The 72089-nt window shown below is 39.8% G+C and overlaps 1 protein-coding gene and 1 long non-coding RNA gene across 2 annotated transcripts; one reads left to right on the top strand and one right to left on the bottom strand.

Moving 5' to 3' along the window:
* Nucleotides 1–23566: 23566 nt before the first annotated feature.
* On the top strand, nucleotides 23567–31611 carry LOC142161839 (uncharacterized). Its single transcript, XR_012693511.1, has 2 exons — nucleotides 23567–30347; nucleotides 30480–31611. It is a non-coding gene; the product is annotated as an uncharacterized LOC142161839 (long non-coding RNA).
* Nucleotides 31612–35899: 4288 nt separating this feature from the next.
* LOC107759014 (agamous-like MADS-box protein AGL80) lies at nucleotides 35900–36762 on the bottom strand. The gene has a single exon (XM_016576871.2). It carries the CDS (start codon nucleotides 36698–36700, stop codon nucleotides 35978–35980), a length of 723 nt encoding a protein of 240 aa, XP_016432357.1. The 5' UTR covers nucleotides 36701–36762; the 3' UTR covers nucleotides 35900–35977.
* Between the last annotated feature and the right edge of the window lie 35327 nt (nucleotides 36763–72089).

Raw genomic sequence — 72089 nt, 5'->3', positions numbered from 1 at the left:
TAAAAGTGTGAACCCTTTTATCCCGCAAGTTTAATAAAGTTCTCTTCTTTTGTCCCATTTTAATTTTGTTTTGTTCTTTTTCTTTCTGAACAGTTCTCTTTTTACTGGTTCTAATGACATGGCATGCACAGCGGATCTTCGACCTAGTCTAATAAATCAATCTGAATCCGAATCAATGATGCGAGAGGTCGTTTGCGACGATGAATCTGAATATGACGAAGATAAAGCCTTCGAAGAGATAAACCGAGAATTGTGCCAGTTTGAAGAAAAACCCAAACCTAACCTAAATGACACTGAGGCTGTGAATCTAGGAGACGTCGATAATGTCCGAGAAACCAAAATCAGCATCCATATTGAGCCGAATGTTAGGGAAGAATTGATCAAAACCCTCATGGAATTCAAAGATGTTTTTGCTTGGTCATATGATGATATGTCGGTATTAAGCACCAATTTAGTGGTTCACAAATTGCCTACCGACCCGGCATACCCTCCGGTCAAGCAAAAGCTAAGGAAATTTAAAACAGAAATGAGTGTAAAGATCAAAGAAGAGGTGATTAAACAGTTGCAGGCGAAGGTCATTCGGGTCACTCGATATCCCGAGTGACTGGCCAATGTGGTACCAGTTCCAAAGAAGGATGGAAAAATCAGGATGTGCGTCGACTACCGCAATCTCAACAAAGCAAGTCCCAAGGACAATTTTCCATTGCCCAACATCCATATCTTGATCGATAATTGCGCTGGGCGCGAGATCGGATCCTTTGTGGATTGTTATGCGGGTTATCATCAGATCCTAATGGACGAGGAGTATGTGGAAAAGACAGCATTTATTACGCCATGGGGAACTTACTGCTATCGGGTAATGCCGTTCGGACTAAAGAATGCCGGGGCGACATACATGCGAGCAATGACTGCTGTGTTTTATGACATGATACACAAAGAAATTGAGGTGTACGTGGACGATGTGATCATAAAATCTTGGCATCAAGAGGACCATGTAGCAGACCTAAGGATATTCTTCCAAAGACTCCAAAGGTATGATATCAAGCTTAATCCAGCCAAATGCACATTCGGGGTTCCATCAGAAAAGCTGTTAGGATTCATCGTCAGTCGGCGGGGGATTGATTTAGACCCATCCAAAATCGAATCCATCCGAGATTTGCCACCGCCAAAGAACAAGACATAGGTAATGAGTTTGCTAGGTAGACTCAATTACATCAGCAGGTTCATCGCTCAACTCACAGCAACTTGCGAGCCCATATTCTGGCAGCTGAAAAAAGATGATGCAGTGAGTTGGACGGCAGAGTGTCAAGAGGCTTTCGACCAAATCAAAGGGTATCTGTCTAACCCACCCGTATTGGTCCCGCCTAAGCCAGGGAAGCCCTTAATTCTTTATCTGACGGTCCTGGAAAATTCATTTGGTTGTGTACTGGGGCAACATGATGACACAGGAAGGAAGGAGCAGGCCATCTACTATCTTAGCAAGAAATTCACAGTATATGAAGTCAAGTACACTCAACTCGAGAAAACATGTTGCGCCCTAACTTGGGTAGCTCAGAAGTTGAAACACTACCTGTCGTCATATACTACTTATCTCATATCCCGTTTGGACCCATTGAAGTATATCTTTCAGAAACCTATGCCCACAGGAAGGTTGGCCAAATGGCAAATTCTGCTCACAGAGTTTGATATTGTCTATGTGACCAGGACAGCCATGAAAGCCCAGGCGCTGGCCGACCATTTGGAGCAGTACTCATTTCTGAAACAGGACGTCATTACCCTGTTACAGCTCAACTACGCTTCTATTGCACCAACAATATGGCCGAGTATGAAGCTTGCATTTTGGGTGTGCGATTGGCTGTGGACATGGATGTCCAAGACGTCTTGGTCTTGGGAGACTCGGACCTTTTGGTACATCAAATTTAGGGTGAATGGGAAACGCGGGATCTAAAACTCATACCATATCGATAATGCTTGCACGATCTGAGAAAATGATTTCGATCAGTAAAGTTCAAACATATCCCGAGAGTTCATAACGAGGTTACGGATGCATTGGCCACCTTAGCATCAATGTTGCACCACCCTAACAAAATATATGTTGACCCTCTGCACATCCAGGTCCGTGATCAGCACGCTTATTGCAACGCCGTAGAAGAGGAAGCAGATGGCGAACCCTGGTTTCATGATATCAAGGAATACCTCAGAATGGGGATATATCCGGAACAGGCCACTAGAGACCAAAAAAGAGCCCTTCGGCGTTTGTCAAATGGTTTCTTCCTCAGCGGAGGAGTTTTGTACAAAAGAACCCCGGATTTGGGATTGTTAAGATGTATAGATGTCGGTCAAGCCACGACGGTTATGGCAGAGGTACATGCTGGAGTTTGCGGGCCACATATGAGCGGATATGTATTGGCAAGGAAGATCCTTAGGGCAGGGTATTATTGGCTTACCATGGATCATGACTGTATCACTTTCGTGAGGAAATGCCATCAGTGTCAGATACATGGAGATCTGATTCATTCTCCGCCAACAGAGTTACATACGATGTCAGCACCCTGGCCGTTTGTGGCATGGGGCATGGATGTCATTGGACCTATCGAGCCGGCAGCATCCAACGGTCATAGGTTCATTCTAGTAACCATTGACTACTTCACCAAATGGGTCGAGGCCAAAACCTTCAAATCGGTAACTAAAAAGGCAGTAGTGGACTTTTTTCACTCCCATATCATCTGCAGATTTGGGATCCCAAAGATGATCATTACAGAAAACGGTGTGAATCTCAACAACAGCTTGATGAAGGAGGTATGCCAACAATTCAAGATTACACAACGCAATTCTACCCCATATCACCCCAAGGCGAATGGAGCGGTCGAAGCAGCCAATAAAAACATCAAGAAGATACTGCGAAAGATGGTGGAAGGATCTAGACAATGGCACAAGAGATTACCCTTTGCTCTGTTAGGTTATCGCACTACCGTCCGGACTTCCGTAGGTGTAACGCCTTATTTGTTGGTGTACGGAACTGAGGCTGTAATACCAGCGGAGGTCGAAATTCCATCCCTCTGGATTGTCGCTGAAGCCGAAATTGATGATGATGAATGGGTCAAAGCTCGATTGGAACAGTTGAGCTTGATAGACGAGAAAATATTGGTAGCAGTGTGCCATGGTCAGCTGTATCAGAAGAGAATGGCGAGAACATATAATAAGAAGGTACGCCCCAGGAAGTTTGAAGTAGGGCAGCAAGTATTAAAGAAGATCCTCCCACATCAGATCGAGGCAAAAGGCAAATTCGCCCCAAATTGGCAAGGGCCTTATATTGTGACCAGAGTGTTGTCCTACGGTGCTTTGTGTTTGACAGATATCGAGGGGAGATGTGTCGACATGGCTATCAATTCTGATGCAGTCAAGAGATATTATTCGTAATTTCTTTAATTATGGCAATTTTTGGTTCATTTGTTTGTATCTGGTATTTATTGGATAATGAGATGACGGAGGCAATTCTTTCTATCCAAACACTTTTAACCCTTGTTTCCCCCTTTTGAGCCTTAAGTTATTCTTTCATACCCCTCTTTTGGAATCACTAATAAAAAGATATGAAAAGAGAAAGAAAAAGAAAAGGAAAGTGTTAAGGAAAATGAAAAAAAAAAGATAAAATCACAAGAAAAAACAAAACTGTGGGAACTATGTTTGACCTGATTCCTCAAAGAGGATACGTAGGCGCCTCACGGCTCGGTCATAGTGTGCATCATAGTATACATAGGATGCATAGTGTACATAAATACGCATAATAAGGCACAGTGTACATAACGCACATAGCTCAACATAGAGTAAAAATAAAATCCCCCAAGCAAGAAAACTGGGGCAGAGGCTATGTTTTAAAATTCCAACCAAGGTTTGATTCCAAAAGTTGTAGCGGATCACCCATCAAAGTTATTTCATTTTTTTGATAGCCTTTATTTTAGCCCCACACCAAAACCAACATCGACGTCCAAAAGACCTCCCGATCAATATCCAAGAGATGCCAAGTCAGGCAAATAAAGCCGAGAATAATAGACTGATCCCCAGCAAAGAAGAGGATCATAAGACTGGGAATGAATTGATGGTCAAAGGAATCTCAAGAAGAGAGGGTCGTATCGACAACACCCCGATTCCTCGATGAAGAAATAAAATGAGAGAGTCTTATCAGTGAAAACCTTCGCAGGCACCGAAAGGCGACGTAAGATGAGAGATATAAAATGAGAGTCTTATCGGTGAAAACCTTCACATGCACCATAAGGCGCCGGGAGTTGAGAGAAAAGAGAGAGTCTCATTAGTGAAAACCCCTCGAAGGGCACTATGAGGCGACAAGATAGATCAACAAAAGCGTCCACATTCGCAAAGAAATGGACACTCATTTATCCCCAGCAAGTCAGACCATCGGGCAAGTAAATTGATACAAATAGACTAGGTCGGGAATCTATGGTGCACGTCATGATCACGGGGACCAGTCATGTCAACCAGATAAGTTCTTCTGAATTTCTTTTCCCACCAAGTATTGGTTCAGAAAGATTTTCTCCTTTTCTATCTTTTTATTTATCTTTCTAAAAATTTGTCTTGAAAAGGATTTTTCAAAGCTTACTACCAGAGACCGAAGGGGGGTTCATCCGATGCAGGGCAACCCCAACAGTCCTCAAGGCTAGCCCCAGGTAATGCAATGTTGTGCCCTGCAGTTTTGGAGGAAGTAAACTCCTAAAGGGAGTGGTTTCGGGAGTAAAAGCAGACTCCTACAGCATGTACTGTAAAGAGAAAGCAGAAAAGGGGATAAATTGAAAACCAATCCCCAGCAGGCCGGAAACCTCTAGCAAGCAACTTTATCCACTAACCAGTTGTGGGGGCACAGAGCAAGAAAAGGGAAAGAGAAGGAAAATCATCCACCGGAGAGACACTTCTTCCCACCATGAGTAAAACTAACTAAATCCTTTTGTCTGCTGCAGGAAAATAAACATTGATGATGGAAGCAGGACGTGATGCCAGGGAAATCACCAAAACCGGGGCAGAAAATTTTCTGCCATTGTCAAAAATTTCTCGGAAGAACGAGGAAACAATTTGAATACATTATGTTCTAGGTCGCCCGCCAGTAAAATGCGGGAATACTTTTCAGCTCTAGGTCGCCCACCAGTAAAATGCGGGAATACTTTTCAGCTCTAGGTCGCCCACCAGTAAAATGCGGGAATACTTTTCAGCTCTAGGTCGCCCACCAGTAAAATGCGGGAATACTTTTCAGCTCTAGGTCGCCCACCAGTAAAATGCGGGAATACTTTTCAGCTCTAGGTCGCCCACCAGTAAAATGCGGGAATACTTTTCAGTTCTAGGTCGCCCACCAGTAAAATGCGGGAATACTTTTCAGCTCTAGGTCGCCCACCAGTAAAATGCGGGAATACTTTTCAGCTCTAGGTCGCCCACCAGTAAAATGCGGGAATACTTTTCAGCTCTAGGTCGCCCACCAGTAAAATGCGGGAATACTTTTCAGCTCTAGGTCGCCCACCAGTAAAATACGGGAATACTTTTCAGCTCTAGGTCGCCCACCAGTAAAATGCGGGAATACTTTTCAGCTCTAGGTCGCCCACCAGTAAAATGCGGGAATACTTTTCAGCTCTAGGTCGCCCACCAGTAAAATGCGGGAATACTTTTCAGCTCTAGGTCGCCCACCAGTAAAATGCGGGAATACTTTTCAGCTCTAGGTCGCCCACCAGTAAAATGCGGGAATACTTTTCAGCTCTAGGTCGCCCACCAGTAAAATGCGGGAATACATTTCATAATTTTGCATTTAAGCAATTTTTGGTCTTATATTACAGATTCTGGGGTCAGTAACCCCACCAGAAGGCGGAAGGTTACTACAGAGATCCCCATGCAGGAAACAATAAAATCCCCAGCACCGAGAAACAGAAGGCTGCAAAGGCATGCGCGCGATTCAAAAGGAAGGAGGGACGCGTCTTGAAAGAAGCAGCTTGGGAACGTTATAGCATGCCCAACATAACAATTTTGATGAAGAAAGCCATACCACAGAAGAAACCATTGAAAGGCTTAAGGAAAAGGGCCATGTCCCCAGCAGACCAAGCGAAATGATGAAAACTGGCATTCAGAAAAAGCAAAAGACCAGTGTCATCTCCCAAGTTCACAAAAATAAAAGCATCAGAGGAAAGCGCAAGCCGACAAGAAAGCAAGGCGACAAGAACAAGTTAAAGATAGATAAGATCTTATGATATACAGTCTAGCCTAGCTTCTTGTTTTTCCTTTTAGAACGATGTAAGAAGGAGATCGGTGAGCGATAGCATCCTACAGCAGCATGCAACAGCACATAACAGCAGCGAACACTACAGTCATACGGTAGTCCCAGCTACCAAAACTTCCCGAACTACATTGACCTGATTCCTGTTCAGCCCAGGATATGTAGGAAACCTCTGAAGCAAAGGTTCGGTCAAATCTTTTTCAAAAATGCTTCACATGGAGAACTCGGATGAGCAAAAATCGCCCGCTTTATCTTTGCGCGACAACCCTTCGTGTCTTTGATCAAAGAGGGGCAGTTGTAAGCACGTGATTTTTGCTTCACGAAAGTTACTCCAAAAGGAAAAGAAAATGAAAATATATGTCTTATCATTAAATGATTGGTATTTAATGTTAAAATGGTGTGTTAATTGTTGTAGGTATTACCCAATATGTGTGTAAGTTTGTTTTAATTTTTACAATTTTTTGGGAATTTTTTGTTAAATTGTTGAATTAAAAAGGGAAAGGAAAATCGGTTTGGACCCCAAAAATTAGGCCCAAAACCAAAACAGACCCAGCCCAAGTCAGCAGCCCAGGCAACCCTTCCCAGACCATCAAAACGACGCAGTTCAATACCAAGACTACGTCGTTTCAAGGACGGCTCATCTCAGCCATTCCAACCAATCCAATCCAATGGCCCAGGATCCCTTTCAGTAACCCGTTTCCAAACCCGACCCAGTAACCGGTTTAACCTAACCCCTCACTTAAACCAAACGACCCCGTTTTAATACCAAACGACCCCGTCTCACCCCCCACCATCGGATCCAAGCCGTTGAGATCATCTGATCTAACAGCCCAGATCCAATCCCCTACTCCGTATATAATCTCCCCATCATACCCCACGCCCCCCAAACCAAACCCCACCTACCCCACTATATACCATCGTCCCAAACACAGCCCTTTCCCATTCCCAAACCCTAGCCGCCCCCATACACTCTCACCCTAAACCCGGCGGCCTCGATGCCGGTGACCACCAAAACAATACTCCTGATGCACCTTACCACCCTAAACATGAATCCACCAACCATATACCTCGAATCACACTCAGTCGTCTCGAATCTTGATTTGAAGATTCGAGACTAAACCCCGATCTACACCAAATCAACCCAAACTCACACTGGACAACCCCCTGACCTCCCTCGTGACCAAACCAAGCTTGGTTTGGTCTGAATCTACCCACAACTCCTAGAATCTCAAATCTGAAGATCCAAGCCCTAGAATACAAGAACCTGGGGAATCCGGTCAGCTTCCTAGGGGTTTCTGGGATCTAACAGGCTTTATCAAGGTGTTCTCGGTTGAGAACACCCCGATTAAAGTTTGTTCGGCCTCAAATGGTCAAACCTAATTCGGACCTGGGTCGGCTTTGGTTGAACATTTCAGTAAGTTTTCCTTTTTCCTTTCTGTTTTATTTGAATACTGATTGAGTCTGTTAGCATGTTTTGTTGTGTTTGTTTGGTATTTTTTGGTATTTTACTTAATTTCTTCCGTCTTTGTAAAGACCTTTTATTTGGTCATTTGTTCTTTTGTGTACATGTCTGAATGCATTCTGTGATATCCATGTTCGATTAGATTAGTCGTCATATAAATAATTCGTATGGCCTCCCAGTATTGTGCAAAGTTAGCTGAAGTTATTCAGGACCCCGTATGTATTGTTTATTTAATCGATTTGTTATATCTGGTTATAATTAGTATAGTCGACCTGATAAACGTCGTCGATTAATTTTCTGTGACTAAATGATCAAATGGACTAATAACTTCACATGACTGATTGAACCCTGTCATTGACTGAATGCCCGACATTGTTTGAAATTGGTTTGTTTGCATTGCAAAATGACTGAAAAGATTCAGTCTAGGGCAGCTCTGAATCTGAACTTTCAGAAGTTCAAAAATGCCCTACTGTTGCAATGGGTCAAGACAGTGATAACCAGGGATTAACAGGGGTAATTTAGGTGTTGAAAAGAACAGAAATGATTAGTTTAAATGAGCTAACAAATAGGGTACTGGATTAGGATTAAAATAAGGTAATAGTGGGGAGCCAAACTTTGTGGTATGGGGCTGATTGAATAAAAAAAGGGTGCCCATGTTGTTGGGCAGAAAAATACAGGCTAAAATCCTGTCGAATGGATGGGTATGGGGAATTTTTTGATTAGTTTAGAAAGGAGGTTATGGGCAGGAAAGAGGGGAGGGGTTCAAGGCAGCTGAGTGTTTGCCATTTCTGCCTATAAATAGAGCTGTTTCAGAACTTAAAAGGGCTTGGACATTCTTTAGTCTTCAGAGAGATTTGGTGAGTGAGAAAACTGAAAAGGAAAAAACAGAAACAAATTTCAGAATACTGTGAACGAGTATTGTCTGAAAAACTGTGTAAGAGTTCAAGGTGGTCAAGCTGTCTTTGTTGTTTGTTGTTGGTTGTTTGCCGAGCTTTGTTGGTTATTGGATTTCTGTTGCTGTTACATTCGATATCCTGGGCCTCCTGCTATATCTCTACTCTGTTTTCTGGGATTGCCTGTTCATTGCTCGATCCCTTGTTGAGCTTCATCATTGTGGTTGTTTGGTTGTTGCTGTGTTGTGTTGTGTTGTTTATCTGCTGCTGCTGTGCTTGCTGTGTACCACTCAGATGATCATTTTCCTTCTTCTTTTGTTCCTCTATACCAGGTACACGACTAATACTGTCCATGTAACTTGAAAGTTGAGCATGAATACAAAAGAGGAGATTTGAAGACGTTTATGTCCACATGTAGTTGTTATATCGAGTATCATGTAGAGTGTATTGGTTTACATTCTTGTTTGGGTAATGGAGTTGGTCCTTTCATATAGTGAATGTAAATGTAGGATAATTTAATATCATATGGTGTATAGTTTGACAGATAAGAGGATTGGCAGTATAATAGGCTACATCTTGGAAATTAGTTGTGTTTTTGTGATTAGCATGTCCTTAAATGCATGTCAAAGCATAAAACTATCCATGTTAGTTAATTTCGTTTCCCTTTTGATAAACTGCCTCAATATAATTGTCGAACCACACCCTTATAACAAATAGCACAAGTCTACGTTCCTCGACCTCACAGGGGGTCGAGCCCAGGTCGAAACAGACCGGGCAGGCCCGCATCAGATAAATAGTGGCCCAGGTCTGGCCCATCCCGCATGAGCTGGATTTGGGCCCATAATGTTCGATTAGCTGTCCGTGCGCATAGCCACATTTTTTTATTCTGTAAAAGCCTTTTCAATCCTGTTATAAATAACCTGCAAGCATGTAATTAACTAGGACTATCTCTGTTTTCAATTAGTAGAGACAAACGCGACAAGAAACGTAGTTGCTATAGGATATCCTTTTAAAATAAGGACGAGATGAGCCTCGATAAATAAAAATGCACAAGCTGCGGGGCCCTCGTTAAATGTATATATCGAAGCATTCAGTTTCCAAGGCGGGTCGTTTAGCAAATCTCATGACCCCCCCGGAATAATAACGCGATAGTCTTTTTTTAGGCGCGCCTTTAATAATCTATCTTCTTAAACTCGGGTGTGCATTTAATGCGACCCAAATCCAAATCCCAAAACGTCGAATAAAATATGTTCCGGATTGTGGGTGCATTTCATGTGACGCAGTCCAAAGACATGTTTTAAGCGATGTTCACATTCTTAATAATAATAATTATGAAAGTGCTTAAAAGATAAAATTTGCACATAAGTTCACATTTGTATAAAATCAGATAAATAAGCCGAATATGACAGTTGAGCGACCATGCTAGAACCACGGAACTCGGGAATGCCTAACACCTTCTCCCGGGTTAACAGAATTCCTTATCCGGATTTCTGGTATGCAGACTATAATACGGAGTCATTCTTTCCTCGATTCGGGATTAAAATTGGTGACTTGGGACACCCTAAATATTCCAAGTGGCGACTCTGAAATAAATAAACAAATCCCATTTTGATTGTCCTTTAATTGGAAAAAACTCCCTTGTACCCTCTCGGGTATGGAAAAAGGAGGTGTGACACTTCCGACTCGGGGAGATATTTGGACTCTACACCGCTGCACAGGAGGGCGATCAGACTATACACCGCTACTCACCTCCCTACCCCGGCCTGGTGTGGCACTTCATCCCTTTTGTTTTCCATGGGGTAAAGTGGCACTTCTGGCTGGTAACTTGCACGGCTCAATGTCCCAAGAAGTGGACTCAAAGTAGTCGTGCAAGTAACGCTGACGCTCGCCAAGTCTTCTATCGGGTCGTGATCTTCTTCGCCTGGTAGGGCTTTGTTCTTTGACGGGCTATGGCTTTTTATTCATCTTTTTCTGCTTCTTCACTTTCCTCTTATCCATCTTCTCACTTTCCTCTTCTTCATCCTCTCCCTTGGAGATACCATTTTGGAATACCGAGATGAGACCCCCGAGGAGATAGCGCTCGAAGATACTGCCGCCGAGGATGTATCCCCGAGGATAGATTAAGCTCTTTGGCTTTTATTAAATGTATTTTTTTATTCTTTGTTTTTTTTGTAAAGACCCCCCGTGCGCTTTTGTAATCATATGTAAGGACCCTTCGTGGAATTTTGTAAAATATGCTTATGAATACAAATATGTTCCTCCAATTTGCCTTTGATTTATACTATATTTCCTTTTATTTGCATTTGTGGAGATTCTGAATGCATGACTCCACCGATTGGTGCGAGCATTGAGCCTGGGTGCAAGTATTTCTTCTGGCCCTTGATTGATAAAATCGATTTCCCGTAGAGCCCTTTGTTGTTCCTTGGACTGAGCCCGGATCAGTTTGATAAAACTGGGTTGTCGGGATCCCCGACTCTGAGTTGAATGAGAGTAGGGTTGTGAACCTTCAGTACAAGACTTAGTTTTTAGACATCATGATAGTCTTCGGGGGTTTTCTCGGGTGCCTAAGAATAAAGATAGCCTTTAGGCTTGCAGGGGTAGTCCCCGAGTGGGAGTTCGCTCAAGCTCGGGCTACCTGGGGACTTTTTTTGAACTTCGTATAGATAGCCTTAAGGCATTGCAGATAGATCCCCAGATGAGGGCTTACCCAAGTTTAGATGGTATCTCGAGGCCAAGCCCATATGAATAGAGTTTTAGCGCTTATTTTCTTTTTGAGAGAAGCCCTCGAGATCGGGTACTATCTTGAGTCTTATAATGATATTAATGGCCCCTTGGAGCATATCTTCTTTCTGGTGGAGATCCTCGAGATCGGGTACCATCTAGGGACTCTCAATGATGCCAATGGCTTCTTTGGGCCTATTTTCTTTTTGATGGAGGTCCTTGAGATCGGGTACCATCTCGGGACTTGCAATGATGCCAATGGCTTCCTGGAGCCTATCTTCTTTTTGATGGAGGTCCTCGAGATCGGGTACCATCTCGGGACTTGCAATGATGCCAATGGCTTCCTGGAGCCTATCTTCTTTTTGATGGAGGTCCTCGAGATCGGGTACCATCTCGGGACTTGCTTGATGCGGGGGTCTCCGAACCCAAAGCGTCGTATGGCGGCGTTAAGTGTGACAAGGTTATGAAATGACCGAGGCGATCTCGACGACTCATTTTCCCAAGGTGATAAAAGCCCTAGCCAGTATTTTTAATTAGCGTTTAAGGCAAGCGGGTGGTCGCCGCTTTTTCCATATATAGGGTTGTCTTCGCCCTTTTGGAGGTTCTGTTATTCTGAGTAGTTATCTTCTTTTGTAGAGTTTTCCTTCCATGAGTTAGGCTCTTCCTTATTTCAATTTTGACGCCCTTGCTCAAATTTCCGCTCCAATTCTCTAGTTTTACCATAGTCATGGCTGTTATGTCAGGGTCCACCCGGCAAGGGGAAGGGAGCTCCTCCCTTGGGCACTTTGTTTCGAGGGGGTCTTCTTGAGTCAGCGAGGAAGGATTATAGATGGGGGGAAGAGGTAGTATTGCGGGTACCTTCCCCGGAAGAGAGCATCATGGACCATGCCGAGGGGTTTTTGAACGTGTATACACACCCCTTTGCGTTAGGCCCCCTTGATAGGGTTGTGCTCGATTTCTGTCGAAAGTACCAGGTTACCTTGGCGCACATTAACCCATCATTTTGGTGGATAGTATTGACGATGAGGTTCTTTACAGAGAAATCAGGTCTTGAATTCACTCTCAGTCATTTCATCACCCTGTATTTGCCCTTTCACCATCGAGGCATGTTGACCCTGCGATGCCGATGCACCACGCCTTTCGTTGTTGACGACGAAGAAGACAGATATCAGGGATGGATGAGCTGATTCGTTTGGGTACGGACTATCAATATTATTCCAGTGGAGTTTCTGCCATTTCCTAAGGAATGGAATTTTACACGTAAGTGGTAAACTCGTTCCTTCGAAGTTTCATTTGTGGCGAAGGCGGGCTTCGTAAATGCGCTTTCTTTTACGTTTTTGTAACAATTTCATGGATATCGGACGAGGTTCCAGATTTGCTTGATTGGGTTCGGAAGTTGGCGACCCATTCGACTTACAATGAGCGTAAGTGGCGAGATTTATCTAAGGACAAGTGGGAGGGAAAATACCACGGTACCGGCTATGTGATTTGCTCCCCTCCCCCCCACCTCTCTCGGAAGGGCGCTTTTCCTTTTTGCATACTAACTCTGCCATCGTAGGTATTGGGGAGTCCCTTAAAGCGAGGTCGTGACCTTTATGAGAGGGAGAAAGTTCGCCACCTTCAGGACTGAGGGATGATAATAATAACAATAAGCAGGAGAGGCCTTTGCAGGATGACAGTGATTATAGCAAGACGAGTCCGGCCCGGAGGCTTAGAGAGGGTGTATCAGCTGAACTTGCAGCACTCGAGGGTTCTTTGCCGCCGGCTTCTTCTCCCATCGAAGGCACTTCGAGGGATGTTTGACGCCGAGGGATGTGCATATCGGTCGATCATGTCCCAAACTGGGGCGGTTCTACCAGGGTGGATGGAGCCAGATCAATAGATATATGCTCAACTCTTGAGGAAGCTCAGCAGCTTTACTCGGAGGTAGGTTCAGGTTGTTCGTACCGGTTTTATAGTTTTGTCATTTTTGCTTTCTTACCATGCTTCTCTTCCACAGGCTTTTAATAAGCTCAAATCTGAGTTGCTTTACCATAAGTCCAAATTGCGAAAAGTCATTAATGGGGAGAAATCCCTTAGGTTTCTTTGCAATGAAAGGGAACATGAGTTGGCATGTTTACAGTATGAGGCAAGTCAAAGCTCGAATTATGAGAGCTTCTTGAAGGAGTAGGTAGTTTTGTTCCGAGGGAGTGTGTGTTCCTTCTTCTAGCTTCTATGGCCAACGTTTTGTTTATTTTACTTACAGAAAAATATGGAGGACCTGGAATGCCTTCGGAACGAAGCTGGCCAAGCCAAGCACGAGTATGATGAGTTAAAGGCTCAGGCGGAAGTTCAAGCTTCAGCGGGGAAGGGAGCTCCAGCTAAAGCCTCCGCTTTTGAGGTTCAACTTTGCTTAGCTCGTGATAATAGCTTGGTTCGAACAGACACGATTACCAAGCTTGAGTCTGAGCTTTTGAAGATAAAGGCTGAGGTTATGGATACCCAAGCTAAAGCCGTGATGAGCTGAACTAAAGCTGACAAGAAAGTGGCGGTCTAATTGAAGGATGTTGCTGATGCTCAAGCCGAGCTGAGAAGGACTCTTGACCGCGAGGGCAGGAGTAATACATACGCTCGATGTAAATCTCAAAGGGTAATCCTCGAGGAGATCCATGCTTAGGGCTTCGATCTCTCGGAAGATATAAAGCAGGCGAAGGAGGAAGAATATGATTCTAAGCTCATTCTGCCTGATGCTGAAGATAGCCGAGAAAGAGGCCGGAGGGCCATAGTCCCCGAGGGGATGTAGATTAGGCCTTTCTTTTCTGCGTATAGTGTTTTTAAAGAGCAATTGTAAATGGAGTTTGTATTTTCTCGCATATATGTATATAGGAAAACCTCGCGGTTTTATTTCTCCTGCATTTCTTTTTGCCTTGACTTTAGCTAGATGAACTGGTCTTTGAGTTAAAAGGAATCCTTAGATTTGTGGTATGGCGCTGGGGCTTATTACGCTGGTTTGTAGTCTCTTACGCGTAGGTTGATACGACCTTTTAGTATAAGCCATCGTTCTGAGTTCTTATGCTTTTGCTCTTGGGCATATTTAGTTAACTTTTTTGGGTTCCGTCTCCGAATCAGGTTTCGACTCGAGCTCATTCCACCCTTAAGTTTTTGAATTTAAAACTGGCCTTTGGGCACTTACGTGTTGGGTCGGTACAACCTTTTGTATGTGTTGGCGATAATGGCTCTTATACTTTGGGCTGATGCGACCTTTTATGTGGGCTGGCGACAGTGGCTCTTACGCCTTGGGCCTTGGGTTGAAGTGACCTCTAGTATAGGCTTTATTTTTTCCTCGATAAGGATTTTTTGAAATAATGTTTGCCTACTCTTCGACGTTTTAATAAAAACCTCAATTATGAGTCGTTATATGGCGATGATCGAGCACCTTGGGTGGTTTGGCTTGGTGGCTAAGTATCTTGAAGCCTGTGTTTAGGTGTGGACATGGTGGACGCTCTTTTGCCTATGTTGAAGGTAGCCTATTTAACCGATTCTTTTTGAAGTATATTTGAAGTAATTAAAGGCCTGTGATTTTATAGCGGCGGTTGGGCATCCCCAAGTCACATTATTTTGGCTGGTACAGCCTTGTGACCGTAGTCATTTGTGTTTGGCCAGAGCTTTTCAGTCCCGAGTGAAGTAGTTTCAGTGTCAATATCGAGGGTATGCCTTTTTAGGGGTCTTACAAGTTCGATATATGTCCTTCACTTCGAGATCGGGTTTATGCCTTTAGTAAGGTCTTACAAGTTTTACATGCCTTTGAGGTCTTAAAGTTTTGGATACTTGGTACAAGTACGGTTCATGCCTTGCTTGAGGTCTTACAGATATTGTCACTTGGTACAAGTGTGGTTCATGCCTTGCTTGAGGTCTTACAGATATTGTTGTTGCCTTATATAGGTCTTACGTGACCGAGGCTACCCACATGTGGTCTTACGGCCTCGGGTTTTGATAAGCCGATGGAGATGGCGATTGACGGCAGTCCCCGAGTCGTCGAGGATTTCTCAACTCAGGAGCCATTACTTGTAAACTTGGTATTACCTCATTGAGGGCTTACGATTTTGGAATTCCCGACCTGGAGGTCATGTGGCCTTGAGTTTTTGACGCTAGTCCCTGATTGTTCAGGACGTTTTTGGCTCTAAAGCCGTTTTGTGATCTTGATGTTGCCTCATTGAGGGGTTACGAGTTAGGAGCTCTAACCCGGGGGTCGCATTGTTTCGAGTTGTCGACGCCAGTCTCCGAGTATTCGAGACATATTTTGGCTTTGGGGCCATTTTTTGCAAAAAATATCGAGCTTTCTTGAAACGCTAAATGCTTTTGGGAAGTATTCTTTGATTACTTGGTACAAGTATACATGCCTTTGCCATTAAGGGCTCAATTATTCTATATGGACACGGTTCATTTGATCATTTGGCCCGGTACATTATTTTCCTATCAAGACCCCATTTGGCATATCTTGGCTTCTCCGAGTATGTGACCTTCTAGGGGGATGCCCCGCAGTATTCGAAGTTGATTTCAAAAGAAGCCTTGAATACTTGTTGAGTCTTCCTTAGGTAGCACATGGATGTTGCCTCATTAAAAACCTTGTTGGAAAAACCCTTCTTGGGATAAAAACCCGGTCGAAGGAAAAGAGTGCAACGCATGCTTTTGAAACCTAAGGCCTTAGAGTTGGAAAGTGCTTCGGCGTTTCGATCGGATACCTGCATTCAGGTTAGCGTAGAATGTAACTGAAAGAAAAAGGAGACGACCATACCTTAGTGTGGAATGTGCCAGTGGAGTTTTGAGCCCTGATATGTTTCAGTTGTTTGTGATGAGGACGCGGTATGGTCCTCTGCTTTGTTTAGTCGGGGGTAGCCGAGAGTGTAGCTTGTTATTGCTATTTTACTATTTGCTTATCCTTCGACTCCTTCGAAGGTGGAGGTACCAGTGTCGGCACCACATCGTGCACCGCGAACATTTCTTTTGCCGCATGTTGTTCCCCATAGACGGTTTTAATCCCATCCTTTGTTGGGAATTTCATCATTTTATGGAGGGTGGATGGTACTTCTCTCATGCAGTGTATCCATGGCCTTCTGAGCAAGGCGTTGTACCTCATGTCTCCTTCGATGACATGGAATTTGGCATTTTGGGTTGTGTCGGCCACGTTGACTGGGAGGGTGATTTCCCCTTTCGTTGTTTCGCTCGCCATGTTGAATCTGTTGAGGACTCGAGAGGTGGGTACGATTTGGTCAAGCAGTCTGAGCTGCTCTACCACCCTCGACCTGATAATGTTGGCCGAGCTACCTGGATCCACAATTACACGTTTAATTTGAAATGTATTTACAAGAAAAGAGATTGCCAGTGTGTTGTTGTGAGGATGAGACACGGTCTTGATGTCCTCATCACTGAATGTGAGGGTGTCCTCGGGTATGTAACCCCGAGTTTTCTTTTCTCTGGTGATGGATATTTTTGTTCGTCTCATCACGGGCTCCTGTGGGGCATCGATGCCTCCCAAGATCATGTGGATGACATGTTGTGGCTCATTTGTTTCGTTCTTCTTGGCCGCCTCTCTTTTTCGGAACTAATTTTTGGCCCGGTCACTGAGGAATTCTCGAATGTGACCTTTACTGAGTAGTCGGGATACTTCTTCTTGGAGTTGGTGGCAATCCTCAGTATGATTGTCGTGTGTGTTATAAAACTCACACACTATGTTATGATTTCTTTGCGAAGGATATGATTGCACATACCTGGGCCACCTGTGTCTTTAATTTTATTAATGGCGAACACGATGTCTGATACGTCGACATTAAAGTTGTATTCCAACAAGCGAGGTGCCTCCGTTGGCCCTGTGTGCCTATCGAATCCAGCTCTGTTGACGAGTCCCTGAGGATTCTGCCTCAGTCCATCCTACAATCATTGTGGGGTATGTTATGCCTTGGGGCGTTTCTCCTGTCTTCGGTGTATGGTGGTACCTTTCTTTGTTTGGCTTTGGCTCCTTTTTCAGAAGCCTTCTTGGGTATACCGAGCCCGAGGGGGCTCCTAGTTGGTTGTCCTCGACCCTGATTTTTGATTGATGTCGGTTGTGAACGTCCAACCAGGTCACGGCGGGATATTCAACCAGATTCTATTTCAGCTGCTTCGAAACCACCGAGCTTCGTTGATTCAGACCTTGAGTGAAGGCCTCAACTGTCCAGTCGTTGGAGACTGGTGGTAGTTCCATTCGTTCCATTTGAAAGCGAGATACGAATTCTCGCAGTATCTCATTCTCCCTGTACTTGATCTTGAAGACGACGGATTTCCTTGTTGCTACTTTGATGGCACCAGCATGTGCCCTAACGAAAGAACTTGCCAGCATGAAAAAAGAATCTATTGAGTTTGGGGCCAGGTTGTGATACCATCATTGCCCCGGTCAAAATCGTTTCTCCAAACTTCTTCAGTAAGACGGACTCGATATTGTCGTCCTTTAGGTTATTGCCCCTCACTGCACAAGCGTAAGCAGTAACGTGCTCATTGGGGTCAGAGGTTCTATTGTACATCGGAAGCTCGGGCATTCTGAACTTCTTTGGAATGGGTTTTGGGGCCACTTCTTGCGGGAACGGCTTTTGTACAAACTTCTTTGAATCAACACCTTTCAGGATCGGGGGTGCGCCCAGAATTTGGTCGACCCTGGAGTTGTAGGTCTCGACCTTCTTGTCGTTGGCTTCTATCTTCTTCTCGCCCGATTTGATCCTCCTCATGAGGACCTCGAGCATCTTTACGATGGTAGGGTCAACTGCCTACCCGTTGTTGCTTGATCTCTCCGGTACCTGCTTGGTTGGGGGAGCCGTCCCTGATGCTACTGTGCTGGGAGTTTTCTGGTGACTTTGCAGCTGAGCAATAGACATCTGTTGTGCCTGCAACATTTCAAAGATAATGTGAAGGCTAACCTCCCATTCTTCCCTAGCTGAGGTTTTTTGAGCTTCTTGTTGGTCTCCTTGGTGCGCGCTCCTGTTAGTGTGGGAGCTTATATCGACGTGTTGGGTGTCGCGTGAGATCGCGTCCACGGGAATCGGTTCCGGTGTGTTCTCAGGGTTCCGTAGTGGTATACCAACACATTGGACGTCCATACCATTCTCTCCATGGTTCTCAAGATTGTTGTTCACTCAGTCAGACATTTTGACCTGAAATCAAAGATCTTGGGCAAGAAAAAGTGTGAAAGATAACCTGTGTTGTGAAGTAAAACTAGCAAGAAAATAATCACTATTATTTTTAGCCCCACGGTGGGCGCCAAACTGTTTACCGTGAAAATGGTAATAACAATTAAATTTGATATTGTGGTTATAAAAATATGTGATCTATTTTTATGCTAGTTGTTAGGGCAATAGATGCTAAGTGAGGTACTTGGAATCAAGATATGAGCATAAAATGAGATGTTAATCAAACCGAATGGCTGCCGATCGGGGCCTCGAGCTTGTTTATTCGGGGCCTCGGGGTCGAGTCTAATGGCCAGCTTAGAGTGATGGAGGGTAGTCGATGGACGACTAACAATTATAATAAAATCAATAAAGGCTCTTTATGGCCAATGATAAGCAATAAATGAAGAACAATAAATACAACACAATGTATATGAGCAATACATGAAGTAACGAGACCAAGAGAGTATGTTAGAGAGTAGAGATAATGTTCTTGAGTATTTAGTATTGAGCATCAGGTGTTTGCAAAGTGACAAGGATCCCCTTTATATATGAGGGAAATCCTAACATAGTACAAAAAGTATTAATTACAAAGATATGAAGATGGTACAACTAGTTAATGCCTTGATTCTTTTTTGGACTAGTCCACTAGACTTTGTCAGCCCTATTTACGTGCCTTGGGAACTCCCCACTTTCTCTCTATAACCGTCGTTCTATACTGCTCCGAGGTCGAGCATCAATGGACCTCGAGGGATAAAACTCAATTGTGGTCTCTAGCCTTCGAGACAAGCTTTTGATGCATCGTAATGACAAAAAATTGGACCCTTCAATTTTACCGTATATAGAGACGTACCTGGGTGTTGCTCATGTGTCTTTGCTGGCTTTGATGTGGTGGTAGGATTCCCCTTAGGTGCTATCCGTGGTGGTGATGTACGAGATGTTGTGTCCACGTTGTGTGTATGTTGGTGTCTCTCTAGTTGGTTGTTGGATCTTCGAGGAAAGACTACAATTTTCCATTCTGAGTCGGTTTGTGGATTGTCATGTCTAGGCGTTGGAGTATTGGAAAAGGTTGACGATTGGTGTGGTAGTATGGTATTTGAAGGGGGGTGTACTGGACTATGGGGACAAATAATCCGTGTGTGACCTAGTCTTCCACAACTAACACATAACATGTTTAAACCTTCATATAGTATTTGTTGACGGTATGTCCCAATAAAGACATGGGACTTTAATGGCTGCTCTAGTGGCACTTCTATGCAAATTCGAGCATAACGGCCACGCGATGTAGCAGATGTGCATGTATCTATTTTCAATAGTTTGCCAAGTTTGTTTCCTACTTTTTGTAATATTTCAAGATCATAGAATTCTGTTGGAAGCTCAAGGAGTCGAGTCCAAATTGAGGTATATGTGAGATGCGTCGTGGATGCTAGGAATTTAGATTCCTATCATCGCACTGAAAGGAAGTGGTTTAAAACAAATCATGGTCCATTGTGCAGTGCTTTGTTCATATTTTCCTCTTTTTGGTATTTGACTAAGAAGAATTCATTTCCTAGATCAATGAGGGAGAGGGATTCAGTAGGTTTCCACATAGTTTGCAACTTTTGCTTGAGAGATAAGTGACCCACTTTTCATCCATGAATTTTAGTACACAACTCCTTCTTCAGTCTTTTAGTTTAATTTCAAAATCCCTAAATTAAAAATACATCTCCATAAAAAACTCTCTAGCGCTAAGTCTTCCACAAATCACCAAACTACCAACCTTTTTGCAAACTAAGGTCACATATTTTTCCATTTTTTGTCAATCTTACTGTTTCTTTTGTTATTTACTTTTTTTCTTTGATTTGTGAAGTTGGATTGAAATATTATTAATTATTTGAATGTTTAAAATTTATTTCGATAGTCAAGAACGGAGGAAGTGTTATAATCGGCATCGACAAGCTTTAAATCTCGTCTTCAGTTCTTCAAAATTGGTATTGCTCTTCACTTCTTTATGTTCTCAGAGTAATGTCATTCTTGCCAATGTTACCCTATCCATATTTGCTTGAATTTTTTATTTTAAAAGTACTGAAACTATTGATGGCTTGCTGCTGCACTTCTTAAAAAATGACAGTAACTTTTTTATTCCCAAATAGTTGCCCAATACTTGTAACTTACAATTCTTCTAATTGTAAACTTGTGATTTTTGTGATTGTGATTATGATTGATTTGTACTTTTATAATTTTTTTGGATTCAGGTTAAATGAATTGTAAAAAATTGATTTTGTAGGAAAGGTAATCCTAACATTGAAATGGATAAATTTCTCATCAAGCTAAATGATGGCCAACCAAGTTCTAGTTTTAGTCAGCTATTTGTGAGTTCACAAATAAATCCGAAAGTTTAAAGGGAAACACATCCTTCCCCACTTTTAATAGTGGATAATGTACTTGATTTGGAATCTCTTGAAGTGGATCCCAAAAAAAAGATTGCCTATTTCAAATTATGGTCCTAATATTCGAGATGAAGTGAGGAGATATTACATGCAAATGGGTCCTTGTAAACTAATAGGCCATGTCTTTCCTAAAACTAAGTTTGGGAACAAAATACGTCAATTTAGTCCCACTTGGTTCAAAGGACCATATTCTCAATGGTTGGAGTATTGCATTAAAGCTGATGTTGCATTTTGTTTGTGTTGCTATTTATTCAAGAACGAACTTGAAAGTCGTGGTAATGGGGGAGATGCATTTACAAAAGACGATTTTAGAGGTTGTAACAAAGGTGTGGAAAGACTTAAGGCATATGTTGGTGAAGTGAATAGTATCCATCATAAGTGTTTTAATAGGATGCAAGATTTGATAAATCAACGTCAATCGATTCTGTCTTCTTTTGACAAGCAAAGCAAAAAAGTAAAAAGTGATTATCGTATGCACTTAAAAGCTTCAATAGGTGTGGCAAGGTTTCTCTTAAGATCGATATTTTCACTTCATGGACATGATGAAAGTGAATATTCTAAATATAAAGGCCCTTTTCTTGAACTTTTGGAATTACATGGGGATATGCATATGGATGTGAAAAAAGTAATATTACGCATGCTCCACAAAATGATATGATAATTTGTCCGACAATTCAAAAAGATATTGTGGAAGCTTGTGCTAAAGAAACAACTAAAGCTATTATTGAAGACTTTGGTAGTGATTTTTTTGGAATATTAGTTGATGAATCAAAATACATCTCACATAAAGAGCAAATGGCCCTAATTTTGAGATATGTCAACAAAAGTGGAATGATTATAGAGCGATTCTTGGGTATTGTTCATGTGAGTGACACATCTTCCCAACCATTATAAAAAGAGATTTATTCTTTTCTTTTGAAGCATTTATTAAGTTCATCCAAGATACATGGACAGGGTTATGATGGTACTAGTAATATGCAAGGGGAAAAAATGGCCTCAAGTCTTTGATTTTGAAAGATACCCCGTCTGCATATTCTATTCATTGTTTTGCTCATCAATTGCAACTAGCACTTGTATATCTTTATAAAAAGTATTCGGATGTGAATAATTTTTTATGTTGTCATTAATGTTTTGAATACTATTGGAGCTTCTTTTAAGGGTAGGGATTCACTTCGGCAATATCAATTGGACAAATTGAAAGAGTTGATTAAAGTTGGAGAAGTTCTTATCGGGAAATGTTTGAATCAAGAACGAGGCCTCCAACAACCAAGTGATACTCGTTGGGGGTCTCATTATAAGACCTTGGACAATTTCATAATTTTATTTTCTTCAATTGTTAATATGCTTAAAGATATGAAACGTGAGTGTCTATATCATCTTGAAAGATTTGGCGCACAAAATCTTTTGATCATGATTCAAGAATTTGCATTTGTGTGTATGTCGCACTTGATGTTTAAGGTGTTTCTATTGACAAATGAATTGAACAAAGTTCCACAAAAAACGATCAAGATATCGTTAGTGCTATGGGAATGCTTGACCTTGAAAAGAGGAATGGGACTCTTTGATGGAGGAGGTTTGCTCATTTTGTAGTAAAAATGACATTGCAATTCCCAAGATGGATGAAGACTATATTATTGGAAAGTTGAAACATAAGAGATCCGAAGTTTCATATCTACATCACTTCGTGTGAAAGTATTTTATGTTGTTATTGATTTGGAATTTCAAGAGCTTAATAGCCGTTTTGATGTAGTGACTAGTGACTTACTCCTTGGTATGACAAGTTTGAGTCCGGTTGAATCATTAGTAAATTTTGACAAGAACAAGATAATGAAATTGTCCAAGTATTATCCAAGTGAATTTGATGAAAACAAGCTTCTGGAACTTGGTTTTCAACTCGATAGCTTCATTGTCTATGCTCAAGAGTGTGATAGAAAGTTTCTTAACTTGAAAGGAATTATAGATCTTGATAGAGTGATGGTTGAGACAAAATTTGATCAGACTTGTACACATGTATATTTACTTATGAAGTTGACTTTGATTATACATGTTGCTACCGCAAGCGTGGAAAGAACATTCTCATAGTTGAAGTACATCAAAAATGATCTACGCAATAGGATGGATGAAGATTTTTTAAATAATTGTTTAGTTTGTTATATAAAGCGTGGTATATTTAAGATTATAAGTAATGATACTATTATTGATCATTTTCAAAGTGTGAAGACTCGTCGAGGACAATTATAAGGTGAATGATGCCTTTTTTGTGTGAATAAAGTATTAATTATAGTTTTCCCATGAACTTGTTGTTCTTGAACTTGTTGTCCCTATAATCAGACCAACGTCTATAAAAAAAATAATGATGCACCTATTTTCTTGAAATCCTGGATACGCCTCTGTATGAGATGTGTTTTTGAGAGTAATGTGAAATGATTTAGTAATTTGGCAATAAGAAAAGTTGAAAGTTAGGGGTTAACTAATAAGTGAAATATGACCCAATTTCTCTTTCAATTTTCTTAAGAATTTAGAATGTCGTCATGTGGACACTTGGTTGGTGTACGCTTTTTTTTGTTTCATGCATGAATGGGATTTGAAAGGTTTGTCACCTTTAGAAAAATTTGAAAGGATTTAAGTTAATGCCATTGGAAGTGCAACCTGTTGCGGCAAATTAATGACCTTTTTATAAGGTTAAAGATGACATTTATCATGAAACTTTATCTGTAATTATTGTATGAAATGATTTTATAAATAATATTGTAAAAAATCTCAACATTTTTGTTGTTCGTCTTCTTTGATGGCTCGATTCTCTCTCAGTGCATGATAAGCTAATGTGCGCCAACCATGGGTTAGAGGGCTCGTGTTACATCTCAGAAGGCCTTAATGGCACAGGCTTCATTGCAAGTTCAAAAATGAAAAGGTAAACGCAATTCACAGAGAAAAGGGAAGTAATGGTGGAGAATTCAGAGATGGAAGAAACCCTAGAACTCGAAGTAACAGGGGAAAAACAAGGAAGGTCGCCGATTCTCAGCACAAATGACAACCAGACGAAGAAATTTGCAGGTTCTACCTCAAATTCTTGCCCATTTGTTAACAGTGTTGATAATTTTGTTGAACCGAGTAAGAAAACTATAACAATGAGAACTCGCTGCGTAAAATCACACAGGAGAAATGGAATGCTATATTGCAATCTACTGTGTGTCATGACCCAAAATCCGTTAAAGGTTGTGATGGCGCCGGACACCACTCTCCGGCAAGCCAACACTAAATAGTTAAATAAATTCTCATTTTAATATTCCCGAAATCATAAATTTCCTTCAATTTAACTAATAAAAGAAAACTTTACAGAATAATAATAACGTTTTCCAATTGCAATACTAAATATCTCATAATCATCCTAGAACCCGGTGTCACAAGTGCATGAGCATTTACGAGGAGATAAAATAAAATACAATAACTATCCGGAATACAAAATTGGACAGAAAAGAAAATACAAATACTCTGAAGGAGACTCTGCTGGTTGCGGATCGTACATAAGATGCAGCTCACCTAAATCCCCGTGTCAACCATGCTGCTGCACCCACTAGGTCACTAGACATACATGTGCCTATACAACAAAATGTACAGCAAGTGTAGTATGAGTATGAAAATAACACGTACCCAGTAAGTATCCAGTCTAATCTCGAAGAAGCAGTGACGAGAGGTCGACTCTGACACTTACTATGGCCAACTATAATGTATCAATAATATGACAAATCATGGGTTTTATAAAATGACTATAAACTCAATAACATGAAGCAGGTAAACAATTCTTTTTTGTTTGCAGGAGATTTTCAAATTTATTTTCATATTTTAGCAATTTATATCTCCGGTCAATGAGGCCACATCAATCATTAATAATCTCAAAACAATCAATCAAGTCATGCGCAAATCATGCCAAAGTCGTACAGCCCAATCTAACATAATATTTAACTATGCACTGCCGGAGGGTCGAACAACGCGAATCATAGATGCATCTATTTACTACTGAGGCGTTCGGCCCGATCGACAAATAGTAATTTATTTTCAAAGGAAAACACAAATTTCATATTTACAGTCAAGTATTCCATTAAATCTTTCAAGTAAGTGAATTTAACCTTTTACACTTCGTTTATCAAGTTCCGACGACTTAAGTAATTGAATTAGCAAGTAAGGGCGCAAACATTTCAAGTAAAGCATGATACTAGTCTTAAACTACCCGGACAATAACATAATAGTAGAACGGACTCTCGTCACCTCATACGTAGGTAGCCCCCACAAATAGGTACACCCATTTATTTAATTCACCTATGGGGTTAATTCCCTCTTATAAGGTTAGAAAGGAGACTTACCTCGCTCCGAAGTCCCATAATCGGCTCCCAAGCCCTTCAGACGACTCAAACCGATGCCTAACACTCCAAAAATAGTCAATACTTATGCAAACCCATTAATATATACTCAAATACTTATTATAATCCTATTTACAATAATTTCCAACTCTGCTTGAAAAGTCGATAAAATCACCCTCGGGCCTACGTGCCCGGATTTCAAAAAAAATTGAAGATAAACTTTACCCATAACTCCACGAACTCAAAGATATAATTTGTTTTCAATTCCATGCCCAAATTCGTAGTCAAAATTCAAAAATACCAATTTTTAGGTTTCTTCAAAATTCCAAATTCTCTACAATTTTTCATGTCTAAATCCATATATAAACCTTGTATTTAACTCAAAAATAGTAGAAATCACTTACCTCTTGATGATGATGGAACCCCCCTCAAAATGCTCTCAAAAATCACCTATGACCAAGTGGGAAATGGGCTAAGTCTCGGAATAAAAAGCCATTGGCTTAGACGCAGATGTCGCATATTTGCGACATCGCATTTGCGACAAAAATCCCTGCTCAGGTTGCATTTGCGACTAGGATCTTCTCAAATGCGAAGAGGACAGCCATCGCAAAAGCGATAATTACTTCGCAAATGCAATCTTTCCCTTAGTAGCCCATGTTCACAAATACGAACCTTACCTTCGCAAATGGGATGGTCGCATTTGCGACCAATACATCGCAAATGCGATCACACCAGACCAGCAATCTAATTTCTTCACCAAACACTCCGAAGCTACTCCGAAACTCACCCGAGCCCTTGGGCTCCAAACCAAATACCCACACAAGTCTAGAAACATAACACTAACATACTCAAGGCCTTAAATCTAATCAAACAAGGTCGAATTCGTGAATCGCACCCTAATTCAAGCTTAATAAACTTTAGAACTTCAAAGTTCTACATTCGATGCCGAAACCTATCAAATCACGTCCGATTGACCTCAAATTTTGCACACAAGTCACATTCGACATTATGGACTTACTCCAACTTCCAAAATTAAAACCCGACCCCGATATCAAAAAGTCCACTTCCGGTCAAACTTCTCAAAAAAAATCTTCAAATTTCTAACTTTCGCCAAACGACTCCAAAATGACCTAGGGACCCCCCAAATCCACTTTCAGATGCGCCCCTAATACCAAAACCACAATACGGATCTATTTTCAGACTCGGAATCCCAACGGACATCGATAACATAAAAATACACCTCTACCCCAAATTCATAAAATTCTTCCAAAATGCTAACTGCCGCAATAGGCGCTGAAGAGCTCCCGGGTCATCCAAAATGCAATTCGAACATACGCCCAAGTTTGAAATTGTCATACGAACCTGTTGGAACCTTCAAATCCCAATTTCGAGATTTTTTACTCAAAAATCTAACCTTAGTCAATTCTTCTAACTTAAAGCTTTCAAAATGAGAATTTTCTTTCCAAATCAAGTCCAAACTTCCCGAAATTCAATTCCGACCACGCGTACAAGTCATAATACCTGAAGTGAAGCTGCTCATTGCCTCAAACTGTTGAATGACATGCTAGAGATCAAAATGATCGGTCGATTTGTTACACTATGGGTCCTACTACTCTATCGTCTAGCGGTAAGAAATCATGGGCAGATGTGGTAAAGGAGGAAGATAAGGGAAATACAGCTAGGAAGGCTTCAATTTGGCATGATTTTGATTTGGCAAAAATTTTAACCTCAGGCTTCAAATTAGAATATGTTCCCCTGTCACTTACAATGAGACTTCCATTGTTGAAATTGATTTGCAAGATATCAGCTCTGAGATTACCTACTGGAGGGATTCTGTTGTGTACTATGAATTAGGGGCACACCCTCCATTCAATGTTATGCAAGGATATATTTAGAAGTTGTGGAATAAGCATAGGATAAACAAAATTTCGATGATGAAGAATGGAATAATTTTGGTAAGGTTTGATAGTGCATAGGAGAAGAAGGTTGTTATTAAGGGATGGATATACCACTTTGATAATAAACCCTTTATAGTGAATGCCTGGACCCTGATATAGATTTCACCAGAAAGGAACTTCAAACAGTTCCAATTTGGATAAAATTCCCAGGGTTAGATTTCAAATATTGGAGTCCAAAGGGGCTAAGTAAAATTGGTAGTCTTGTGGGCAAACCACAGTTGGTAGATCAAAGTACTGAGAAGAAACTAGGCCTCAATTATGCTAGAATGCTAATTGAGGTTAGTATGGATGCCAGTCTGCTGAGACTGTACTGTTTAGGAATGAAAAAGGGGTTCTCATGAGGCAAAGTGTGCAATGTGAATGGAAGTCGATCCTCTGCAAATATTTCCACAAATATGGTCACTCTGAAGGGGATTGCAGGAAGAAACAATGGGCTAAACAAGAGGTTAGAGTATTGAATCCAGTTATTAGAGATTCAATAGGGAAACATGAGGTCGGTAAGGCTTAGGACCAGAAACAAGGAGGTAAAGAGGAACAACAAAACTCTGAGGGTATCCAAAAATGTGTTACTAATAGAGCATCTCCACAAGCTACAAAGGAGACCACCCTTAGGAACATAGTCAATACTGGAGATACTCACATTCAGCCAACCAAGATGAACCAAACACCAACGCAAGGTCATAAAATAATGCACCAATAGAATCAAGGTATAAGAGGAAGAACGTGGATCACTCTGCTAAATAGCAACAAAGGGAAACAATCAACTACTCACTCAGTTGAGAGCCCTAATTCCTTCTAGATTTTGAACAATGCAGAAATTGGTAAGTCTAATTCAGCCGAGTCAGAGTCAAGTGCGAGAGATAAATTATTTCTCCATCAAGGGAATGGTTAATATTCTCTATGGGAAAGTTAGGGGACTAAATTTCCAAGCTTATGTGTAATAATGTGAGGTCGACCTTAATTGGTCTATTAGAAACTAAAATAAAGAGGAATAAGATAGATAGTATTACTAATAAGTTGTTTGAAGGTTGGCATAGGCTAACTAATTTGGATTCACATTATAATGGAAGGATTGTATTGGTATGGAGGCCTGAATTCTACAGAGTATCTCCTATTAATATCAGTTCCCAGACTATCACTTGTGAGGTAGTTTACATTCCTCTCCAACTGGAATTCCTTATCTCTATAGTATATGTTTTTAACACCAAAGAGGATAGGAGAGATCTCTGGAATAACTTAGTTAGCATAAGCTCGGGTTGTTCCAAACCATGACTGGTTGTAGGTGATTTCAATTCTGTTCTCTATCTAGAGGATCGAATAGGAGGAAGTCCTGTTGGTTGGTCTGAAATAGAAGATTTTCAAAATTATGTTGATACTTTTGGGCTGATCATACATCCTCATCAGGGTAACAAGTACATTTGGAATGACAAAGGGAGTGATCAAAGAGTGTTCTAAAAAATTGACTGGATCTTTATCAATGATTTTTGGTTAGACTCCATGCCTTCATGCGAGGCTACATTTATTCCTGAGGGCATAAGTGATCATTGTCCTGCAAAATTCACTATAGCTAATAAGAAATAGATGAGAAGGAGATCATTTGCTCACTGTAATGCATGGGCTCAAAACACCCTGTTCCTTGATGTTGTAAAAGTTGGATGGGATGTCCAAGTAGAAGGATATTTGATGTTTCAAGTGACTACGACACTGAAAAGTTTGAAAAAGAGTTTGAAAACCTTGAATAAATAGTTTTTCAGCAATATAGAAACAAAATCAAGAGAAGATAGACATGCTTTGCTCATTGCTCAGAACCAACTACAGGCTAACCCTGCTAATATTGTGCTCCAGCAAATTGAAAGGGAGAAATACCTGAAATTCAGGCAGAGCTCTTACATAAATGAGATGTTTCTTCAGCAAAGGGCCAAGGATACATGGATCAAGCTTGGGGATGACAACTCAAAGTATTTCTATTCTGTCATTAAGCATAAAAAGCTAAAGTAATGTACTACACAACTGAAGGATGTCAAGACAATTTATTTGTCAAGTACTATGAGGATCTTCTTGGGTAGAAAGCTAATTCTAGAGTTAAAGCATTCCTTAGTTTCCTACACCAAGGACCGGTATTATCTGAGGATCATCAAACAGAATTATTGAGGCCTTATACTGGTAAGGATGTCAAGATAGCTCTCTTCCAGATTGATAGCAATAAGAGCCCGGGACTAGATGGATTTAGTAGTGGTTTCTTCAAGTCTGCCTGGAGCATTGTGGGGGAAGACATATCAAATGCCATTTTGCAATTCTTCCAGAATGGGATGCTATTAAAATAGCTGAACACTTCTAACATTGCTCTGATTCCTAAGGTTGGTGATCCTAAATATGCCTCACAGTTCCTACCAATCTCATGCTGCAATGTATTGTATAAAATTATCTCAAATATGATTTGTGTCAGGTTGAAGAAGGTCATTAGTGTTATAGTGGAAGAAAATCAAGCAGAATTTGTATAGGGAACGTCACTGGTCCACAATGTTCTAATTTGCCATGATTTCTAAGGCATTATAATAAAAAAAACCTCTCCTAGATGTTTAATGAAAATAGACCTTAGGAAGGCCTATGATATGGTCAGTTGGAAGTTCTTGCAAGAGGTCTTATTGGGATACAGATTTCCTCCTGAGTTTGTGCAACTGGTTATGACTTGTGTGACTTTCCTTACTTTACAGTTAAGGTAAATAGAGAATGCCATGGTTTTTTTGCTGGTAAAAAGGGTCTGAGCCAAGGAGACCCTATGTCACCCCTCCTATTTGTGTTGGTTATGGAGTATTTAACAAGGCTACTAAAATCTATGAGTGCTTTACTAGACTTTATATTCCACCTTATGTGTAAACACCATCAACTTACACATTTAGTGTTTGCAGATGACCTTATGATTTTTTGAAAAGCAGATACAAAATTAGTTAAAATAGTCATGGAAGCTCTAAATCACTTCAGCCAGGCTTCAAGGCTTGTAGCCAATATGGAGAAGTCTAGCCTCTTTATGGCAGGGGTGGATGAACCCACTAAAGAGGCTCTTCTACAGCAAACAGATTTTTCACAAGGTCAATTTCCCATGAGATATCTTGTACTACCCCTTTCCCCAAAGAAATGGAACAAGATAGATTGCAAGATTCTAGTTGATAAGATTACAAGCAAAATCAATACTGGTTACTCAAGGAAGCTTTCCTATGCAGGTCGGCTACAAGTTTTAAATGTTATTGTATTTTCTATATACAATTTTTGGCGGGCAGTCTTTATCTTGCCTCAGAGTGATATGAAAGAAACTGATAGAAGATGTAAAGGCTATCTTTGTGGGACAATGAACAGAAGAGGAAGATCATTCTAGTGGCCTGGGCATCTGTATGTTTGCCTAAGAGCAATGGAGGTCTTAGTATAAAGGGCTGCAGGAACTGGAATTTAGCATCTGTTGGCAAATTGTTGTGGCAACTAGTGGTAAATAAAGACTCGTTATGGGTAAAATGGGTCCATGAAATCTATATAAGAGCTTGTCATCTAATGATAACAGTGTAACTCCTTACTGATTGCAGTTGGTACTGAAAGATAATATGCAACATAATGATAAATTTCAAGGGGGATATGTGGGGAATGAATGGCAACAAATAGGAGGAAGGTATTCCATACAAAAGGGCTATATGGCCCTTGTGGGAGGGTCCATGGGAACCTGGATATTGCTACTTTGATATGGAACAATGTTACTTAACCAAAGCACAGATTTATTGTGTGGTTGGTTGTTAAGTATAGGTTTTCACTCAGGAGAGAGTTGCTCACCTGCACATTCAAGCGGAGAATGCTAACAGTTGCTTATGCAATTCAGGTATTATGGAAACTCCTCAGCACTTATTTGGAGAGTGTCCCTAGTTTAAAACTGTTAGGGAGGCCATGCTACTATGGGTAGGTATTCAAATGCAGCCTGGTACTATCAGACAAGTGTTCACAAGTATCAGACGGAAACATTGGAAGTGTATACAAAAAGAGATTGTTGCGGTCATTTGGTGTGCTCTAGTTTACCATACATGGAGAGCTCAAAATTGGAAGTTATTCAGAGGATTAAATGTACATATATAGATGGTGGTGACTCAGATCAAGAAAGAACTAGCTGATAGACTAACTTTACCTTACCTGTACAAGAAGTTATATAGATGTAGAAGACTCATGCAAAGATTACAAATGTAATTAGCTGCTCTTTTTGATTTTGGAGGTCTAAGATTAGGTGCTCTTTCATTTGTAAATTGTTCTTTGGTTATCAATGATAATGTTACAGTGTTACCAAAAAAAAAATAGTGTATAAAAATTAATTATATTGTTCCTATACTTCTTAGTTGTTTGGAAGGGGGTGTGGGCCTGATGGCCGATCTGGAGGAACCTAAAAGGAAGAAGAAGAAAAAAAAGAAATTTTACCTCCTATAGTAAACTATTACACTCTATTTATTATAAATCAAAATAATTTCAAGATATTATTATTTATAACTACCTTTTCTATTTTATAGCAAAATAAGTATTTATTTTATAGCCTATCATTGAGGCATGAAATACGCCAATTATGTTCTTTCTCTCTCTTCCTTCTCTCTCTATCATCAAGATTCTCAATTCTCTCTCTTCTCCCTCAAATCTCTCTCCCTTTTCCATCAAGGCAGCCGTCGTAGCAGCCATTTTTGGTGACGATGGTGGACTTTCTGTAGCGAAGAGAATAAATCTGAAGCAAAGAGGGAGCAGGCGAACAAATCTGGTCATGTCTACGGATTGAGCCTTTGGAAATCTAAACCAGAGTCGCAGGAGAAGATTTGAGGGTCAGATTTTTGTTCGTCTCTATTTTTAGTTTTAATATAATGTATGCAATATTTTGCTTGGCCGAAAAACACCATCTCCGGCGAACTTTCTTCTCTTCTTTGCTATTAAGTCACATACAATGATACAAACACATTGTATTTATGTACAAATACACTCAAATACATTATATTTTTTGTATAAATACACTATATTTTCCCCTGTATTTATGTATTCTGAATGTTTGTATTTTTTGAATGCAGCTGAATATCAATGTTTTGTGATTTTTTGTTGTTTGAATACAACCAATTTGAATATGGTAAATTGAATACAATATATAATAGTGAATAATGAATATAGGTGAACTGAATACATTGTACACAGTCGAATTGAATAGAACAGTATACACCCTATTTCTTAATTTTTTGTTGTTTGAATACAACTGAATTCAATATAGTAAAATTGAATACAATTCAATATTGCGCTTTCCGTTATTAAACACCAGTAATCACAATTTTTAGGCGGATTACCTCACTGTATTTATAAATACATTCGCGTGAATACGTGGAATACACAATTAAACAGCTGTAATCCCTGTTTTTTAGGCGGATTACCTCACTGTATTTACAAATACAGTCGCGCCAATACATGGTATACAAAATTAAACAGTTGTAATTCCTATTTTTTAGGCGGATTAACTCGTTGTATTTATAAACAGAGTCCCACAAATACATGAAATATAACACAGTAGCAACGAAATTTTATAGAATTGATTTGAGTTAAATTAGGAGCGATACACACTAATTGATTCTCTTTCCGTTATTAAACAGTTGGACTCCCTACTTATTAGGTGAATTTTGCGACTGTATTCATGAATATAGTGGCGCGAATACGGCGAATATAGTCCGGTAGCAACGAAATATTAGATATAGGAAGTAAATATGTATATGGTAGCTATAGGAAGTTAATAGCCGCTAAACCATAGTGGTTTCTGAAAATCCTCTAAATGAATGTGAAAAATAGGCTTTCAACACAATTGTCGGTCGGCCAAAAATAATTGCAGCTAATAGCTAAATACATAAAAATGTGCACTATGTTTATCCATTAAGTAAATAAACCTTTCGCAATCCCCCTTTTGGGTTTTGTCCATTAAGTTAAGAAGTTCTACAGAAAGAGAATATAAAAGAAACCACCAAAATCTAGCTAGGTGTTATAATAATATTGCTTCACATTCGACGGTGGCTACTTCATATGGCTCATACTGTGACTTATTCCTTCTTTGCACAGTGTTGCCTTAATTCCTACTCCGAGCGCTAGGCCTAGAAATGGATTTAAACTACTACTGTGGTACACTTTAGTTTGATTATTCTTCAATTCCAAGAAAGAATCAGGTTGAATGAATAATACTTGCATGGATATATGGAGGTCCATTTGAATTCTAGTCTCCAGAAGAAAAGCATAATTTCCACATAATATAAAAAGAATCAGTCAATGGGATTCCCTAAAGCCACCATTCAATATAAACCTTACACATCCCTTCACTTACAAAAGTTCGCAAGTATGGCTTACTATTATTAGTAAAATAAAATTTCTCGAAATAGTAATTAACCTTTGATAACGTTGTTGTGATTGCAACAGTGAAAATCATAACTTGAAGAAAAAATTAAGGGTGGTCAAGATCGTACCGAATTAGCAGTTGCCTACTTGCAAGTCGCTATTGGCACTCGCGACTTATAATCGCAATTTCGATTTGCGCCTAATAAATTGCAATTAACATTAATTTATTCATAGACTTAAAATCGCAATTACCATTACCGACTTATACACGACGTATGTTATGAACGACGACTTATAGTTCGCAGTTATTATCTGTCATGCTCAAAACAGCTAAGTTAAAATAGGCCATGTTCAAACTCAAATAGAGTTGTATTAGGTTAAACATGTATTAAGTAACATGCCATAACTTAACTTTTCCAATTCGTGAATACAACTTCTCAAATAATTTCTTGTTGCTGAGCCAAAAGATTTCTCCCCATTTCTGTATCCATTTATATAATTATCTCATTCTTTACATTTAGCATTAAGCTAGAAAATTGAGATAGTGGATTGAGAATATAATTTACTCATTGTGCTAAACTCTTTCATTCCTTTAATTTCTAGTCCAAAACGGCGGGTAATTGGATTCATCAATCGACGTGACATGTCTTAATTATGTAATTGACGCATCTCCTGGGACAAGTTGGATGCATTAAAGTAGTATAATTTTAACACCATTGAGAAATTAATCATGCTAATGGAATATTTATAAGTTTTTTTCTTTTTTTCCTTAGTGACAAATAGCTAAGGCTACTGGAATAAGGTTCTGAACTGAACGTCATTTGACCGTTTCACTCGTGATGAATTAAGAGGAATGTGAACGTTGGAGAAGGACTAATGATATTTTGTAAAGTGAAGACTGGAATATTAAAATATAATACTATTGGATTAGCTAAGCAATTTTAATATCGTCTTAATTCTTACGAATCCTCAAATATCCTCACCCTAATCAGACTCCTATTTTTTATTTTTTAAAAAGAATAGAAATATCGTTGTCGTTCATTCCATGTCCATATATCTGAACATGACTTTGCCTACATATTTGTTATAATAATTTTAAAAATATTCTGCACTGAAACTGCTTTTCAAACGAAGAACCACTCAGTTGCCACTAACTTGTGAGACTGTCAATAATCAATTAAAGGAGTATATTATTTGGGGCATTGTATTGAATTTACAGGTATATGTATATTTTTTTAAACCTTTTTAAGCAAATGCAATCCTATCTGAAGCACCAGAGTGAAATTTATCATGTTTGTGTTGTATATGTAATGTGATAGCTTACTTAAAAGGTGGTATTCAAAGATTGAGAGATGCTAGACATCAGTACAAGAAATAAAGTTTCAGTGACAATATTATGTGGCGATCCCTTTAAGCCGTCACCAACAGTAGTGCTATATTATTTTTATTATTAGATTTTGTAGCGACTAAACTTACCATTAAAAGTAAACAAATGTGCCACAAAATAGATTTTAGGTAGGTCGCTACTCCAAAGAGCGACATATCATACTACTTTTGGTGACAACTAAAGGAGGGCCGCAACAAAACATTGTCGCTTAAAATCTTATTTCCTGTAGTACATATTCAAAGTTGGAAATAAAGTTGAAATTAATGGTAGATCGAGTTCATAATCAAAAATATTCTATACTCCCTATTCATCATTATCTCCTAAATTTGACAATAATGCATTGAATTCATGGTCAGATTATATATTTTGTGGAACGATATATATTGTAACACTTTATAAGTTTCCAAATTCCAATCACGTCCATAATTCATAAAACAAGCAATAGTAATGTCATGTTTGAAATATGTGATATCACAACAGAACCGAAATCCACATCCCATTTCTTCTTCTCTTATTAGCACTTTGATATGAAAGAGCAACTCTTGGATTTCTCTCGTACGTGTTACGTGCTTGCACAAGGAGTACTGCCAATTTCAATTAACCACATTCGCTTAATTTATCCTCTCTTTTTTTTTTTTACCGATACCATGAATTCTAAACAACCAAAAGAAAATAAATTTCTGATTGTTACAGGAAGAATTCTTGAAGAAAGGTCGATCGAGACGGTCAATGTAACAGCCATAAACGTATAGGGGCAAAAACTCACGTCTTACAAACTAGTAAGTGTCGATATATATTAGTACCACAAAGCAAAAATAAGGATTAAGCGTAGAGGATGAAAACCCATTACTAATTAATTGAATCTGGTTCAGAAATTAACAAGGACAAAAAAAACAAGGGCAAAAGGAAAAATCCAGAAAAGAAACTCCATGCAGAAGGGATTACATAACACGAAAAATAAATCTAAGGAAAAAAAGCATTAGGCCACATGCTACTGTTGTGGTTATCATTAAAATTAGGAATAATCATCTCATCTCCATGTCCAAATCCAATCTGTTGTTCACTCGTGTTGTTATTCATCCAATCATTAAACCACTCTGTTTGTGTCCTCTGCATCCCCTCCAACCCTAATTCCACCACTGGCTTTTGCTCCACTGGCGGCGGAGCAACAGCCTGTGATACAAGAGCAGAAGAAGAAGAAGAGGAGGAAGCCCCTTTTTTAAATGCTTCAATCCTCTTATTAATCTCCTTCAAATTCTGATCAACAACCCAACCAAGATCATTCAAATCTCCCAAGTTCAAATTCTGCATCCCTTTTCCAGCCAAACACTGGTACATAACTTCAGTCATCTCCTTCTCTCTATTCTCCTTGCTTTGTTTCTTCAGCTGCTCGCTCGCTTTTGCAATCCTTTGTCTGATAAAACTCTCTTGATTCACCATCTTCTTGCTTTGTTCCATCTCTGGCATTCTCTTGAACTCCGCGAGCACGCGTTGAGCTCCCATGGTATTTGGCCATACCTCAGGTTGGTTTTCATAAGGGCTATAAATAATAGCACAAGCATCAATGCCACAAAGAGTGCTCAATTCACTCACCTTCTTCATCAGACCCTTCTTCCTTTTCTTGAATGTTGCTTTTCTGGCTGAGTCATTAGTTATGAAAGCTAACTTCACCTTTTTCCTTGTCATTTTCTTTCTTCCTTGGATGCAACAGATATGCAAACAAGGTGGAAGTATTTGGTAGATATGTGCTTGTTTTGACAAGAACTATTGGGATGTTTTTTGTTGCTTGGAATGGCAATGTTATATACAAAAATGAAGATGTTCTTTAATTAATATGGAAGATTTTGTATTTGTTTGCATAGCTGGAAGGAGACATTGATGACCCAAGATATTTGGAAAGAATTTAGTACTACCAAATATTTACATTAATTACATTTCATTTAACTAGAGAAATGCAATTTTTGTTTTTCCTGACTACTACAATATATGTGTTCTCAAGAAGAAAAAGATTAAACTTATAAATAATAATATTGGTAATAAGTTTTCTGCAACCATATATGATATTTATCAAGGAAGTCGTAATATAATAAGCTAGCTAAGTTTGTACAAACATAAAAGATTGAGTAACTTAGGGCGTTGTTGAACAATTGTTTTGTACTTCTTTTTATCAGAATTTAATTATTCTTTTTTTTTTCCGGTTAAAAAGAGCTACTATATTATATAGTTAGGGGTGGCAAAATGATTAAAAGAAAACAGTTAACCACTCATACTATCCACTAGAAATAAATTGGATAATGAACTTTTTAAAAATGGGTCAAATATGGATAAGAACCGTATAACCAATGGATAACCAATAGTTCTAACTTTTAAATTTGTAAAGCCTCATATTGGAAGTTTCTCAAGGGGAGAATTAAGAATTCTCTCGAAAGTGATCATATGTAACAAGTCATGAATAATTATCCGTCGATTAACTCGTTTTTTATCCGTATTAAATGTGGGTCGGGTCGGATAATTTATCCTGTTTTTTCATTATCTGTTTTTACCCAAACCATATCCGACCCGCCCGTTTGTCACTCGTAGATAGAGTTAATATGCATCATTACAAAAGTAGGGGCAATTGATAGCCCTGATGTTCATACTACTACTGCGTCCGAATTATAGCGGCATAATCCTACTAAAAGAAATTCCTAATTTGTTTGCCTTTAATGCTTTCAAGAAGCAAACATAGGAAGAACTAACAAAATTGATTATCCTTCTTCAGCCGGTAAATGCTAGTTTTTTTTCCTTCACATTTAATCAATTAGTAGCACCTTTTCTTTTTTGGACGGACAGAAATAAACTGCAGTATTTAATACCAAAAAAAGAGGTTTTTTCTACCCTTGAAATATCAAGAAAATCTTCATAATAGTTTTACAACAAAATACGACTAATAATAACAAAATTTGCAAGATGAAATTTGTCTTTGACTTATTCGCAGACTTTAATATGATCAACAAAAGGTACGATGTGTGTAAATTTCATACATCTTACGGATCCTATGGTGCATGTAAATATTTTAATACACAAGCCATATAAAAGGTAACTTTGGTGAACTTTAAGATCAAATTATAACTGTTATTCTATGTGATCTCATGTAGTCATTAGATACATGGATAAAAATGTAGTCAATCAATTTGGAAATTAATAGATAAATCATACATTACAGACACTACATTTCTTTCTCATTAGAGCCCACAATTTTATAGACAGACAATAAATTATAATTAATGTGCAAACTGACCAAGATATACATAGGCATGACCGAACATACATGAATCACATGCTGAAAACTGATTAACAAGTAAAATAGCGTAAAACTAATACTCACCCATTCCAATTTACATAATACTTCTTGCGTTTTAAGATCTTCAAAATATTTGACACCATTTTATTTTTATTCAACTTTCACAAACATCAATAATTTAAATTCATTAACTTATTTACAATTTAACTATATGATGTGACACGTTTCTCTCTTTTCGACTGCTACTTTCTTTTACCATCACTGATAAATTTACGGATAGTAACATATAAATTTCATACGACATATAATAAAATGTAGGGGTATTAACAACTAATTTTAACCCAAAAAAAAAAAAAAAAACTTTAGTGGCCATACCCATATAAAATTGTTATAATACTTAGCATCCAATAATTAAGGATACAAAAGAGCAATTTGAATACTATATAGATTATCATTAGAAACCATTGTCCTTGCCCCCCAAAAAGAAATAATCAAACCACAAAAGAGGTATGTTATATAAAAGTAAGTGCGACGGGTGATCTCTTGAATTATTCCTAAGCATGACCAATTAACCAACCAAAATAATAATTTGTTACTAATAAGATCTCAAGATGTTATTTTCTTCCTATCTCCTTTTAGCAGTCAAAACGGAGGAGAAACTATGCTTCAGCTTTTGCTTATGCTGTAAATACACTTGCCACAGGGTGCTAAATATCAGGGACATGAATAGTTGAAGTGCTTTTTACATTACAAACTTATATAATTAAGGGGCAACCTGTGCACGAAACATCCCGAATTCATACATTACACAACTTACATAACAGGATAAATTGGTTGAATTTCAAGTTATGATGCTTAAAGAACTACTACTATTTTAGACTGGGCCAGGCTCCCTTGTAAGATTGAGCACTTATGGGCCAAGTGACAACAGCGTCATGGGCTAGTTCAGTCTGGGCTATCTTTTTGTGATCAACTCTTTTAGTAAAAATGGCGTGTAGTAGCCACTAGTTAAGGGTGTCTTTAATTTTTATCCACTAATTATAATGCTCAGCAAAAATAGTCACTACTAATAGAAAAAGACAATTTTACCCTTTCTTCCTCTCTTTCGCGTTGCATTTTCATCTGGAATACCCAAGGTGATTTCATGGTCGGCCTCCTCCATGCTTGGTCAACAGCATCAATCCCTCAATCTCTTATCTGTGCACATCAATCCCTCAATCCCTTGTCTCTCTCTCTCTCTCCAAAAGAAAATGTCGGAACCCCTCTTCATTTCACACACTGTTGCTGCTTCTCTCAAGCACAAACTTCAACTTCCAAAACCCAGAAACTTTATAATAAACCCATTGATGAATTGCAGTTCAGTTCGACTCACAACTATTGCCACTGCCACTAAGTGTAGTGGAAAAGTGAATAGATGGTCCCTTTATGGCATGAATGCTCTTGTAACTGGTGGCACTCGAGGCATTGGGTACTTTTTCATTTGCTAGTTCATGATTTATGTTCTGTTTCAAGATATTTATAGTCTTCAGTCCATCTACCATTAAAAGCAACTATTATGCATATTATTTCCATCCTACAAGTCAAGAGAATGGGAAACAAAGGACATACGTTATAAAGCAATCCTTGTAGAATTAAGAACAGGTGTACTGTAAGTGCAAGACCAAGATAAGGACTGCTTGTCCTTAACTTTTGAAACATGAAATTAAAAGTTAAGGACTTCCAGTCCTTAACTTTTGAACAATAAATTAAAACTTAAGGACTGTTTGTCCTTAACTTTTGAACCAGAAATTAAAACTTAAGGACTGCATGTCCTTAACTTTTGAACCAGAAATTAAAAGTTAAGGACTGCCTGTCCTTTAACATTTAAACATATAATTAAAGTTAAGGACTGCCAGTCCTTAACATTTATATATGGAATTAAAAGTTAAGGACTGTCAGTCCTTAACTTTTGAACCAGAAATTAAAAGTTAAGGACTGTATGTCCTTTAACATTTAAACATGTAATTAAAGTTAAAGATTGTCAGTCCTTAACATTTAAACATGGAATTAAAAATTAAGGACTGCCAGTCCTTAACTTTTGAACAAGAAATTAAAAGCTAAGGATTGCATGTCCTTTAACATTTAAATATGGAATTAATAGTGCTAGTCCTTAACATTTAAACATGTATTTAAAAGTTAAGGACTGTCAGTCCTTAACATTTGAACCAGAAACTAAAACATACAATTTGAAACTCAAACTACAGGACTTTGTATACAGAAGAACATCAACAAGCTACATTTGAACGACATTTTGTCCTTAAGTTTTTTTATTCAATTTGCAAAATTTTGTCCAAGAAGCCTGTTGCTTCCAAGGTAGGCCCAAGGCATATTTTTCAATAATTTTTCCGCCATTTTCAAAAAGTTCGTATAAAGCCCTAAAAAGACGACATTCCAGTTCAAAATTCACGCAGAAATCGTAGATTAACGCATCAATTTTATCTTCAGAAAAGGTTGATTTTTCTTCCGAACTATAATTTTTATTAGTTTACAGTCAATAGTGTTCTCAATTTTCATTTCAGTTTAGAATTTACGAATTCCCTTTTTGTGGACTCACTTTTTTGTGGTCTTGAAATTGCAGAGAGCGAGCCAATGAAAGTCAAGATTTTGCGTATCCTTTTGTGATTATTTCGCTGATTTGTAATGTTTAAATGAAGACTGCGGAAAAGATGTTGCTTTCATAGGAGCAGAATAAAGTGCAGTGAATTATAGCAACTGTTACTGAATCATTTCTGATATGAAAATACATTTTCTGTCTAAATATGTAATTAATGATTAAATGTTGCTTATCTTATGATCTTGGGTATTTAATATTATTAATTTTTGAATCTTTTGGAGAATGTGTAGCCATTGAACTGCTTAGGGATTACAAAGAAGCATTTTTACTAGTCCTTTGGTTTTTTGCTCTGAAAATCTACTTTAGTTTATATACTGTTCAATAGTTCACATTTTTTATGAGGTTTATAGGTGCATATTCCGATTTTCTTTACTAAATTGAGGGTAGCTTTATATTGCAAGTAGATTAGATGCTTTGGCACAACAACTGTACATAACTTTGTTGTGACTGTATATAACTTAAATCCGTATTTAGTGATTGTGGAAGAAATGTCAAAGTGAGGTTGAAAGTTAGTTTGATAAGTAAATCACAGTGTAATTTTTTGTATAATCAATTGAATTTGAATTCTTAAAATTTAGAATAGGAATCATAAGAATCTGAAGAATCATCAAAATGGGAAGTAGACTAGTCGAGTTTGCTAGTGTAGAGTGTAGACTATAAGAGATTATTACAGAATAGCTCGAAGTTCAATTTCTGTTGCTCTTCCCCTATTCAGTCTGCTTGGAATGCAAAGAGCTGTACAATTTTAACTTTAGTTATGAATGAAGTTATGAAGACAGGAAAATAGAATTTAAACATCTGAAAATGCAGATACAAATTTAGCCAAATAGAACTTGTCATCGATCACTTCAGATAGCAACTTTGATTTCTTGCTTATTTACATAATCACATTTCCAAAAAATAAAAATCACCTTTGCCTTTCTTGTTATATACTCTGCAAGAGTACGCAATTGGAGCCGTTTTGGTATAGTAGATTGATATTGATTGGTGGTCAGGACTGAATACTAACATGAAATTTCCCTTAACCTGTTCTGTTGGGCGTGTTGTTGGGTTCGTGAATAGAGTATGTCCTCTTCATGGCATGTAATAATTTTCGTACTTAAGACAGCATGGTGTGCTTACTTGTTACGTGTGTATTGCAGATGGCATGCAGTTGCTTCGTGGACATGGGACGCTCAGGATGAAACTTGTGGAATATGTAGGATGGCTTTTGATGGTTGTTGTCCTGATTGCAAACTCCCTGGTGATGATTGTCCACTAAGTAAGCCTGTTTATCTCTACTCAATACTTTCCTCAGTCATTTAAGCTGCTGAATTACCATTCTCGTGTAAACATGGTATATCTGCATATCCAGCGAGTTACCCAATTCTAATTTTGTACGTAGATAAAAGGTTCTGTTTTGTAGATTGCATATTTGTAGTGCCTTATTTGTCTGTACATTATCAAAAGCCCTACTGGATGACATAATTAGTTGTAGTTCATTTGATTTGGTATAAGACTTTGGAGCTTATATAGTAAAGGCGAATGAATTTAACCTATGGATGAGCTGTATAAGATTTTGTCTTCCTTGTATTCATTTCACTGTCAAGCTCGGATTGTTCTATTTAGTAATTGTTAGGATTTGTGTTTCTCTTTGTGATGACTTGGTTCCCAAGGTTTTTTATTTGTGTTGGCACATTTTATGTGTTCTAACCTATACCTGTTGTGTGGTACTAGCTTTTGAAGGTCACTAAGAGAGACATAGATTTTTTGAAAGCGATGGCCTAGAGGTAGAAGAAATGGAGTTACAACATTGGAATAAAGGTCTGAATCTCGGCAGAAGCATGTCATGTGAATTCCTCCCTTCTCCCTAAAACTTGAAGGGTACATGTTACCTAACTGGTGGGAGGAGACAGATATTTGTAGATTAGTCGAGTTGCACGCAAGTCGACTCGAACACCACGTTTTTTTTCTCTTCACATGTCACGATCTTTCTGGTTGCTTTATCTTCTCTCCCTTCCCATTCCTACGCAAGTTCTTCACAGTAGCCTTAATAAGAATAACACAAAAAAAAGAGGGAATAACAAAGGATAGAAAAGTGATATGTGTCATCTCAATATCCTCTAGGTGTTATTTCTATCTATCTAGACACCAGTTATAAACACAAGAATAAGTAGAAGTTCTGCCCTGAAGTAATCTCCTCACTGTGGGAAATCTCTTCCAGAGTTTAGGCACTTAATTCGTCCTATATATAGACTGCTACTCGACGAGCCAATTAAGTTATCCATTTGATACTTCAAGGGATATTATGATCACTCCCATGCTACCACTTAACATTGCAAATATGATCAGTTTGCCAACATACTCTCTGCAAATTGTTGGTATTCCGTTTCGTCAGTAGCTAATAATACAGATTCATATGTTTTTATTATTCATATAGTGAAACTACTGCAGTCTGCAGATTCAAGTAAGCTTCAGGATTCTTCTGTAGTTTTTTTCTTAGTTTAATTGAAAAGTCTATCGGCTTATATCATGAAAGATCGAGATACTACAGCTAGATGGGAAAAACCAGTCCGCTAGATATGTTAGCAGAGCTGTCTTTTTATTAGTTTCATCGATTAAGGCCATGAGTGCAATTAGATTTTGACATCCTTGTCTATTTATTTATTTTCTGGAATGAGTCCCCCTATGCCCCTCCACTCTGTGCATTTTTATGTATATTCATTATGAGTACATTTTTAATATGCATGAAAAATATGTCCATTTTGCAGATGCATGATTTGTCTCTTTTTAATTAGCTACCACAGTACATGTCGTTACATATTTTTTTTGTTGAAACATCAAGTTGTTGTAGCCCTTAGCCTCACATTCTCCTCCCTCTTCTTCTAGACATACTATAGCTTTCTCTCAATCTCTAACTTTAACAGAGGATAAACAAATCATGCTGGCATGTCGAGGTTGAGGATAAGGTAACAAACACATTGCTGTTACTTGAGAAATTCGTAGAGCACTTTGATTCATGACCCGTAACGATCTCTCAACTTAAGTTTTAGTTTTTTTAACCAGCTATTGAGATCCAAATAACATTGACTGTTCCTTTTAGAGGTGGTTAAGAGCAATCAACGTAGTTGTTCATCTATCATATATCAGTGAAACCGTAAAATTCACATTATAGAACATTTGATTTTTGCATTATGGTTAGAGTTAATTATCTTTCTATGGTTGGTAGCGACATGACCTCTCTGGAGTCTGGCTCCCTTTTTTAAGGCTATTGTTAATGCTTTGAAGTTTACTTGTCTTTGCAGTATGGGGTGCTTGCAACCATGCATTTCATCTTCATTGTATCTTGAAGTGGGTGAATTCTCAATCGGCTCAAGCACATTGCCCTATGTGTCGTCGTGAATGGCAGTTTAAGGAATGAAAAAAAATTATGTGCATCTTTTGCTTATGAATGAAGGAACGAATCATAACTCTTCTTCATTCCTCTTAGGAAGGGGTAAAAGCGCCCGTTTTTTAATTGTACTTTGAGTTGTGATGTCTATATATGTGCGATACTAGGATATTCTAGCAAGCATAGCTGATAGCTCTGTTGATATGTGCTCATCCCCATATACAAAAATTAGTTTAAGGCCAAAAATAGGTAGCGTGTCTGTATCAGCAATGGGAGGTGGTGCAGATGTTGTATGAGCCATCCATCCTGAGTCTTCAATACATCAATGTCCAACCATTGATTGAGAAGAAAAGGACATACTGGACGCTTGCTTCCACTCCAAGCTGGGCTGCCTGTCATTGTTAGTCAGGCTGCCTTTACAACAGTTTCCTCTCCTCCATATCTGCCCACGGGAAATTTGAAAACAAGTATATTAATGGACTCTTAACATATTAGTGCCTTTTGACAGTCCTTTGTCCATGTCCATGAGCTATCAGGCACGTATAGGCATGGACCGTGACATAGTTGGCGTAGGGACAACATTTCGTTATCATCTCGGTTGTATTATGTTTGTGAATTGAAAATATCTTGGGATGTTTGGGAATATGATTTCCGGATTCTGATATTTCCTCTTTCCATGTTACTCCCATTTTAAATCTATCTGTAACATTCCGTTCATGTTCATTGTGGTTTTGATTTTTTTTTTAATGTGATCATGGATATTTCATTTGATTTGCATGTAGAATGCCTTTCTGAGAATACCTGATGACGCTTTTTAACCTGTGATTGGATGTTTTAGTGGGGTGATAGCTTTAATTCTGTTCTGACTACGGGATTTAGCTTTTGTTCAAGTCGATTGTCCCAAACTCCATTATATCATTTTTTATTTGAAATAGAATACTACATTAATATAGGAAATTACTTGTTTAAGAGTCTTATTTGCTTCTATATTTCTTCTGGCCAGTCACCAATTTCCAATTGGTGACCAGTTCTCGAAATTGCGTTTGTATGCTTAAAGATGAAGAAAATACACCTAAATTAGAGACATTTGCCGACAAACACTAGTAAATTTGCCGACTTGGGGTGCGTAATTTGGCAGAACGTAGAGACTTTAGTCAGTCAGGGCTTTATTATTATCCTAGAAAAGCACCACTATTGTCATTTGCTGCTTTGGCCTTTGATGATGATTGATGATTGTGATTTGTGAATGCACTTTGTCCCCATTTTTCTTTTCTTTTTTAAAAAGAGAATATTATTGACCCCATTTCAATATCAAGTTGATAATTACCAGAAGGTTTGTGGATTAAATCGGACACGTCTATTGAAGTACACTACCTGCCAAAACTACCGCACTTACACTACCACAGAGTGAAGTTATAGACTGATGCCAGCTGTGGCACAAACAATATAAACCACATGTTTATCATACTCCCTCCGTCCTAATCTATGTAAACATAGGGCACACAATTTAAAAAAAAATAAAAAAATTGAAATTTATAATTAAATAAGTTAAAAAGAGATGTATTTGTATAGTTATAGAACTTTCTCGTTAAGGGTAAAATTAAAAGTTTAAGCTAAAATATTTTTAAATTTAAAAAGGGATATTTTTTTTAAAACGGACAAAAAAAACAAGTTCGTATAAGCTGAAACGGATAGAAGTAGTATAATGTAGTAGTAGCAACTATTTGTATATCCAATTAAAATACAGAATGGAAGTTACATTACAATCCCAAATGTAATGAAGACATTGAAACAGGATAAATATCTTCATCAACAATCTATCCAAATACATCTCTATTGAAATACACACGAGAAGAATAACCAAATAAAAACAAAAACAAAGGGGGTAAACTTAGAAGAAACAACATCCAAGAATAAATAAAGCTGAAGCTAGATACTCCATTAGCGGATATGAAGATATTTACTAATGGCCTTCAAATATCCTGTCAAACAAAGTAAAAAAAAAAAGGAATTAGATATATTCTTCCTAAATACTAGTAGTATATTGTATGAACTTTGGAATATCTTCTCAGCAAACTGATAGAATCTACAAGCTCTTAGATCTTAGTTGAATAAAGCTTGTACCCTTTTTCACCAGGGGAATCGAGTAGTTGGGGGTGGGGTGGGGGAGGGGGGTGAAAACTGGAAAGAGATGAAATTTGAGAAAAATTACCATAGGGAAGGAAGATGATAGATCACTTTGTGAGGACATAAATAGCATAGACAATACCAGGTAGCCATCCAAAGAGAGTCAGCAAAAGACAAATCCAGAATTCCGCCTGTTTTCAGAAATATATTAATAACGCTAACAAGGAACTACAAAATTTTCAGACCATAGGAAATCTGCACCTTCTGTATACAATTTTCCTTCATTTTTTTATGAACAAAACTTGTACTACTACTACTAAATGTTTTACTTATATTTGCCTCCTAAACTCACAAAGTTAAAATCTTTACCTCACCTACCCGGCTACCCCTTAGCCCCCGCCATCCTTTAATCTAAAAAGGACAAAATAAAAAAGGAGAAAAAGGTAGTCCCTTGTTTTCTTTCTATGTCTGCCTCTACAAGGGCTGGTAGAGAAGGGGAATGATGCCATGTTTTTACAGGCAATACTCAGAAATTTGTGTCTACAGTAGTAGTAAGTTAACCAGAAGAAAGAGTTTTATTCAGTGGGCTTTTGGATTTGTATTAAATGGACTAGTGAATTTGAATACTGAATTTCCATAGCAAAAAAAAAAGTAGTATTAAGTTAACAGGAGGAGAAAGAAGGGAGTGAGTACCTCGCAGCCAAACTTGAGGAAAACACCAAGGGGAGGCAATATAATAGCCAGCAGAATGTCTATGAATGTCAGTGTGCTGGTTCTCATTTTTCCCTTCTTTCTAAACAACTTCTGATCAAATGCTTAATTTTAAACACCAGATTTAGGAGTGTCACATTTACTTTAAAAACAGGAGGAAGTGGTTATCCTATATATAGAGTGAGAAGAGTAGTAGTGTGCTTCTCTATTTGTCTTTGAGGGCTAGTTTAGTACTTTCACGCGGAGGATGCGAGCTTCCTTTACGCGTTTGCTTCATCAATTGCTTTCCCCCGCTTTGCCTTTCTAACTTTGCTAAAAACTTTTCTGCTCGAACGAATAGAATTTGCACAGATGTTCCTCATTTAGTGTGGCCACGTGGCAGATGAGCTGTTATCATAGGGCCCTTCCGTGGAGTGTTTTCCACCCTATGCATTTCATGTCGACCACTAGGATTCTCTGTTTCATCCCTTTTGACTCTTGAGAGAAGGGGTAAAAGCGCTTGTTTTCTTTTGTATTTTGGTATTACGGTGTCTGTGTGTGATACTGTTAGTTTACACTTTAAAACTTTTGTGTGTCTGTGTGTGACTCTTACGGTGTCTGTGTGTGACTCTTAACGGTAGGTATACTAGGTAGCCAGGGGCGGACCCAGCCCTTCGGCTGCGGTTTCGGCTGAACCCAATAGTTATAGTACAAATTTTATTTTCTTCCGTTTCAATTTATGTGAACTTATTTGTCTGAGCACGAAATTTTTAAAAAAAGAGAAAAGATTTTTAAACTTATGGTGTAAAATGAAACACATATATTTTGTGTGGCTATAAATCATTGCATAAAGGTAAATTGTTTTCAAATAGGAAAATGGGTCATTCTTTTTACCACAGACTAAAAAGGAAATAGGTTCACATAAATTGAAACGGAGGGAGTATTTATCTTAAAAAATTAATTGAATATGCACAAATGATTAAGTTAGAACCGAATTATTTAAAAGAACTAGAATCATGAACCCATAAATTTCAAATCTTGACTTCGCCTCAATTGCTTATTTGTGTAGGCCTTGGAAGCAGGTGCAGATATTCTACGAGCCACATGAAATTTGAAACACAAGTAGTAATTGACTCTTGCCACATTATTGAGCCTTGTGACTGTCGTTTGGCCATACCCATAATTAGGCAAATGCAGCATGGACCATGTCATGGCTGGCATAAGGAAATATATTGTTTGTTATATGTGTTTACCCTAAATTTCGAGTAACAATTAAATTTGTATTGTACTTTTAAAGATATGTGATTTAATCCAATACTAATTGATAAGCAAAGAATCAAAGGTATAAATTAAAGAGTAGAGCAAGTCAAACCAGTATGCAAACAAGTCTCGACCTCGAGCTAAGGCAGCCTCGACGTGAGTTAGCAAGAACAATAAAATAATAAAGTAATTCTGATCAACAGTAAGCAAGAAAATGATGTTTGTTTATTCTCTTCTCAATGATTCATCCGTTACAAATGATTGGGATCCCCTTTATATAGTAGGGAAATCCTAAATAACGTACACTTCTAATTGTAGTAGGCAATCTTATTATACAGCTGTCTAAACCGCCTAGTACAAATCCGTTCCGGAATTCACGTCGTGATCTTAAGGCCAAGGAGGGAATTTCGCTCTTTCCGTTATGAAACCGTAACGGTATTATCTCGAGGTTGGTCATACTTGACATCGGTGTTCATCAAGCACTTTGATCTTCGAGTCTTGTACTCCGCTATCGGGCTCGAGCCCGGTCTATCTCGAACTTTTTCTCGGAGCGACCCCTCGAGCTTACGAAATCGGACATACCTGATTTCAACCGTATACAGATAGCTCCCGCGTTTCTTAGAGTAAGATGATAAGAAACAATTTGAGCCTCGATTTTTCGGAGCCCCTGATGATGACGTATGCACTCGAAGTGACCAAAACGTCCCATCAGTTCGCTTCCCCAAAATATTAAATGTTTGCCAATGGTAGTCAGACACTAACGTCACCGAACCATCGACGTTCGCCTATAAATACAAGGCCCCTTCTTCGAATTGAGAACTTTACTTCCATCTTTAAATCTCCTCCTAACTTCTCTGATACCTCCCCTCCTCTTCATCTCTTTCTCTCACCACCTGTTACTTCCGCCCTTTTAACGCCGAAAAACATCAAACTCCGCCCCTTTCCGCTTCTCTAAACCTAAATCAATGACGAAAACCTCTACAACAGTTCCTCAAAAGGAGAAAGCTTCCTCCTCCTCCTCCTTCCAGCCGGCCGGTGATAAAGCGTCGGCTCTTCACGAGATTATTCTCGACCCCTGTGTCATAAAGAAAGACTTCAAAGTTCAAAATCCCCCCACGATTCCTGGCCGATGCGAGCATTTATCGAGGTATATCAGCTCGACAATGGAGAAACACCTCAAGGCCATGAAGAAGGACTGTGGCTGGGGGGACGAGGTCGTGGTACAGATCCCCGCCCCCGAGTAGAGCATCACTACTCATGTGGAGGGGTTCCTAAGTGTTTACACTTACCCCTTCACGTTGGGTCTGTGAGCACGTGATTTTTGCTCTATGAGAACTACTCCAAAAAATTCAAAATAAAAGGGTTTTGTGTTGTTTGTGATTTATTTGTATTTTGTCTGTGCATGTTTTAATTAAGAAAAATACAAAATATGTGTTGCCTGTGCATTTAGGATTTAATGTTACAATTAGGTATTAATTAAAACAATGTTGGCTTTGCGAGAACGAAAATCACAAAATGATGTACCAGCATTTTTAGCATTTGATGTCCGATTGTGCGATTTTTGTTTTCCCACTTGTTAGTCAATTATGTGTGATAATTAATTAGCATTTTTATAAGTTAATTTTATTTATAAATCAATGTAGGATTTATGTTTTTAATTTGGAAAATTAGTTTAAGAAGAAAAATATACAAATAAAACAAGAAAAAGAAAAAGTCGGATTGGGCTTAGGCCCACCCCGTTTTGCCCGTTCAAACAGGCCCAAACGACCGCGGTCCAGTCCATCTCAAAGACACCCCAAACGACATCATCTTGGGGAAGCCCTGATCAGGGCCGTTGATCTCACTTGATCAACGATCCAGATCACTCCGCCCTCACCCGTAACCCCATACCCGACCCGCTTGCCCCCGGATCGACCCTGCCCCAGTACTACTCCAAACGACACCGTTTCCTTTAAATGAATTGATCCAGGCCATTGATCATGCTTGATCCAACGGTCAGGATTAAATCACCCCCTCAGTATATAAGCCCAACCTCTCACCTCACACCCCCCTAAGCCATACCCCTATTCATCGTCTCTTTCAGAGACAAACCAAACGACCCTCGAAACCCTAGCTGCCCTGAAACCCTTTCGCCTGAAAGCCGGCGACAACAACGCCGATGACCATGAAACCAACACCCCTAGAGCACCTAACCACCCTCTCCAAGAATCCCTTACCCGTTTTGCTCGAATCAGCCTGTAGTTTCTCGAATCTTTAATCGAAGATTCGAGCAAAACTTGAAACCCACCCCAGCCAGTCCCAAACGCATACCAAGGTACCCCCTGACCACCCTCGTTACGGATCTGTTAGCCGTTTGCCTCGAATCAACCTCCAGCTTCTCGAATCTTCAATCGAAGATTCGAGCAGAACCTAAACCTACCCCAACCAGTCCCAAACTCATACCAGACATCTCCCTGACCTCCCTCGTCACCAAACCATCCGTTGGTTTGGTTCAAATCAGACAAGAACCGTTCGAACCCCAAATCAAACCCCAAGAACCCTAGAAAACCAAAGGTTGGAGTTGGTCCGAATGAGAGGAATTTGGGTGTCCAATGGACCTTAGTCGAAGTGTTCTCAGTTGATAACACTCGATTAAGGTCCGTTCGACCTCAAAAAAGTTCGAGTCAAGGGTTCGACCTGGGTTCGTCTAGTTTCTATTTTGTTAAGGTACCTTTTTCTCCTTTCTTGTTCTATTTGGTTATGGTTAATTGTGTTTAGTTAGTTATAATCTAGTCTTGTTCATTGTTTTTTCTTCTTCTTCTTCCTCAGACCTTTTATTTGGTCCAATTTTATCACTGTTTCTATTTGATTGTCGATTGTTATATGTTATAATTTGTGTAATCGATTGAATAAGTGTCGTCGATTAGTCTGGTATGCTTGAATGTTAGATTAGCATGATAATAGTCTAATTTGTCGTTCATTCTTGTCTGTTTCCCTCCTGCCTCGTTTGTGTTCTAAAGTTTGTATTAAAATGAGCTCGTTGTTATATTTGAACTTAGAACTGAGCCTGTTGGTATATTCAGTTCATTGAACTGAATTTATTGGTCAGTTGTTTATCCTGAATCATTGTTCTTCTGTTGATGCCATTTGATTTGATTTAAATTCTAGTTTGAACGGTCATTTGAGTTTGAATTGAATTGGTTATAGCTGAAAGATGTAGTATAGATTAAAGGGTTTAAGGTAGGACATTAAATCACAGGAGTTTTCACAGGTATTTTGGGGTTTTTAAAAGGCTTGAAATGTTTAGTGTTAGTGGTCTGACCGTAAGGGTACTTAATTGACCATTAAACTAATACTTTGTCTAGTAGTAGTGGCTTTGGAAACATAATAGCATGGGGGATTAATTGAATATTATAAGCTGCCCATGCCTTTGGACACAAGACACTGGATAATGGGCTGTAAGAGAATATCATGGGCAGGAAATATTTTCTTAATGAGCCAAGTGCTCCTTAGAGTTGGAAAGGGGTTGAAGTTTAGCTATAAATAAGAGGGACTGGACACAGTGTGAAGGGGCTGGAACCTGTTTGGAGAGGCTGGTCTGGCTGATCTTTTGGGCAGACTTTAGAAGAGAAAAGGTCACTGTTTGAGAGGATCTTGAAGTCAGTTTTTAGGCAATTAAAAGAGACAGCCCAGAAAGCTTGTGAGGTTTCAATTTTCAGAGTGTTTGAGCTTGAGTCTAGAGTGTTAGGTTACTGTTTCATCAACCCTTTGAGAAAGGCTTCAGTTCACTTTCAAATCTGAATTATTTGGAGTAGTTTGAGATTCTGTTCTGTGCCTGTTTCGTTAAGTGTGAATCTGGAGCTATATTTTGTTTCAAAGAACTGCATCCCATGGTCTGAGATTGATTGGTTTTGGTCTGAGTTTTGGGTTAAGTTGCTGCTGCATTGCTTGAAGTCCTTTTCCTGATTTTGGTTTGCTGTTGTTGTTGGTTTACAACCTCTCTGGGTTCTTTTATTCTAGGGCATTGATTGAGTCACTGCTGCTGGTGTATTGCTGTTGTATTGACTGCTACTAGTCTATTGCTGACCTCTTTCTTTTCTCATTATATTGCCATTTCCAGGTACACAGCTGTAACCCTGGTCATTTGTAAGCTGAAAACATAAGCATGAATATACATGAAGATTTGAAACTTTAAGTTTGATCTAGCTTTTCTACTTACTTGTATATTAGGATATCTCACTCACTAAGATCATGTAAATGCCTACGGGATGTATAACTAGACAGTTCTTGTAATGATTTAATTTGTGAACTCTCGAATGAACTTTATATCATGTATCTGCTCTTGTCTATTTTAAATGTATAGCTGTAGTCAGTAATATTTGGTTTGTTTCAGCTTGATTAATTGGTAGTATATTTCGAATGCATGTCCGTTAGAATCCGGCCTATTAAATTAATACAACAATCTAATTGTAACATCAATGGCTTGAGCTTAGGATTAGGAATAGACATCTAAATTACCTCTTTCTAACTATTGCTCTTCTAAAAACCTGTAGTAATATACTTAATTAGATATAATCACTTCACATTTGTGCGTGGAAAATTGTTGAATATGCGTAGAATAACTTAAGTAAGTTTCATTTAAGTGTTTAGATTGTTTAAAATCGAAAGAGTGATGTGTTTTGTCGAAAAGAGATCGATAGCCCGTATTTAGGCGGACTGGGCCTCTGCACTTGAATGAGATGGCCCAGGTCCTGTTTTTAACACTACATTTGTTTGGACCTGGGCCCAGGTTGGTAAATAGCCATGCCCGTCTGCGTACTTAGGTTCTGATTTTAAACGGGTGGTGTTCATGACCCAATTATAAAAGCTCTTAAACCATATAATTAACAAGGACTCCTTCTTTTATTTTAGAAACGAACTAAGTAGAACACTATAGATTACTTTTGGTTTGCCCTTTTAAAATAAACGAGATGAGTCTCGCCTAGTAAAACTCACAGATTGCGGGGCCCTCACGATTGTATATATTAATTACTTAGAACTCGGGATTGGCCGCTTAGCGAATTTCACGGCCTTTTTTCCCAAAATAACAACGCGTTAGTCTCTTAAGGCGCGTACTTTAAATAATATTACCTTCTTAAACCCGGGTGCACATTTATGTGACCCAAATCCAAATCTCAACGAAGTCGAAATATGTCGATAATTACGGGTACATTGATTGTGACGTGGTTCGAGATGCATTTCCATGACGTTGCAATTCTTTTTCTTAAATAATAAATGAGACGTGCCTCGACAAACGAAATACATAAGCTGTGGGGCCCTCTATAAGTGTTTGTAAAATTCCTTAGACTTCGGGATGGGCCGTTCAGCAAAAGTTCACGGCCTTCCCCAAAATGATGATACACTAGTCGCTTTAGGCACGCCTTTAATAATTTACTTTCTTAAACTCGGGTGCACATTTATGTGACCCAAATCCAAATCTCAACGGAGTCGAAATGTGTCGATAGCCACAGGTACATTGATGTAACGTGGTTCGAGATACATTTTCACAACGTTGCAATTCTCTATTAAAATAATAATGATAATAATAAAAGCGGTTAAAAGTAAAAATTTGCACATAGGTTCATAATTGTATAAAAATCAGATAATTAAGCCGAATATGACAGTTGAACGACCGTGCTAGAACCACAAAACTCGGGAATGCCTAACACCTTCTCCCGGGTTAACAAAATTCCTTATCCGGATTTCTGGTGTGCAGACTGTTAAACAGAGTTAATCTTTTCCTCAATTCGGGATTCAACCGGTGACTTGGGACACCATAAGTCTCCCAAGTGGCGACTCTGAATTAAATAATAAATCCTGTTTCGATTGTCCTTTAATTGGAAAAACTCCCTTATATACTCCCTTCTCGGGGGTGCAGGAAAAAGGAGGTGTGACAGCTCTGGCGAATACACCGGAATCTCTGATTCAGGGTTCAGAATTTGAGCTTAGATGAATTGTTATATTTGGCTTTATTTATTATCTGATTTTATTACATGTTTTGTCCTAATGTGGTAAAATGTTGGTTTTACCGCTTTGATATTATCTGAACTGTATATATAAACTGCTGCGAAATCCCTCTCTTTTCTCTCTTGAGGCGTGCACGTTGGTCGTGACTTCTTTCTGTTAGTGTCATATCCCAAAATAGAACGAGGATTCGGAGGAGTTGCAAAACCGGATGATCTTTTGGTTACCAGTACGCAATTCCCATCCTCGGCTCGAGTGGTCTGCTCAGGTAAGCCAGGTCTAGAACAAACACCAGGATAACCTAGTATAACAAAACCTCATGTCGGATCCCTAGTAGGAACGCTTATTTGCATCATGTGCACTTGACTTAGGGGACTCAACACAGGGGTTGGGTCCGTCTAGGACAAGCGACCTGAAATGAAAAGACCATCATGCTGCATCCTGTTTGTTTTATGCATTTATTTGCCGCAGACTTGCATGCTGACCGGCTTCTAAAAATACTGGAATATCGGGAAAAAAAAGATAAAAATTTGAAAAATGTTTTCTAGTGTAATTTATTTAAACAAGTTGCGTTTTCAGAATTAGGTTATTTTTTTTGCCCGAACTACGCCGGTTTGGTTCTCATAGGATGTGAGATACGTAGGCAGCCCTCATCGGGTCCAACCTCCCCTTTTGCAAAAATAGCCAAAAAATATCAAAAAGTTTAATCTTTCGTCATAAATATGTCGGGTGATTCCATTCTTGTAAAAATAGTCAAATGTACCTAAAAAGACGCCGGAAGGCTGTTTTTGCGAGAACAACCACTTTTGGTCATTTTTAAGGTTTTGTTCGGTTGGTAAAACATAGCCTTTAAATCTTCTTCGAAGTGCTGAAAGGCCGTATTGACAAGACCGAAGTTTTTAAATATTATTCCTTTGAGTCCAATGAGTCTTAATAACCCCAAACAAACATGCAGAATGAGCACGGGTCCAAGTTTGCCGGTAACCGTTAGGAGCAAGATCCGTTTGGAGTTGCGTTTGTGGTGGGAGGATTTGGAAAAGTCAGCGCGAGATAAGATCAAATCACATCTGGGAGGCCTCACCAATTTATTGAACGTCAGACCCAGATGTGACATCATAAAAGCTTTGGTTACATTTTGGGACCCGACCCACAACGTATTCCACTTCTCAGATTTTGAACTCACCCCAACCTTAGAAGAGGTGGCAGGTTATATGGACATTACTAAGGGGATAAGGCACAAATATCTGATTGCTCCAAGAGCCGTCAATTCGCACAAGTTCATGGATCTGCTAAAGATAAGCAAGGGAGTCCCATACTCTGAATTGGATATGGGTTTTTCTACTCTGCAGTTCATATACCAGAGGTATGGGAATATAGGAGGGTTCGACGATCTGAAAAGTGGGGTTTGAAGTAGAGGGAATCGGACAAAATGGGATGAACATAGGCGGTTCTCCTTCGTGGTAGCGTTCCTAGGCATTGTGGTGTTTCCTCGGAAAGACAGAAATATTGATTTGAAGGTAGCTGGAGTCGCCAAGGTCCTGATTACCAACAACAAAAGCACGCTTGCCCCTATGACAGTGTCCGAGATATACCGTGCTCTCACAGACTGTAAAGCCGGGGCAGATTTTTTTGAAGGATGCAATTTGTTATTGCAGATGTGGATGATCGAGCACTTGTGTCATCATCCTCAGTATATGAGCTATAGATCCACAAACGAAGGATGCATTAAAGGATATAACACGAGGGTTTTAGGGCTCAAATTGCCATAAGGGTCTGAAGACTGGATATCTTGCCTCCACGCCATCACTGCAGCACAAATAGGGTAGACATTGGGTTGGCTTCCTGTTGAAGAAATTGTGTATATGCCCACCACAGGGCCTTACTTCCTCTTAATGGGATTCCGAGGTATTCAACCTTATGCGCCCTACCGGGTGATGAGATAGTTAGGAAGGTGTCAGGTGGTACACCCAGATGAAGATCTCAGTGTTTATACAGTCGAGATAAGCACCGACGGCCAATTTCATGAAGAAACCGTCCGTTATATATGGAATGAATGCCAGTATTTGATGGTAAACACTCGAGTGCGCGACCTGTCCAGAGGCGAAGTCTCACCGGTTTATCTCGCCTGGTACAGAAAGAAGGGCATTATAAGAGATGAACCAGAACGGCCAACCAAAAAGCCTCACATTCAAGAGTTCGTTGAAGCGTCACAAGAGCCGTGGGATTGGTTGGCCAAAGAGCGCGAATACTGGGCCAAAGTAGGCAAGCTGAGGCAACAGATTAGAGACCTGGAATTTGAAAATAGTCTGCAAATTGATGCCGATCGGGGAGAAAAGAGCAAATTGGCCCAAGAAAATGGGGCATTGAAAGCCCAAATCTGACAAATGAGGAGAGATGCTGACAAACAACAAAGGAGTCGGTCGGATGAGCGGTTAATAAAAGGGTTGACAAAGGAAATCGGTGAGTGCCGGGTTGATTTGAAGAAATCTAAGGATACCATAGCACAACTCCGGGCACAATGGGCAAAAAGAACGAAAGAGTGCACACAGTACTTACAGTAGGCAAGGAAAGATCATAAAAAGACCATTGTTAGTCTAAAAAGGAAGGCGACCACCCTAGAGAGCGAGGCGGCTAAACAAGCCAAGGCTTTTGAAACCGAGAGTAAACACTGCTATAATCTGATTGCCTCGATGGAAGATGAAATATAGCAGTTACGGAAACAGCGTCTGCATGATTCTCGGGTTTTGAAGGCTAGAGGGGATCAGATAGAACGCCTACTCCAAGAGAAAGACCGAACCAGGAACAAGATTCTAACTATTGCTCGTGCTATCACCAGGAAATGTCGGAAGTGTGAAAACATGACCCGTACTACCTTCTTCTCGGTGGTGATGATATTCGTGAAGCTAATCATGCATGAATTGGAGAAGCTGGAAAGGAACCTTACACCTAAACCCGCGTCGAGGCCGAATGACGCCCCGCGTGCACCCAAATTTGAAACCTTAATGTGTTCATAGTTTGAATCTACATTTTCTTTCTCTTAGAGTCTGTTGTCTGTTAGAGTCTGTCTTTATTTCGCATTAGAGTATGTCGGTAGTTATTGAGTTCGTACTTGGTTTGGTTTTGAGTATGTTATTTTCCTTTCTAATAAGCGTCTGGTTTGTAATAGAATGTTTATTAATGAAAAATCAAAAATCTCCAAAAATTATCTTTTACTTTTCACATTTATAGGGCAGAACTATGCCCGGTCTGATTCATGCGGGAACATGATACGTAGGCAATCCACATAAGATTCGACCACCACTAAAAAAAAAAGAAAAGGCAAATAAAAGAAAGGAAAAGAAAGAAATAAAAAGAAAGATAAAGAAAGTTTCAGAAGCACTTAAACGAGGAACAAACAAAGTAAGCCGGAATGACGCATGCGGTCGAAGCAAAGACATGTTAGAAATGGTTAAACTGCCTAGGAACATTGCATCCCCCAACGTGAAATTGCCATATGTGTTAAACTCTAACGCTAACAAGTTTGTTATTTATCCAGAGAGATTTCGAACCAGTTAGTTTGTTAGAACGTTCTGGCAGATTACTATTACCAAACAAGATCCAAAGGGCCCGTACTAAAAAGCATGACTAGTTCAGACCAAAGTGTCGAGGATGAAAGGATGGAGAATCAAATGCTGAAGGAGGAAATGGATAAGATGAGACAGGAGATGAAAGAAATGCAGTTGGCCTTAGCTAGGGTACAAAAAGTGCCTGGCCCTCCCATTACTCCCACTCTCCCACCAGGACCCACGCCGGAATACCCTCCACCCGGCCATTCGACAAACTTCCCTAGTCACCAATACTGTCAGGGAAGAAATGCCTATGATCCCCAAGCTTCACAACCTAATCAGAACCCTCCTCCACCAAATGTTCCTGTTTTTGTGGCACCCCCACCAGCCACGCTGCAAAGATCATCCAGCGAGCCGTTGTTTCAGGCTCACGATAACCAATATTACCCCCCTGAACCAACCTTCAAAGCACTCGAGCCTCATGCTTATAATACTCATTTCGAGATACCGGTAGAGACTGAAAAGCCGGCTAAAAGCCCAGAGCAAGACGAAGTGCTTCGAAAGTTTAAAAGTCTGGAGCAGTCCTTCAGGAATATCCATGGATTAGGCAACCAAGTCAATGTGGCCTACAAAGATATGTGCCCATTCCCCGACATTCAATTGCCAGCAGGGTTCAAGATGTCAAAGTTTGATCTATACGAGGGGCACAGTGATCCAATGGCACATCTGCATGGTTTTTGCAGTAAGATGAGAGGGGACGGGGGAAAAGACGAGCTGCTGATAGCTTACTTTGGTCAGAGTCTGAGCGGTTCTGCACTGGAATGGTACACAAGACAGGATCCGAGCAGGTGGTACACCTAAGACGATTTAGCACAAGCATTTGCAGGTCACTTTCAGTACAACCTTGAGATCGTCCCTGACTGTCTCACATTGTTGAAACTTGAGAAGAAGTTGGGAGAGAGCTTTAGAGAATTTGGGTTCCGGTGGAGAGAATAGGCAGCAAGAGTTGATCCTCCGATGAGAGAGGGGGAAATGGTGCATTACTTTTTACAGACTCTAGAGCCAACTTACTTTGGTCACTTGGTGACGTCAGTTGGCAAATCTTTCAATGAAGTAGTAAAAATGGGCGGTATGATCGAAGAAGGACTTAAGTCCAACAAAATCCTGAGCTATTCGACGATCAAAGCAACCACTCAGGCCATCCAGAGCGGCACGGGAGGTGCGCTCGGAAAGAAGAAAAGGGAAGATGTTGCAACAGTCGAGGTAGGTACTTGGTCCAGATCCAGAGGTCCCCCACTCACTACCAACCTAGACCCCATCACTCAAATTACCCACACATCCTATACGACCCTCCATATCCCTACTACCCACCACAAGAGCCACATTTCTCTATCCATCACGCCCAAATTTACACCCAGCCTCCGGCTCGCCCGCAATGGCGTGCACTGACTCCCCAAAACACATATCCACCTCCACAAAACACATACCCACCACTAAGGGCCTACAGGAATCCTTCGGGACCAGGTTTCCGTGGGAATCAGACTTTCAGGAATGAAAGGGTGCAGAGGCCGATAACATTCACTCCACTGGGAGAAACCTATACTACTCTGTTCCACAAATTAAGGCAGTTAGGCCTATTGAGTCCTGTGGAGCCCAAGTTGCCAAATCCCCTTCCCAAAAATCTGGACCACTCGGTAAGCTGTGAATATTGTTCGGGGGCTCCCGGGCATGATAATGAGAACTGTTGGAAGTTGAAGACTGCCATACAAGATCTTATTGACACAAATAGGATCGAGGTCCAGGAGCCAGAGGCACCCAACATCAATCAGAACCCTTTGCCAGCACACCATGAAACTCATATGATCGAACTCGTGCACGAAGGAGGGGAGCTAAATAAACCCTTACAGATAGTGATGATGATCCGTACCAGTCCAAAAGAAAAGTCGATAGGGGGAGAAAAGGTGGTACAGTCGGAAAAGGTAGACGCTAAGCCAGTGGTAGTGATAGGGAGAAGTTCTCATGTTGTTGCAAAGAATCCAGAACCGGTCAAAGTAACGGTGCGAGGGGTACCAAGAAAGCCAGCACGCATAGGGCCAGTTGTCATCAGGCCAATAATGCAGATGCCGATAACCAGTGAGAAAGTCGTGCCATAGAGCTACAGTAAAGCGATGGTAATATACAAAGGGAAGGAGGTTGTGGAAAAAGTATGTGAGGCCCAGGGCTTAACTCGTTCGGGAAGGTGTTTTGCTCCCGTAGAGTTAAGAAGGTCCAACCCAGCGGTGGTAAAGAAGCCAGTGACGGAGAAAGAGGTTGAGGAAAATTTGAAGAAAATGAAGGCACAAGACTACTCCATTGTGGAGCAGTTAAGAAAGACCCCGACACAGATTCCGTTGCTATCCTTGTTAATCCATTCCAGCGATCATTGCCAAGCACTGATAAAAATCCTGAACGAGGCCCATGTTCCGGATAAAATCTCCGTAAACCACTTGGAGAGGATAGTGCACAAAATTTTTGAGGTAAACCGAGTGACATTTTCTGATGATGAATTGCCGACAGAAGGTACAGAACATAACAAAGCCCTCGACTTGACCGTGAAATGCGAAGACTCGGTGGTCACCCGAGTATTGATTGATAATGGGTCAAGCGCCAACATCTGTACTTTGAGTATTCTGAACAAGTTGAAGGTTGATCATGACCGGATTCACAGGCACATCGTCTGCATCTGAGGTTTTGATGGGGGCGGTACCGACACGGTGGGTGATATCATACTGGAATTAACCATTGGTCCAGTCGAATTCACCATGGAATTCCAAGTGGTAGACATGGCAGTATCATACAACCTTTTATTGGGGCGACTGTGGATCCATGCCGCCAAAGCATTGCCTTCTACATTGCACCAGATGGTGAAATTTGAGTGGGACAGGCATGAGATAGTGGTGCACGGGGATGATGGTACTGGCATTATGAGTGTGCCGTTGTGCCATTCATAGAAACTGATGATGACAAAGGTCCATGTGTGAACCAGGTTTTCGACGCGGTTTCACTAGATAAGATTTCTGAAGGCGAGGACCTTCCACTTCCCAGGATCGCAGCTGCGACCTTCATGGTAGCCTCGGAAATGCTAAACAGCGGGTTTGTACCAGGAAAAGGTTTGGGGGTTGATTTACAAGGTATGGTCCATCCAGTTTCTTTGCCCAAGAACCTGGACACTTTCAGGCTAGGATTCGAGCCTACGGCAGCAGATGTAAGGCGGGCCCGAAAGTTGAAGAAGAAAGTTTGGTTTCTTCCCAAGCCAGTTCCACGTCTTTCCAGATCCTTTGTCAGAGCAGGTAGCAGAAGGTTGTCAGTCCCCAAAATTCTCGGACCTCTAATTGGGCCAGACGGAGATTTGAATGAGAGCTTTGAAAGGCTGTTCGCCGATGTCAACATGATAGAAGCTGGAGAAGGGTCCAGTAGGGTGGATATACAGTTTGTGGAACCTAGGGTCAATATCAACAATTGGGCAGTTAATCCTCATCCTACCCGGAGGGAGTCGTGGTAGTGGGCTCTGATTTTTCTTTCTTGTTTTTGGATTATTCCAGGGTTGTAATCCAGTTTTGTTTTGTATTCGGCAAAGTGTGAAACTCTGTTATCCCGTATTTTAATAACATGGCATGGCAGTTCTCTGAACAGTTCTCTATATATTGGTTCTAATGACATGGCATGCACAACGGATCTTCAACCCAGTCTAAAAAAATCAATCTGATTCCGAACTAATTGTACAAGAGGTCGATTATGATGATGAATCGGAATACGATGAGGATGAAGCCTTTGAAGAGTTAAATAGAGAGTTAAGCCAGTTTGAAGAGAAATCCAAGCCCAACTTAAATGACACAGAAGCCATCAATTTGGGGGATGCAGATGATATCCGGGAAACTAAAATAAGCATCCACATTGCACCGAATATCAGGGAAAAACTAATCAAAGCACTTATTGAGTTCAAAGATGTTTTTGCATGGTCGTATGATGACATGCCGGGGTTAAGCAAGGATTAGTGGTTTACAAATTACCCATTAACCCGGTATGCCCTCCCGTCAAGCAGAAATTGAGGAAGTTCAAAACAGACATGAGTATGAAGATTAAAGAGGAAGTAACCAAGCAGCTGCAAACACAGGTTATTCGGGTCACTTGATATCCTGATTGGTTGGCTAATGTGGTGCTAGTGCCGAAGAAAGATGGGAAGATCAGGGTGTGTGTCGATTACCGCAATCTGAACATGGCAAGCCCAAAGGATAACTTTCCATTACCCAACATCCATATATTGATCGATAATTGTGCCGGACGTGAGATCGGGTCTTTTGTGGATTGCTATGCTGGGTATCATCAGATTCTGATGGATGAAGAAGATGCGGAAAAGACGGCTTTCATTACGCCGTAGGGGACTTATTGCTACCGGGTAATGCCATTTGGTTTGAAGAATACTGGGACAACGTACATGAGAGCAATGACTACTGTGTTTTATGACATGATACACAAAGAGATTGAGGTATACATGGACAATGTGATCATAAAATCCAAGAATCAGGAAGACCACGTAGCAAACCTAAGGAAGTTTTTCCAAAGACTTAGAAGGTACGATATTAAGCTCAACCCGGCCAAATATGCATTTGGCGTTCCATCTGGAATGCTGTTGGGATTCATTGTCAGTCGGCGAGGCATTGAGTTGGACCCGTCAAAGATCAAATCCATCCAAGATTTGCCACCGCCGAAGAACAAGACAGAAGTAATGAGTCTGTTGGGAAGGTTGAATTATATCAGCAGGTTTATTGCACAACTCACAGCAACCTGTGAACCCATTTTTCGGCTCCTGAAGAAAGATTCTACGGTAGAATGGACGGTAGAATGTCAGGAAGCATTTGACCAAATCAAAGGATATATATCAAATCCACCTGTGTTGGTTCCACCTGAGCCGGGAAGACCGTTAATTCTTTATCTAACGGTCCTGGAGAATCCGTTTGGCTGCGTACTGGGGCAACACGACATTACAAGAAGGAATGAGCAACCCATCTATTATCTCAGCAAGAAGTTTACAGGGTATGAGGTTAAGTACACTCAACTCGAGAAGACATGTTGCGCCCTAACTTGGGTGGCCCAGAAATTGAAGCATTATTTGTCATCACATACTACTTATCTCATTTCACGCTTGGATCAACTGAAGTATATTTTCCAGAAGCCTATGCCCACAAGGAGGTTAGCGAAATGGCAAATATTACTTACGGAGTTCGACATCGTCTATGTGACGAGGACGGCCATGAAAGCCTAATCATTGGCCGATCACTTGGCTGAGAATCTTGTTGATGAAGCATACGAGCCATTGAGGACGTATTTTACTGATGAAGAAGTGATGCATATAGATGAGTTGGAATTGTCTGAGGAACCAGGTTGGAAGCTCTTCTTTGATGGAGCCGCAAATGCGAAAGGAGTTGGAATAGGAGCGGTACTTATTTCTGAAATAGGACATCATTATCCTGTTATGGCTCAGCTACGTTTCTATTGTACCAATAACATGGCTGAGTATGAGGCATGCATTCTGGGCTTACAGTTAGCTGCAGACATGGATATCCAGGACGTCTTGGTCTTGGGAGACTCGGACCTCCTGGTGCATCAGATTCAGGGTGAATGGGAAACAAGGGATTTGAAGCTCATACCATATCGACAGTGTTTGCAGGATCTGAGCAAGCGATTTCGATCAGTGGCGTTTAGACACATCCCAAGAGTTCATAATGATGTTGCCGATGCTTTGGCCACTTTAGCATCGATGTTGCACCACCCAGACAAAATTCATGTTGACCCATTGCATATTCAGGTTCATGATCAGCATGCTTATTGCAACATGATAGAGGAAGAAATGGATGGCGAGCATGGTTTTATGATGTCAAGGAATACCTCAGGATGGGGATATACCCGGAGCAGGCCACTGGAGATCAAAAGAGAGCCATTCGGCGATTGGCAAATGGATTTTTCCTCAGTGGAGGAGTGTTGTACAAAAGAACACCAGATTTGGGATTGCTGAGATGTATAGATGCTAGTCAAGCCGCGACCGTTATGATAGAGGTACATGTTGGTGTTTGTGGGACACATATGAGCGGATATGTATTGGCGAAGAAGATTCTTCGAGCAGGGTACTATTGGCTCACTATGGAGTGTGATTGTATCAGTTTCGTGCGGAAATGCCATCAGTGTCAGATACACGGAGATTTGATTCATTCTCCGCCAACATAATTGCATACAATGTCAGCGCCATGGCCATTTGTTGCCTGGGGCATGGATATCATTGGACCTATTGAGCCGGCAGCTACCAACGGTCATAGGTTCATTCTGGTGACCATCGATTATTTCACTAAGTGGTTTGAAGCTAAAACTTTCAAGTCGGTAACCAAGAAGGCAGTGGTAGATTTTGTTCATTCCCATATCATCTGTAGATTTGGGATCCCAAAAGTGATCACCACGAACAATGGTGCTAATCTTAATAGCGGTTTGATGAAAGAAGTATGTCAGTAGTTCAAGATTACACACTGCAATTCCACCCCATATCGTCCCAAGGAGAATGAAGTAGTTAAAGCAGCCAACAAAAACATAAAGAAGATACTGAGGAAAATGGTAGAAGGTTCGAGGCAATGGCATGAAAAATTACCATTTGCATTGTTGGGTTATCGCACTACTGTCCGTACTTCGGTAGGGGCAACTCCTTATTTGTTGGTATATGGAAATGAAGCAGTAATACCGGCGGAAGTTGAAATTCCATCCCTTCAGATTGGCGCTGAAGCCGAGATTGATGATGACGCGTGGGTCAAAACCCGTTTGGAGCAGTTGAACTTGATTGATGAAAAGAGATTGACAGCTGTGTGTCATGGCCAGTTATATCAAAAGAGAATGGCAAGAGCATACAACAAAAATGTGCGTCCCCGGAAGTTTGAAGTGGGCCAGCAAATGCTGAAACGCATCCTCCCACATCAGGTTGAGGCAAAGGGCAAGTTCGCCCCGAATTGGCAAGGGCCATTCATTGTAACCAGAGTGTTGTCCAATGGCGCTCTGTGTTTAACAGATATCGAAGGGAAACGCGTCGACATGGCTATCAATTTTGACGCAGTTAAGAGATATTATGTATGATTTCTTTTGATTGTAATTGTTGTTTGTATGTACTTGGCATTTATCGGAGAATGAAATGACGGAGGAAATTCCTTCTTCTATCCAAACACTTTAACCTTTGCTTCCCTTTTTGAGCCTTATTTATTCTTTCATGCCCCTCTTTTGGAATCAATAATGAAAATGAAAGAAAATGAGAAGAGAAAAATAATGATAATAAAGACAAAAGAAAAGTTACCAGAAAAATAAAGGAATTGGGAACTACGTTTGACCTGATTCCTCAAAGAAGGATACGTAGGCGCCTCACGGCTCGGTCATAGTGTAACAAAAAATAAAAATCCCCAAACAAGAAAAACTGGGGCAGAAGTTTGTGTTTGTAATTTTGGAAAGAAAGTTCGATTCCAAGAGTTGTAATGTTTTACCCATCAAAATGATGTTGAACCCTTTTGATACCCCTTTTCTTTTAGCCATACACAAAACCCATATTGATGTCCAGAAAAGACCTCCCGATCAGTCTCCGAGAAGTGTCAGGTCATGCAAATGGAAGTCGGGAATAACACTCTGATCCCCAGCAGAGAAGAGGATCATAAGCTGGAAATGAATTGATAACCGGAATAATCCCCAGCAGAGAGAGTCATATCGGCAGCACTCCAATCCCCAGCTGGAAAAATAAAATAAAATGAGAGAGTCTTATCGGTGAAAACCTCCACCGGCACCATAAGGCGACGTAAGTCGAGAGAAATAAAACGAGAGAGTCTTATTGGTGAAAACCTTCACAGGCACCATAAGGCGACGGGAGTTGAGAGAAATGATAGAGTCTTATTAGTAAAAACCCCTCGAAGGGCACTATGAGGCGACACGACAAGATTGGCGGAAAGGATCCGCATTTGGCAAAGAGTTGAGTGCTTGTTTATCCCCAGCAAAATGAGGTCGTCTGAGAGATTGATTGATACAACTAGACTGGGTTGATTAATCAGGAATGCACGACGTGATCGTTGGGATCGGTTATATAATTTAGATAAGTTCTTTTCTTTCCTTTTCCCCAACATTTGTTCAGAAAGACTTCTTATTTTTTCTATCTTTTGAAATCATCACTTTTTCATTTCTTGGTTTAAAGACTTTACCTCCCCAACAGTTTATTTTTTAAAAGGATTTTCAGAGCTTATTACCAGTTGCCAAGATGGTGCAAAAACACAATGTGGATAGGACGGGCCAAAGATAAGGCGACAAAGCGAAAAGAAATTTCTCGCAAGACCAAATGATGAATGGGTCTAGATTCCAAGAGGACCAAATTTCCAGGGGAAGTGGGAGAAAAAGCAGGAAAAACAACAGTTGAAAAGTTTTGGATCAAATTCCAAGAGGATCCCCAGCAGATCTGCGAGATGCAGGAATAGCTCCGACAGATTATCGACCAAGTTCCGCGATGGTCAGACAACACAGAGCGGGGAAGGAAGAGAAAAGAAAAACCATCCCCGGCAGGGATATCATCCCCAACAAGTTTTGTAACAAAACGCAAAGCAGGGAAAGGAAAAAGGGAAAAACCATCCCCAGCAAGAGTGGCACAACCACCCACCACGTTTTAAACTAACAAATTTTTCTTTGATTTGAAGCAGGGAAAGGAAATGTTATTGAAGGCGGGAAGACATAGCCACAAAGAAGATTATCAAACTGGGGAGAAATTTTTCTCTTATTATAAAACTTTTCTTGAAATCAGATACCCACTTGGGGAAGATGGAAGATAACACAAGTTTGGAAGGAAGTAGAATCCCAAGCAGTATACGGTAGAAGGCGATACAAGTTTTAAAGAAAGCAATCTTGGAAGAAGCAATATAACCCGAGTTTTAAGGGTAGTGGTCCTTGAATCAGTGTCATCCCCACCATTGTTAAAAGGAGGAAAGTAACTAGTCTTAAAGAAGGAAGATAATTCCCCAGCAGTGTTATCTCCGGCAGGTTTCAAAGAAGTGAAAGCACCAGTTGGAGGGAAGTAATTCCAGTGGAAGGAAAACGCCAGCTTTAAAGGAAGTAGTCTTTGAAGAAGGAAAATAACATATTTTTGAATAAAACACCGGTGTTATCCCCAACAGTTTTTGGAGGAATAAAACACCAATTTTTAGGGAAGCAGTTTGAAAGAGGATGATTCAAGTTAGAAGGAAAAATGGTTCGGGAGGCAGAAAGGAACAACAACAATAAAACACATTGTTTAAGAAGTTGTTGAAGTCAGGAGCCCGCCTGGAGAATGGAGATGTTATATTTTTAAGGTTTATTGAAGTCAGGAGCCCGCCTGGAGAATGGAGGTGTTATATTTTTAAGAAATAGTCGAAGTCAGGAGCCCGCCTGAAGAACGGAGGTGTTACGTTTTAAGAAGTTGTTGAAGTCAGGAGCCCGCCTGGAGAATGGAGGTGTTATATTTTTAAGGTTTATTGAAGTCAGGAGCCCGCCTGGAGAATGGAGGTGTTATGTTTTTAAGAAATAGTCGAAGTCAGAGGCCCGCCTGGAGAATGGAGGTGTTATGTTTTTAAGAAATAGTCGAAGTCAGGAGCCCGCCTGAAGAACGGAGGTGTTACGTTTTAAGAAGTTGTTGAAGTCAGGAGCCCGCTTGGAGAATGGAGGTGTTATATTTTTAAGGTTAATTGAAGTCAGGAGCCCGCCTAGAGAATGGAGGTGTTATGTTTTTAAGAAATAGTCGAAGTTAGGAGCCCGCCTGGAGAATGGAGGTGTTATATTTTGAAGTCGTGTTTTAAGTCAGGAGCCCATCTGTTAGAACGGAGGTTGTCATATTTGAAGTTGAGGAAATCAGGAGCCCGCCTGGAGAATGGAGGCCGTGTTATCTTTTAAAGTCAAGTTGGAGTCAGGAGCCCGCCTGCAGAACAGAGCAATACATTTCCAAATCAAGTCAGGAGTCAGTAATGCGGAGGGTTACAACAAAAATACCCCCCAGCATGAATCCCAGTTCAGAAATCAGAAAGAAGATTACAAGAACAAGTCGGAGATAGATGAGATTTTGTAATTCCTAGTTTAGTCTAGCTTCTTGTTTTTCTTTAGCACGGTGTAATAAGGAGGTCGAAAAGCAGTAGCAACAGCGTGCAGCAGCAGTAACAGCAAAAATGCAGTCCCATGGTAGTCCCAGCTACCAAAACATCCCGAACTACATTGACCTGATTCCCTTTTTGCCAGGGATATGTAGGAAACCTTTGAAGTAGAGGTTCGGTCAAATCTTTCAAAAATGCTTCACACGGAGTAGCCGAACGGGTAAAAAATCCCTCGTATCTGCTCACTTTATCTTTGCACGAAAACTCTTTGTGTTTTCGGACAAAGAGGGGCAGCTGTGAGCACATGATTTTTGCTCTATGAGAACTACTCCCAAAAATTCAAAATAAAAGGGTTTTGTGTTGTTTGTGATTTATTTGTATTTTGTCTGTGCATGTTTTAATTAAGAAAAATAAAAAATATGTGTTGCCTATGCATTTAGGATTTAATGTTACAATTAGGAATTAATTAAAACAATGTTGGCTTTGCGAGAACGAAAATCACAAAATGATGTACTGTGCATTTTTAGCATTTGATGTCCGATTGTGCGATTTTTGTTTTCCCATTTGTTAGACAATTATGTGTGATAATTAATTAGCATTTTTATAAGTTAATTTGATTTATAAATCAATGTAGGATTTTGGTTTTTAATTTGGAAAATTAGTTTAAAAAGAAAAAGAAACAAATAAAACAAGAAAAAGAAAAAGTCGGATTGGGCTTAGGCCCACCCAGTTTTGCTCGTTCAAACAGGCCCAGATGACCCCGGTCCAGTCCATCTCAAAGACATCCCAAACGGCATCATTTTGGGGAAGCCCTGATCAGGGCCATTGATCTCACTTGATCAACGGTCCAGATCACTCCGCCCTCACACGTAACCCCATACCCGACCCGCTTGCCCCCGGATCGACCCCTCCCCAATACTACTCCAAACGACACCATTTCCTTTAATTGAATTGATCCAGGCCATTGATCATGCTTGATCCAACGGCCAGGATTAAACCACCCCCTCCGTATATAAGCCCAACCTCTCACCTCACACCCCCCTAAGCCATACCCCTGTTCATCATCTCTTTCAGAGACAAACCAAACGACCCTCGAAACCCTAGCCGCCCTGAAACCCTTTTGCCTGAAAGCCGGCGGCAACAACGCCGATGACCATGAAACCAACACCCCTAGAGCACCTAACCACCCTCTTCACGAATCCCTTACCCGTTTAGCTCGAATCAGCCTGTAGCTTCTCGAATCTTCAATCGAAGATTCGAGCAAAACTTGAAACCCACCCCAACCAGTCCCAAATTCACACCAAGGCACCCCCTGGACACCCTCGTTACAGATCTGTTAGCCGTTTGCCTCGAATCAACCTCCAGCTTCTCGAATCTTTAATCGAAGATTCGAGCAGAACCTAAACCTACCCTAACCAGTCCCAAACTCATACCAAACATCTACCTGACCTCCCTCATCACCAAACCACCGTTGGTTTGGTTCGAATCAGACCAGAACCGTTCGAACCCCAAATCAAACCCCAAGAACCCTAGAAAACAAAGGTTGGGGTTGGTCCGAATTAGAGGAATTTGGGTGTCCAATGGACCTTAGTCGAAGTGTTCTCAATTGAGAACACTCGATTAAGGTCCGTTTGACTTGGGTTCGTCTAGTTTCTATTTTGTTAAGGTACCTTTTTCTCCTTTCTTGTTCTATTTGGTTATGGTTAATTGTGTTTAGTTAGTTATAATCCAGTCTTGTTCATTGTTCTTTCTTCTTCTCCCTCAGACCTTTTATTTGGTCCAATTTTATCATTGCTTCTGTTTGATTGTCGATTGTTATATGTTATAATTTGTGTAATCGATTGTATAAGTGTCGTCGATTAGTCTGGTATGCTTGAATGTTAGATTAGCATGATAATAGTCTAATTTGTGGTTCATTCTTGTCTGTTTCCCTCATGCCTCGTTTGTGTTCTAAAGTTTGTATTAAAATGAGCTCGTTGTTGTATTTGAACTTAGAACTGAGCCTGTTGGTATATTCAGTTCATTGAACTGAATTTATTGGTCAGTTGTTTATCCTGAATCATTGTTCTTCTGTTGATTCCATTTGATTTAATTTAAATTCTAGTTTGAATGGTCATTTGAGTTTGAATTGAATTGGTTATAGCTGAAAGATGTAGTATAGATTAAAGGGTTTAAGGTAGGACATTAAATCACAGGAGTTTTCAGGGGTATTTTGGGGGTTTTAAAAGGCTTGAAATGTTTAGTGTTAGTGGTCTGACCATAAGGGTACTTAATTGACCATTAAACTAATACTTTGTCTAGTAGTAGTGGCTTGGAAAACATAGTAGCATGGGGGATTAATTGAATATTATAAGTTGCCCATGCCTTTGGACACAAGACACTGGATAATGGGCTGTAAGAGAATATCATGGGCAGAAAATATTTTCTTAATGAGCCAAGTGCTCCTTAGAGTTGGAAAGGGGCTGAAGTTTGGCCTTAAATAAGAGGGGCTGGTCACAGTGTGAAGGGGCTGGAACCTGTTTGGAGAGGCTGGTCTGGCTGATCTTTTGGGTAGACTTTAGAAGAGAAAAGGTCACTGTTTGAGAGGATCTTGAAGTCAGTTTTTAGGCAATTAAAAGAGACAGCCCAGAAAGCTTGTGAGGTTTCAATTTTCAGAGTGTTTGAGCTTGAGTCTAGAGTGTTAGGTTACTGTTTCATCACCCCTTTGAGCAAGGCTTCAGTTCACTTTCAAATCTGAAGTATTTGGAGTAGTTTGAGATTCTGTCCTCTGCCTGTTTCGTTATGTGTGAATCTGGAGCTAGATTTTGTTTCAAAGAACTGCATCCCATGGTCTGAGATTGATTGGTTTTGGTCTGAGTTATGGGTTAAGTTGTTGCTGCATTGCTTGAAGTCCTTTTCCTGATTTTGGTTTGCTGTTGCTGTTGGTTTACAACCTCTCTGGTTTTTTTTTCTGGGGCATTGATTGAGTCACTGCTGCTGGTGTATTGCTGTTGTATTGACTGCTACTAGTCTGTTGCTGACCTCTTTCTTTTCTCATTATATTGCCATTTCCAGGTACACAGCTGTAACCCTGGTCTTTTGTAAGCTGAAAACATAAGCATGAATGTACATGAAGATTTGAAGCTTTAAGTTTGATCTAGCTTTTCTACTTACTTGTATATTAGGATATCTCACTCACTAATATCATGTAAATGCCTACGGGATGTATAATTGGACAGTTCTTGTAATGATTTAATTTGTGAACTCTCGAATGAACTTTATATCATGTATCTGCTCTTGTCTATTTCGAATGTATAGCTGTAGTCAGTAATATTTGGTTTGTTTCAGCTTGATTATTAGGTAGTATATTTTGAATGGATGTCCGTTAGAATCCGGCCTATTAAATTAATACAACAATCTAATTGTAACATCAATGGCTTGAGCTTAGGATTAGGAATAGACATCTAAATTACCTCTTTCTAACTATTGCTCTTCTAAAAACCTGTAGTAATATACTTAATTAGATATAATCACTTCACATTTCTGCGTGGAAAGTTGTTGAATATGCGTAGAATAACTTAAGTAAGCTTCATTTAAGTGTTTAGTTCGTTTAAAATCGAAAGAGTGATGTGTTTTGTCGAAAAGAGATTGATAGCCCGTATTTAGGCGGACTGGGCCTCTGCACTTGAATGAGATGGCCCAGGTCCTGTTATTAACACTACATTCATTTGGACCTGGGCCCAGGTTGGTAAATAGCCATGCCCGTCTGTGTACTTAGGTTCTGATTTTAAACGGGTGGTGTTCATGACCCAATTATAAAAGCTCTTAAACCATATAATTAACCAGGACTCCTCCTTTTATTTTAGAATCGAACTAAGTATAACACTATAGATTACTTTCGGTTTGCCCTTTTATAATAAACGAGATGAGCCTCGCCTAGTAAAACTCACAGATTGCGGGGTCCTCACGATTGTATATATTAATTACTTAGAACTCGGGATCGGCTGCTTAGCGAATTTCACGACCTTTTTC

This window comes from Nicotiana tabacum, chromosome 7, assembly GCF_000715075.1.
Source record: "Nicotiana tabacum cultivar K326 chromosome 7, ASM71507v2, whole genome shotgun sequence".
Lineage (NCBI taxonomy): Eukaryota > Viridiplantae > Streptophyta > Magnoliopsida > Solanales > Solanaceae > Nicotiana > Nicotiana tabacum.
Note: the sequence above shows the minus strand (reverse complement) of the source record. Positions and strands in the feature narration are given on the sequence as shown.

Coding starts and splice junctions, on each gene's coding strand:
- LOC107759014 (XM_016576871.2), bottom strand. CDS start 36,700: ATGACAAGGAAAAAGGTGAAGTTAGCTTTCATAACTAATGACTCAGCC.